This window comes from Lutra lutra, chromosome 12 (assembly GCF_902655055.1).
Source record: "Lutra lutra chromosome 12, mLutLut1.2, whole genome shotgun sequence".
NCBI classification, from domain to species: Eukaryota; Metazoa; Chordata; class Mammalia; order Carnivora; family Mustelidae; genus Lutra; species Lutra lutra.
This window is the reverse complement of record NC_062289.1, coordinates 11,644,575-11,716,663: the sequence shown is the minus strand read 5'-3', so window position 1 is coordinate 11,716,663 and position 72,089 is coordinate 11,644,575.

Genomic DNA, 72,089 nt, shown 5'->3' with positions numbered 1-72,089 from the left:
ACTCAACTGGGATCGTTGGCTAGCTCCTCTCTGTGTGCTTCTTCACAACATTCCATGTGAGTAGTGCTGGCAGTTCCTCACAGCATGGGAACTGAGCTCCATGGTAAAGTGTTCCACAAGACGAGGAGTGAAAGTGTATTACCTGGGATTTTCCAGAGAAAAATAACTAATAGGATAGATATATATTAGAAGAGATTTATTATAAGGAATTGGCTCACACTCTTATGGAGGCTGAGAAACCCCAAGATTTGCCATTTGCAAGCTGGAACCTCAAGAGACCCTGTAGTGTAATTTGGTCCAAAGTCCAAGAACCTGTGAACCAGGGAACCAAGGGTAGGGGAAGATTGATTTCTCTGCTCAAGCTCCTTCTTCCTTCCTCAGTCATTTTTGTTCTATTTAGGCCCACAGCAGATTGGGTGATGTCCATCCACATTGGAGAAGGAAAACCACTTTACTGAGTGGTTTATCCTAATTTCATCCACAAACAGTCTCACAGATATACTGTTTAATAATGTTTAATAATGAATAATGTTTAACCAAATATCAGGACAAACTGTGATCCTGTCAAACTGGTACATATCATTAACCATCATAGGAAGTCACCTGTTTCTTAAGGCCTGGACCAGAAAATGGCAAAATGGGACTTCCACCATATTCTGTTGATCACATAGTTCCAGAAGTCAACCCAGAGACTTCAGGAGGGGGCACAGACCCCATGAGTCATTAAAAGTCACCACATCTGTAGCCTTCTTTCATCTACCACAGTTCTCAGTTTAAGGGGGAGAGAAGAAGTGTTCTTTATCAGCTACCCGACAATATCATCCTCTATTATTATTTGTGTAATATAAATCGGTCAATAATATATTTAGTATTTTGTTTACGCTTTTCTTATTAAATGGTGAAACTGGGATATAACGATTCATTGACTTTATCTGGCTCTCCCGGTGAATCTATGGGTCAAAAACAATGATCAGATTATGATCCAGAATATTTCAGAACTAACTTAAAAGTACATGTTTGCTTCATTCGATTAAAGATTTATCGAAACACCCTCACAGAATTTTATGACACATGCAGCCAAAAAAGACATCTGATCTCAAGAAAGGGACAATACAGGGTAACGACTCATGAAAATAGCCATAGTACAAGCCTGAAAGAAATAAGCCCTCAGTTCAGTTCCTTTATATACTTGAGGATGTTATACATTTGTGTTTTCAAATGGAACACATGCTCAAATCTCTTTTTACACTTTTCACAAGCATGTTGGAGTTCCTCAAAACACACACTGGGAAATTTTCCCTTCTCATTTTCTTTTTATTTGAAAATCTCACTCATGATTCTGTTTCATTCAGCAAACCAATGACTTTTAAGTTTTTGTTTCCTGTCCTGATTCCCCATCTTCACTCCAGACCATCCATCCAACTGCCTGCTTAACATTGCCACATAGAAGCTTTAAACACACTCTAATTGCTCCCAAACTAATTCCTGTTGTTTCCCTCAAACCTGGTCTTTCTCCATCATTCCTTGTCGTAGTAGTCAAAGACCTGCTCAAGTGCAAATCAGGATTTATTGTTGACAATCCTCTCTCCCTTAGTCTCCATACTATATTTGTCTCTATCACTGCAAATCCCACAAAGACGAAAATGTTGCCACTACTTGGTTATCACTGCATCCCCAGTGCCTGGCAGAGTGTTACATTTTTGATAAATTTATAAAGGCAAATGGAGTTCTGGAGTACATATGGTAAGAAACACGTAAGAATCTATTTTCTTAAGTTTGAACATTTATGGAAAAGGACCAGAGTACAGTAGGAATTGTTAAGGACAATATATATATATATATACACATAAATATATATGTGTATACACACACACACACACACACATATATATTTGTGGAAAGAATTACATCTTCTAGATACTGGGGTAGTTTCAGGATTCTTTAGGGACTGTACAGGCTTTTTTCCCAAAGGAAGCACTAAATTTAGAACACTGAATTCACATCACAAAATAGTCAGGAGATTTTATAGTTCAGTCACCAACAGAGAGAAATGGCAAAATAGCACAAAAGACTGTTTCTCACACAGCGTAAATCATGTAGCAAGAATAAGATTTTCTGTTTTCTATATTATCAATATAGCTAAAAGAATTTCCTCTGAGACAGGTAACACAGAAGTAGACAGGTCATTCAGATGTCATTTAAACCTTAAATACTGATGGGCCAGGTACTATTATTTCTTCTTTTCCTATTTATCAAGTTTCAAGTAACCTCATAATGTTTTTATCCCTTTCTGTCAGGGAATCATTTCCCTAGTCTCTAGATAAAATTTCATTATTCCTAAATTCCTTTATAAAGGGGGCTCTGACAATCCTTTTTCACTTGTCATCAGCTCAAATAAGTTCTAATGATACTTTTAGTAGAACAATAATTTATTTACTTTATTGTTGTCTCCATTAGTCAGGTTCATAAGAGCGAATATAAAGGCATATATATATATATATATATATGTATATATATATATATATGCATTTTCTTTGCTTAACACCGTTCCTGACACATCATAGAAGACTGATATATGCCTACTTCAAATGAATAAGAAGAAGAAAAGAAAAGAGAAAAAGGAACCTGCTTTTCAGATACAATTTAAGAAACAAAAGCAGAATGCTACTCTGATGGACAAAACATGGGAAGTAATAGAGCGTGCCACTATAAAAGAAAAGCAATAGGCAGAATATGGAGTCACATTAATAGTTTGCAAACTTCCATTTAATTTTCATTCTAGATTTAATAAGTTCATCAGATATATATCAAATTCATTTAGAGTAATGCTTTTTTGAGCATATTTTCCACAACTTATATTAAGAAATATGTCAGGCACCTGGCTGGCTCAGTTGGTTAAGCCTCTGCCTTCAGGTCATGATCTCAAGGTCCTAGTATGGAGCCCCGTATCAGGCTCCCTGCTCAGGGAGGAGCCTACTTCTCCCTCTCCTACTGTCCCTCCCCCAGCTTGTGCACATTCTCTCAAATAAATAAATGAATAAAATATTTTAAAAAAGAAATATATGCATAAAGCCTCTATTCAAATACACACACAAAACTGAAAAAGAAAAAAAAAACATTCACTGATGATACATGTTCTTACTTTACATGATGAATTCCAAGTTTTCACCTTATATTCCATCCTGTGTTGGTTTTATAAATTGATTTCAAAGTCATCAGCAGGTTATGACTTGTAGTTTGAAAATACTATAGACGAAAAGTATTCTGGATGCATATATTCAAGGCTGCACGGTGCTGGGCGTTGTCCCTACGATCAGCTTGCAGCAGCAGGTGACTCTGCAGTGTGGGTCTTTAGTAGCTGTCAGTGGTGAAGCAGTAGTGACAAAGGTGAAACAATGAGCCCAAGGTCTTTTTTTTTTTTTAAGATTTATTTTTTTATTTTTTTATTTTGGAGAAAGAGGGAGAGAGTGTGCAAGTGGGGGGAGGGGCAGAGGGAAAGGGAAAGAGAATCCCAAGCAGACTTCCCGCTGAGCGCAGAGCCCCATGTGATCCAGGGCTCCACCTCTTGACCTGGAGATCAGGACCTGAGCTGAAACCTAGTCCCACGACTGAGCCACCCAGGCACCACCACAATCACCCCCCACCGCTTCCTGTTTTTGTTTTGAGTCCAGACTCTTTAAATGTATGGGGCCTAGACTTTTGTGGAACCTCTGCCTACAGCAAAACCACAAAACTCCTATAAAGAGATTTCCAGACTCATTTAATTATTTGTTTCAGGTAAATAATTTAGGTACGTGACTTCAAGTCATTATGTCTTAAATGAGCCCAGACTATTTTAGATGGGAAAAAGGACATATTTGATTTATGAGTATTAAACAAATATATTTTTTTCCCATCCAAAGGATTCTTTTTAATCTATCTGTTGTGATTAAATTCTTCCTGAGTTTCACAAGCTGATTTTATGTCACAAAGATTGAGTGTATTGATAATATAACAATTTTGAACTAAACACACTGACATGGGTAGACATCTTATCTTTCTGGTAACAATTATTGACATAAGAAAAAATAAAAATTCTTTTTGGGCACCTGGGTAGCTCAGTCAGTTAAGCAGTTGCTTTTGGCTCAGGCATGATCCCAGGGTCCTGGGATGGAGCCATGGGTTGTCTCCCTGTTCAGAAGGGAGTCTGCTTCTCCCTCTGCCCCTCCCCCATCTCATCCTCTCTCTCTCTCAAATAAATGAATAAAATCTAAAAAAAAAAAAAAAGGCAATTTTTTAATTTAAACTGAAACAATTTTAAAGAGGCCAGGAGACTTAAAAATTTATGAATTTCTCTTTTAAAGATTTACATAAATGTTGGGGAGCTACCAGAAATATATATAAGGTGGCAGGTAAAATAATAAAGTGTAAATAATAATTACTCAAACTGCAACATGTAAAGTTTGGGACAGTAAGTTCAGACACATGCCTCACAGCAGTCTAATTTAAAATACACAATTCTGGAGATGCTACTTACGTTTTCAGTTCGGATCTGGAATGCAAGAGCATATCCAAAAATCAGAACTGGAAATGTTGTCTTGATATACTTCATTATGGCACATATATTTCCAAAGATATATTCACTTTAGTTTTTTTTTTTTTTTGTGAAAGAGTAAAACAATATTTTATAATACCATGGAACTATTACTATAAAAAGGAATTGATGAAAATATAAACTGCTCAAAGAGCTGTGTAATTTATTGCAAATCACAGACAGAAATATAATGATCTTGAAATAGAGGTGACAGTTTTATTTAGACCCAAATTATCCACTAATATTTAGAAAAAGTAAAGGCTTTTCTTTACCCAAGTTCTCATCAGATTTCCACTTTGCCCTTGATTTATTGCATATTGAATATTGATGACACCAGTTAAAAATAGATGGTATTTTTGAGGCAGAAATTAAACAGAAATATGTGTGAAAAAGAAATTAAGTCTACAAACACATTTTCACCATATTGTTAAAGAAGATTAACATAGATAGGAAAGCTTTTTAAATGGCAAAATATATAAATTTATGAAGATTGTATATTTCAGAGGTTTTATGATGTTATATCTGTACCTATTAGAAACATTTGATCAATTCAAAATGCAAACAAAATGTAAAAATGATGAAATTGACCAAAAAAAAACTATGATCAACTTTTATTTCACTTTTTTACCTATGAGTTTGATATTGTAACCAAATAAATATTTAGCATATGCTTAGTTAAATTTCTATTTGGATAGTTAAAATTACTGGAAGCTAGTACTTAAGGGCATGAACCCTGTTCTATAATATTACAAGGAGGAAAGAACATTTAGGTCTCAGCCTACTTCATTTCTTGGAACAAAAAATAAGATCATCATTGGTTCGGAATATCTTGATAATGTGAATACTTTTAGCAGTTTTCAGGAATAACCCTAGAAGTACGAAAAAAGCCAGGATTATCAATAGCCAAATTAAAAAGAAATCAAAATCAAAATAATTATAGTGAAGAGAAACATTGCAATATTGAAATTACAATTTCATAATGACAAAAAACAGTTGAAGTGGAAAAAAAAAAAAAAAAAAAACGTTTTCCTGTAAGCAAATGTGATTGTATTCTCTGTCTCAGGAAATGGAAAAGAGGGAATGACAAAAACAACTAATTAACCACATTGTCCTGAAACAGAAAACAGAAGAGGATAGAATGGGACCAATAGTCCCAAATAATAACAATGTAGAAAGGTTGTCAATAACTGATCAGCTCATGTGAATATTCACAAATGTAACTACATAAATCTTAGTCCTCATGTCTCAGGAGATATGCACAGATGATAGTAAAAATCCATAGGCACAGTCCAACAGATCATATTAACTAACTGAGGCTAAGACGGTATCTTTGTCTTACATTTGGTTCTGCAAGAAGATTGAAACTCTGTAAAGGTACTTGAATAAATATGTCCCCAGACACAGGGAAGTATTGAAAATAACTAAGTTAAATCGAGGAAGCTTTAAAGTAATAAATAGTGATATATAGCTTTAAAATAATAATAATGATAATAATAACAATAATAATGGAAGTAGTAATGGTAGTGATTTGAAAGAATGCAGGTGTAGAAAAGAAAATATTAAATTTATTATACTTTTGTAATCTGTTTGTTTTTGCTTTGTAATCATTGAAACATTTTATAAGTTTAGACTATTTTAAAATACATCTAAAGTAAATTAATACTTACAGTAAAATTAAAAGTTTAAAAATTAAATTGTTCAAAATAATATTAAGAAAAATCTTTCTAAATAAGTTTTAATAATGTTTACACATCTGGGAATTTAAATGTTAACTGTTCTTTTTTTTCTTTATTATTTATGTTACTTGCATTTAAATTTTTAAAGGAATATTGGTTAAACAATTTGTAAAATGAAGTAATTGTACAAAAAAATCTTGGATTAAAGAATTTAATAATGTACGAGTTCTCTATAACTTAAAGACCCAAGGGAAAAGTTTATAATATTAGTATATGAGTAGCTCAGTGTCCTGGTTTTTTGTTTTGCTTTGTTTTTTTAATCTTATAAAACACTGTATCATATAAATAGTTAGAGATGGGGAGAAGTAATCAATCTTTTAATATTGTGATGATATCTAATAAATTTACATCGGAGATGGTAGTTATGGTACAAAGAGAATAATCTTCCTTGTCAAATTATAGTTGTTCTGAAAAAGATAGCATTTTTTATTTTTGAGATTTAAATTGTTAACAAATGTTTTCTTTTTTTGATTATTTATTTATTTATTTGACATACAGAGATCACAAGTAGGCAGAGAGGCAGGCAGAGAGAGAGAGGGGGAAGCAGGCTCCCCACCAAGCAAAGAGCCCAATGTGGGGGTCAATTCCAGGACCCTGGGATCATGACCTGAGTTGAAGGCAGAGGCTTTAGCCCACTGAGCCACCCAGGCGCCCCTAACTTTTCCATAAAGGTCTCCTGCAAACTTTATTTTTTTTTTTAAGAATTAAGAGCAAACTTGAGTGAGTAACCTTGAAATGATTACATTGTATAGCACTGAAAATTCAAAGTCTGTTAGATTTAGTCAGTTTTTGATTTCACAGTAATGTTGTACATTTGGGACTGTTTTCCAAGAGAAATAATTGATATGGCCCTTCATGATTTATAGCACGTAAGAGTTAACACTTACGAGTGACAAAATAATAGTGATAAAAGTATTAATATACTCTTCTCTTGAAAGGTGCCACACAATTTTAAAAGCATTGAAAGGAAATCGTTTGCTCTCAGTATGACCTTTCCTTGTCATCTAATTGTAATATTTAAGAATAATCCACCAAATGATGGTTATGTTATCATAGGTCAATCATGCTATTTTATATTTAGAATATGTAAGGAAAACCCAAAATAAAAGACTAAGTTTTGTGGAAAGTAATTCTAAGCTTTCCAGAAAGTTTTTACAGAAGGTGAACACTATTTGAAAGGATTTGGGGGGCGCCTGGGTGGCTCAGTGGGTTAAGCCGCTGCCTTTGGCTCAGGTCATGATCTCAGGGTCCTGGGATCGAGTCCCGCATCGGGCTCTCTGCTCAGCAGGGAGCCTGCTTCCCTTCCCCTCTCTCTGCCTGCCTCTCTGTCTACTTGTGATCTGTCTCTCTGTCAAATAAATAAATAAAAATCTTTAAAAAAAAAAAAAAGAAAGAAAGGATTTGGGAAGCCATTTACCTTCTTAAAATAGCATGGTCTCTTCACTGGCTGACATGTAGACATATCACCCTGAGATATCTAAACCATGCAGACAGCATTACTTCCATTCTGCAAGAGGACCCCATTTTAATAAAGGAGGGAAGAATAAAGGAAAAATTATTAGCATGATATCATTACATCTACATGATGTGGGTTGTATTTAGCTACAACCTGAAGCAGGTCCTCTTTTGGAACGAAGCAAGTGGTATTCCATGCAGACAGGAGCTAGAGTGGAGAGACTCAGCTTCTAGACCCATAACACCACACATCAAGCCACCAGCTTTGGTAAATATGTTAATCCTCACAACACTCAGCTTTGCCATCTGGAAGACGGTAGCAAGACTGCATCAGTGGGTTTCAATCTGTGCTCTGCAGAGTTTTAAAGGATTGGGAGTCACAATCTGGGAGCCCCCATGTGGGGAGAAGAAACTGAGCTTTTATATGATTTTTATATTGGAGTTTGCCCAAAGATTTTTGAAGTTTGAGAAGAGTACAAGCTGGTGAAAATAAATGGATTAAAGGGTATCTATGAAATGTATTTTCATCCTCACTAGAGTTGTTTCGTTATATTAAAAAGCTTCAACTGGAATTTGATCTACTGTATCTGCTTAGGGGCATGATGGTCTATTTTTTGACTGAAAGCTCCCTAGGAAGGTCTTCCAAAGCAGATCTCCTGTGACTTATTAAAGAATGGATATTCACCTGAGAGCTGAATAGATCTGACCATGTCCATTTTTAAAAATTAAACATTAAATAAAAGAAGTTTTTCTCCATAAGTCCTATAATTATCCTCAAAGAAAACATGTTATAACATATGCCACTTCAATTCACCACTTTCTGTTAGTCTTCAAAATTCCTCCAGATTAGCTTTGTTTTAGAGTGATGAATTTTTGTACTTAAAATATCCTGTTGGGAAAGCAATCTACAGCATGAGGACAATTTAAGCTCTTTTTACAACTGACTAAATATAAAATTACAAATCTGAAAGCATTTATGTCTCTAAAGGAGAATATCAGAGTTACTAGAATAAATAAGTTATATAATAATCATATTTCTTACTTGGTGAGACTACTGAAATGTTTTTCTATAGTGTTTATATATAATATTTATCATTTTTAGAGTATGGCCTATTTGCACAAAGAGGTATATATTTTGAATAGTTTAGCATGTGTTCAAATATAGAAACTTACTGAGATATTCTTTCCAAAATTATAAAGTAAAAAAAAAAAAAAAGAAAGAAACCAAACTATAGGGGCAAGTCAATGTTCATTAAAATTAATGTAAATAGCTTAATGTTTTAGAAATAAAAAGTAAAATTTAGAATCTGAAAAACTGAGTAAATTAATGAGAATTCCTGGAAACTCTAAAAATTCCTTTTTCAGTTTTTGTTCAAATAACTAGTGATTTCTACCTTTGGCTAATTAGAAGAAGGACTAAAGAACATTTGGGGAGATAAACCACATTGTATAAATCTTTATATTCATATAAATATTTTACAAATTCATAACATTGTATAATGTATAAACAATATGTATACTCACACACACATACACACACACTTTGTACATTTAAATCCCAACAACCTACCACAGGCTGAGGTAACATCCACTCTCATTGACCAACTCTTGCACACGCCACCTCAAAGGTCATTTCTCTCTGTGTCTTTGCTTGAGGGTTGTTTCCAGTCTTCTGAGAGTTTTCTCAATCTTCCCTTAGGTCAGACAAGAAGCACCTTGGATTTAATATTGCCTAGGAGCAGGCTTGGACCAATTAAGGACAGGATTTTCTGGGACAGGATTAAGGTATTGTTGTAGCTGGTGTCTCATAATGTCCCTGTGAGACTGAGCCCCAGTCGCTCACAATGGCAACCTCTTCGTTAACATCCTCTTCTTGACTTTTCTCTTTCCCCTACTTACTTTCTTATGCTTCCTGAAGTCAGATCCCAAAGAAACCACCCGCATTCAGATCCTGTCTCATCTGTTTTACAGGAACCTAAGGTAAAAAATCAGTTTTACTAAATTACAACATATTTCCAAATAATACCTTACATTTGTATAATGGACCATTGTTTTATGGAAATATTACTTTAAACAGAATCTAGAGATATTCCTTTGTCTTGTTTTTATAGAAATGCCAGAGGAATCCATAGCTAGAAACACATTAACAACTATTACATCCAATTTCTAATCTATGTGGAAAACTGAGAACCAGAAAATTGAAATTTACATGGTACTCAAGGGCAAATACTAATTAGTAGTTGAACAAGAACCTACAATTTCCTTTTCCAGAAGAGATTTGTCCATTTTATTTAATCTGTTTTAACTGTAGTTGTTCTGCTTTTATAGATAGACATATCAATATAAAGTATAGAAATACTGTTCAGTTTCCAAAAGAAAAATCATTTATTATCTTAATTTTCTTTATCCCATAGTTCACAGTACTATCTGTAATGTATCTGTGTGTATCTTTTAAGTGGCCTTTTTCAAAAGGTATTTAATTTTTTTTATCGTATTTTTTTAATTGCGATAAAAAGACTTACATGTATTTAATATATATACTTTGACAAGTTTGGTCATATTCGTCTGCCCACAAGAATCATATGCTTCTGAAGAATGTACTTGGGCAAACAGGGAGAAGCCGAGAAGTCACATAGGTAATTTTGAAAACGCAGATGAGAAGAATCTATGTTAAGTATGCATCACTACAAACCAAAGCTAAAGCAGTGAACTACTTACGGAAGTCGATTTGAGAAATAACATTTATTTTTTATTCATTGACTACCTTTTTAGCTGATTTCACCCTCCTATTATTTCTCAGTGTCCCGAATGACTGTCTTTCTCACATTTGAAATCTATCTCTGATAAAGCCAACTTCTCTAAGATATGCATAAATATAAACATACTTCAGGGTGTTTTTCCAGTCACCTCTGAGTGAAAATAAATAAAGAACTCCAGAGGCCTATTTACTTGGCTGAAACCAGGCTCTACCTCTTCTGTGGTGAAGCAGCTAACACAGCTGTTTACTTCTCTCAGGCTTAGTCAGGTACTTGAACTCTGCTCCGTGTGTGTGCTCTTTTGGGATCATCCCAAGATGTGAATAGAGTTTACTTTCAGAATCTGAAGATATACCTCTCTAACTTTCTCCTTTTTCAGATTTTTATTGTCACATTCGAGCAACTGAGTTCACCCTAAGATGTCCGTTATGATTTCTCAAGAGATTGTTAAGTTCTACCCTATTTGGGTCTGCCTTCAGACAGGAAGCCATGAAAATGGGAGAGTGACCTCCTGTTCCTGTTTAACATCAAGTCTCCTCAGGCTTCTGCTTGTTTTGTTTTGTTTTGTTTCCACTGTCTATGCCTTTAGTAGTTGATTTTTTTTAACATTTTTCCAGAGTTTATACTTGATATCTCTGGGAGGATTAGTTTGGCAAGACAACTCCGTCATTATTAGAAGTATAATACTAATTCTGCTTTGATTGTTATTTTTAGCCCATAATAAAATATTTTTCTACCAGCAGACTTGGATTTGATACCACTAAAGCTTTCTTAGCTCCATAGGGCAGATATTAATAAAACCTTCTGAAAGTTCTGACTGTCCCCTGCTTTCCTCCTGTCCAGTTCACTTAACTCATAATAACTGAGCTTGTTCCTCGTCAGTTGCTTGTTTGCTCATTCAGGAGATCTGGCTCTTTCCAGAAGCCCTCTACTGTCAAATGTTTACAACTATATACATTTTCTTCTGGCTCTACCGACTCTCACAAGGAGTTATAGTTGTAATAAATCTCTTTTCCAACAGCTTTCCTTGTACTTACATGTCCTGTGCTTTGCCATTTATCTAGTTACTTGTTAAATTGGAATGTCCTTTCCATTAATGCTTTAATTAACTAAAATTTTGTCCAATATCTCTTCAATCCTCTACCTCCACACATACCTACTTCATTGCACAAAAGAATTTAAGTGAAACTTCTATTCAATATTCTTCTAAACTTTCAAAGCTAATTAAAAACCCAAACTATCCAAGTATCTAAAATGATTTCTTAGCCAAAAAAATACCCCTCTTTTATATCCTATGATTCTAACCTTTGGCCTAAAAAGTCTACCACTATGTTAAAGTTGATAATTCACTTTCATCAAAGTTTTTGGTTTTTTTAATGTAAGAATGTTTTATGTGAGTTATGAAATGTCAACTCAGTAGCTTGTATCCTGTAGAATGTTCAACAAATGATAGTAAAATTCATAAAGTAAATTAATAACTTTGTAGTTTATGAAAACAAAAGTAATGACCTTTGTACAAGTTGGAAAACTAACTTTTATTGAAGTTCTTATGCTTTCTAAAACATTTCCTTGCAGTTGTCAGATACCAGGATGAAAACTGATCACAAAAACAAGAATGAAATAACTACAAATTTTGATAACTTCCACAAAAGACCAAAAAGGCAGAACAAAAGAAGGGGTACTTTAGGCAGGAGGGACAGAGAAGGCTCATTGAGCTGTCATTTAACAAGAGGCCATTTTGTGATAAAAATTCAACCATGCAGAGAATGATCAGTGAATAAAAACTGTAGAAAAAGTTAATGGAGCCAAACAAAGTATTGAAAACCACAGTGGTTCAGCATTTTATAGAGATGTGTGGGGTTTTTTTGTTTGTTTGTTTGTTTCATTTTTTTATGTGAGTAGGAGCTAGATCATAGCATGACTTGTATACTAATGCAAGGAATTTAGACTTTATTCTAACTACAATCACAAGCCTTTGAATGATTTTAAATTGGGAAATTATATGATGTGATTTCTGTTTATACAGAAACATTCTGGCTTCTGAATGCAAATGGACAAGAGAAGGATTCCAAGTCAAGTCGGATAGAACAAGTTATTTCTCACAATTTCAGTTACGTTACTTCTCTCAGTTGAGATCATACATGTCCATCCCTGTAGCCTGTCCCTCAGAAAGTCATGCTTATTCCCCCAAATCCTTAACCACTGGGTCTGAATTTGTTAAATTAAGCTTTTATCTCAGAGAATTTGGTAACCACAGTAACACAACATACAAAGTGTCAGTTATCTGAGCTTCTTTCTAAACGCCCTACTTTGTAAGAATTAAGCATGGATAAAACTTTTGGTTGAGAATCAAACGGCATGCTTTCTAATAGATTCTTCTGGAAAAATATGCTATTTTCTACAGAATGAATGTCAAATAGGACTGGAGAATTGCATTTAGTTTTAAATATATGTAATAGTTACCAATGCTTTACAAGTATAATGTATTACATAAATAATGTAACCCTGGTTCGGGATTGACTTATCTTCCCCACACAGCCATGATAAACAGTTTAGGGCTTTCTCTCTCAGCCTCCCAAGTTCCTTTTACGGCCCTAAAGTCTACTCCTGACTGCTGTTGCTAAGGAAAAAGAATTTTTTATTCTGACAACTCTGATATCCCTTGCATTTTCTACAAATGAGTGAAAGGAAGATATTGTGCAGAGGGATTTGATTTGTGGGACAATAGCTGCGTTTCCTTAGCTAAAGTAGAGAGCATGGAACAAATTTACATTAAGTGTGTGCTCTTATGAAGGAAGAAATAAGCATTTGGATTTGAAATATGTTGAACACTATTTTTATGAAGGGAAAGTCATTTCATTCAGCAGTGATTTTAGTTCTAACTAACAAAGGCTCACTCCAAGCATTCATTTCTACTTCTGGATGTTTTGTTGGTTAAGCTTTAAATCTTCCACATTGTCCCTTTCTTCCCTAAGAGGTAGATTTCAGACTATGTTGGCTCTGCTGTTAAGTTTTACAGCTCGGTGGCAATAAAATATCAAGGAAGCTATTTCATGGCCTTTTAGCAATGTAGATGGATGGATTCAGAACAGAGAAATGTATCTGGTCATGTAACTCTTCTAACATATGCCCTCATTTAATTGATGACAGATCTATTACCTGTACAGTACAGGCCTCAAAATGGATTTTGTGCATCCATCCTAGTTGCTTTTTTTTTCCTGTCAATGAAACATTTGAAAAATACCAAAAGGTTAAACCGCTGGTGGTCATGGTTAATAGGAAACATTTGAGTAGCAGATGGTGGGATAAACCACAAATGCACAGCTTGAGTAACTTCTTGGGCCCCAGGAGACAGAATAATGGACTCAAGCATAGCTGTGTCTCATTTACTAAAACACATGTTACTTTTCTTGCTTTCAAATAAAAGGAATTCTGGTAGCATGACTATCTCAACAGCAATAAAAGAACACTATAAATACAAAGATGGTACTGTGGTCTTATTCTCACTGTCTTTCTGCTTGTTTTGATGATTTTCAGTGACCCTGAACCCCTTATATTGTATTTGTGTTAGACCAGGTAATATGGCTTCCAATGTAGCTTTTGGCAACGAAAGAAATTACTTGATATTTAAGGTCAGCCACATAGGTTGGTCTGTGTGGCAGCAAACTCTGATAGTTTCTTCACACCATGGAGAAATTAGGTTGCTTTTGGCTATAATAACATGAGAAGTCCAACTCAAATTGCTTTTAAAAAGAAGAAAATGTAATAGTGATTCCTATAAGTGGAAGTCCAGAGATAGTTATCTTTCCAGTTGACTAAATTATTGAAGGTTTCAAGCTCCATTTAATCGCATTTCTCTCATCTCAGCCTTCAGTATTCCTGGTCTTAACCTTAGTGTGCCTGGCCTTAATCACAGACCATCAAAAATGGCTGGAGAAATTCCAGGTGGCACATCTGAATGACAGAGACTGTCTCCTTCTGTTAATCTCAATTCTGAGTGAAGACAATACTGCAGACACCCAGCAGAAAACTTCTCACACCTCATAACCCCAGATTAAATCAAATGCTAATCCCAAATTGTGCTTTTAATGTGGGGAACACCACACATCTATTAGCTTAAGCCTGATTTCTGAAAACCAATGGTAAGATCATGACATTTCCGTAACTGACTTTGAATAATTAAAGCTCACCCTGAATGGATATGGAAACTTCAAATACACTATGTCCTCATCCCTGCCTTAAAAAAATGGGGATTTCTGATGTGAGTAAACAATAAACAGTCATTAGGATATAGAGTTTTCACTGGGAGCAGAGAAAAATAAAGCTCCCTCCACTGTTATGCTCTATTTGGTTTTGTCTATCTTTTACTCCATCTGGTAGTGTAATAAACTCAGTTTCTCTATTTGGAAAAGTTTCTTGGCACTGAAAGGTCTAGAAAAGGCTGGATGATCTAACAGCAGACACATAAATTTGACATCTTTAGTTAGACCCAGGAAATAAAAGCCTCTTTTTCCTTGTTTTATCTAACAGACATGGTAGTAAGAGCTACAGGAAGAGAAACAGACTATACCTTAAATTACAGCTGGAAAGAAAGAAAGAAAGAAAGAAAGAAAGAAAGAAAAGAAAAGAAAGAGAGAAAGAAAGAATGGAAGGAAGAGAGAAAGGAAGGAAGAAAGAAAGAAAGAAAGAAATCTTAAGAATTTGGTAAAGTGGAAGGTGGGGAATGTAGGATCATAGCCTCATTGTTTTGTTTCCTAAAGCTTTTAACCTATCTGGGTTAATATATATAATCTAGGTTTCAAATCCTACCTGTGTATACAAAATTTGAAATCTCATTTATATACATCTACCTTAAATTATAAAATACCATTTTAGGTTATAAAATGATATATTATTTTGATAATAATGATATGTATTATTTACCCTCATATGTAGCAGCCTTTATTTATTTTTTGTTTGTTCGTTTTTAATGTTAAGATGTAATCTACTCAATTATTATATAATTCTGAGCATAGTCACGGATGACACAATTTTGCTAGCTTTTCTAAAACAGAAGAGATGAGTAGCAAAATCTAGTCATTCTTTCACTAGGAATTGATGAGTTTAACTATTTTGAACATTCTCAGTATCAAGGATAAATGAGTCAGAACAGAGTGTAGTATTGCATCTTTCACTTAAATGGAAGTTAAGTACCAATGTCTGAAAACAAAGTTCAGTAAACATTGGAGAAATTGACAAAAAATAAAGAAAGATAAATAGAATAGGAACAAAATAGATTATATCCTTATTTCCTTATTTGAAAATAGTCTATATAGTCATTTCCAGCTTTAACATGCTATGAACCAATGATTGCAATAAATAAACTACTACTAAATAACATGTGATCTACTATGAACTGAAACAAAGTGGGTCTACCAAGTTTCCTTGAACCCTTTTGTGTGTAAATTTCTTTTCTTGCTCTTGATATTGTTCTAGATCTTTTCCAACATTATGACTCTTTTTAAAGCTTTCTTTAGAAAGAATCTCTTAAGTTGTGACAATTAATGAGTGCCAAGATATAACTGATTTTACTAACATTACTTCCTTAATCAGGGCTTATCTTTTATTAGGAACAAGAAGAGATTCTTTTTTTTTTTTAAAGATTTTATTTATTTATTTGACAAAGATCACAAGTAGGCAGAGAGGCAGGCAGAGAGAGAGAGGACAGAAAGCAGGCTTTCTGCTGAGCAGAGAGCCCAATGTGGGGCTCAATCCCAGGACCCTGGGATCATGACCTGAGCCGAAGGCAGAGGCTTTAACCCACTGAGCCACCCAGGCGCCCACAAGAAGAGATTCTAAATGTTGTCTAAGTGTTGTCTAAAGAAATATGACATAACCCATAAATGAAAGCCATAGACATAATTTTAAATTTTCTGGTAGACACATTGAAAAAAAGGGGGAAATAAAAAAAAAGAAAGAAAAGTGAGATTAGCATTAATAATATTTTATTTAAAACAATATACCTCTAAAATTATAATTAAAATAGAAAAAATTACTAATAGGATATTTAACATTCATTTTTTTGTTCAATGTCTTCAAAATCCAATATGTATTTACACTTAGAGCAAATCGGAGTTCAGCTGCATGTCAAGTACTGATTTCAAGTGCTACATGTATTTGGTGGCTACATAATTAAATAATGCTACTCTAATGAATGAAATCTATACGAACTTACAGCATCATTGAAAAATACAGAATACATTAGGATGAAGATAGCACAGGGAAGAAAGGCAACTATCTCAGGTTGGGCAGCCATAACAAAGCACCCTAATAGATAGGAAAGCTTAAAAAACAGATACTTGTTTCTCACAGTTCTAGAGGCTGGGAATTCAAGATCAAAGTGTCATAGTAATCAGTTTTTGATGAGATTCCCTTCCTGGCTTGTAGATGGTCATCTTTTAGTTATGTCCCCACATAGGAGACAGATAAGGGAAAAGAGAGACTGAGAAACAGAGAAATAGAGAACAGGCTATTTGTATGTTTTAGGGACAAACGTCTCATCCTACAGACCCCACACTTAATGACCTCATCTAACCCTAATCACACCCCAAAGACCTCATCTCCAAAAACCATCATGTTGGGGGCTAATTCTTTAACATATGAATCTGGAGGTGGAGGGGTCACACCCGCATTCCATAAAACTGTTACTATGGTTCTAGACTGTTATAATTATTACCCTGACATATTATTTTAGGGTGATTATGACTCTATGTATGGTTTTCTCTTGGATTTTAGAAAACATTTCTCTTTGAGTTATTGTAGATTTTTTATAAGTCTTTTTATACATATCTGCAACTGCAGACTCTAAAAGAAAAGAAGTAGAAACATATGCTGTCTTAAAAAAGTGTTAATGAGGAATTAAATGGAAATTGTTTTACCTGGGAAATGACATTATCCTCATTAGTCCACTTATCTTCTTTAACATTTTTAGAGTAGGAACAGAGAAATTATCTTAATGAGGAAATATTTTAATTAAGGAGAAATAGATCATTTGGGGGAAATTAGCTGACTTGTTTTTGATTTAACTTTTCAAGCACAGGTTTTTTCATTGTTGTTGTTTTGTTTTGTTTTGTTTTTGTTTTTTAGCTCCTGAGCTCCCATATCTACTAGCAATTTGCTTTCTGTGATTCACAAAAGAGATTGAGATAAAACTGGTCAACAATTGAATTTTGTTTCATGTTATGTTCCCCACTTATTGATCTAGAACTCTAAACTCATTCACAAGTATTTAGAATGCTTGATTCAGAGCTGAATTTGTTCTACTTTACAGGTAATGAAGAATATATAATCTGATAGCATGAGTTGTAAAACAATTATAAATGATTGAAAAAAATAACTTAATATATACTCCTATTACTCTGTAAATAGCTATGCAGTTTTTATTGTTATATTTTAATTGGAGAAACCAAGGAAAGAGTGTTTGTTTAAAGTCATACAAATCATTTGTAGTGTATCCGGGCTTAGGTTTCCTGGTTTCCACTGCAACTCTTGTTCACTGGGTATTACCAAATATCCAGATCATTGAAATCTAATTATTTGCCAGTGCTGGCATTTTGCTGTTAAATCACATCTTCAGGCTTGGTGACAGGGGTAGGGGAATGAGCTCTAATAGAGGACCCTCAGATTTTCTACCACTCCATCAGCAATCAGCACCCACTGAGACCCCACCATGTAACAAGTGAAAGGGCTTCTACCTTTGCCTCATAAAATCTGAAGAGACTTCAGTGCCATTGAATGAGAGCAATTTTCCTTTTAATAAATGGTTAATATGCAGCTGAGTTACTAAATGGCCATTTTTCTTAGCATGCATATTTTGAAGAGGAAAAAAAATGTGAAAAGAAGGAGGAAAAGGTGGAAGGAAGAGGGTAGGGAAAGGGATCAGGATAATTTGAGATCTCATGATCTACAGAAAATTGTAGGAAAATCTCCCAGTCGCCACAGTTTCAAAAGTCTGATAATTTAGGGGCATTCAGGAAATGCTATGTGTTACATCAAAGAGAATGTTGATTGGTGAACCAATGTAGCAGATTATTGCTCTCTAGTCTTCTTTATTGAAAGTTAAAATGTTCAAAAACAGTCGAAATGATAATGTTCCTGATCTGACATTATCAAGTTACCAAGTTATCCATCTCCAGAAGGCATAGTAATTTTCCAAATTACTAAATTAAATCCTTTAAATGCTTTAATAAAACAAACAAATCCAAAATGTAACAATTTTAATTCTCAAGTAGCTTTACTGTGTATTAATCATTTTCACGTTTATCATTTAAGAAGTGAAAAAAGTAAGAATCAAAACTTGTTGCTTGGTGGTGTTAATACATTTATCTTTAAAATAATTTTCAATCATTTTGTTAATTCAAAAAGAATAAGTTTTTTTAAAAAAAGATGGATGATACATTAAGTTGAGGATTCCATTTAATCCAATGCCAGGGGAAATATTTTGAATGTTTCATCCTCTTAAAAAGCACTGGGATATGTGATTTGAATTGAGTGTCTACAAAAATATGCATTTTTCTACATTTCATTTCTATTTTAACAAGTCAGTAGAAATTGTGGAGGTGGTATAGATTTTTTTGGAACTTCCTTGGTCTCTGGTGTAGCAGATCAAAGGCAACTAAATAAAGTCAGGTTGTAAAAATGAAATTAAAAACTGCATTAATAGTTTTAGTTATTAAAGTAAGTCCAGAGAATAAAGTTCTCTACTTGTTAAAATTAGTGTAGGCCTAGGAATGCTAGAGGCCTAATTAATACATTTTTCCCTGTATACTTATATCGAATGTATGAGTTCACATTATTGAGTACTTGCTATATATACTAGATACTTTCCTTGTATTTTCTCATTTAATCTCTTCAAATAATTTAGCGCTGATTAATTAATTAATTTAGTTCTGATATTACACAAGTTTTATGGATAGGAAACTGAAACTAAAAAAGAAAAAGTAAATATCTCAAGGCCACAGAGTTAGTATCTGTTAATCTGACTCAAATGGGTATAATTCCAGAGTTTAAACTCTTAAAAATCTTGCAAAATTTTCTCTTTACTTCTTCTAAATCTTAATCATGATTCCCTGAAAAAAACTATGCTGCTTATAACCAGACAAATGCACATTAGGATAAAGGTGAATTTAACCCATCCAGCACAAGTGAGAAAGCAACTTATTTTGAAATTTTGAAATGAATTACGAATGTGCCATACCCTATGATATATTAGGGGTACATTTTTTTTTCTCTCATTCAAATAACAAACACTAAAATAATGGTAAAATGAGTTCTAATCAGTCTTATCTAGATAAACTATACCTTGGCCTTTCCGAAGGTCAAGATATAATTCATATTAGAATCCCAGTCATTATTATGAGTAATATGACATATTCAAAATATTAAACTGATTTGGGATCAGCAGCATTACAGATACAAATCTGATGCCTTTCCATAGGATGTCTTGGCTACCTTTGACTACATGACTAGATCTTTCCAAGTCTTTCTGTCCTGTCTCTATTACTTCTCTGGTAGCAATAACAACAAATATACTTCTTTGGAATGACACCTTGTAATTTTGCTTTTGAAGAACTGACAACTGCCAAATGAAGACATATTTTAGTGAAAAAGTATCCAGGTTTTCAAAGCAAGTAAAATAGAATTTAAAGTGTCTTATTTGTAAGGTTCTAACATTCTTGTGAGTGAAATAAAATACCAAGGGGGTGCTACCCTTTTTTCTCTAAACCAGCTTATTTGTTGAACTAATCTCTTCATGTACATGAAGAATGAGTCATTGTGTGCAAGCTGAATGAGGCAGTAACACAGAAAGATAAAACCAAAGTCTTTTATTTTTCAAGAAGATGATGGACCTACCATTTCTGAAAATTTTCTCTCAATTAAGTAGAAAAATACAACAACAGATATTTTTTCAGTGTATCTTTAAGCAGAAAAAATGATCCAGTTTCTGTGTCAGTGCTGAGATTATAAAAATGAATGTGGCATAGTCTAAATATTGGTATAGCTTCATCTTTGAACAAAACAACTGCTTGCCAAACCATATCTCATGGGTTGCACATCTGTATGTGCACTGAGTCAAGGGCTTGCAAAGTCCAAATTATGCCCAAATAACTTCTCTAAGGTCATTTTTACCACTGAAAATTTCACCCCTGACACCTTTTGAATATGGTCACCATTTCTAAGATGCTACCTTTTCTAGCAAGGATTTAAGCAGCATATCTATGGTTCACCTCCAGGAAAGAAAGAAGACAAGAGAACTCGTCTAATTCTATGAGGAAAATAAGAATGATAGGATTCCTGGAAGAAAAATGCAATGTATTTTGCTCATAAGAAGGTCATGATCTAAGCAATGTTTTTAGCAGAATATACTTCATTCTTTAATTTTTGTTTCAGCTTTATTGAGGTATAATTATCATATAAAATTATAAGATCTTTAAAGTGTGCATCATGGTGATCTGATATTCACATTGTGAAAGGGTTCTCTCCTTTCTAGTTAACACATTCATCTCCGCAGGGATTCCCCCCACCCTTGGTGAGAACATCTATTATACTCCTAGTAATATTCAATTATATAATACAGCACTATCATGCTTTACCTTAGATTGTTAGACCCTATTCATCTTATAGCTGAAAATTTGTACTCTTTTTATTAACCTTCCCTAATTCTCCCATCTCCCAGCCACCAGAAACCACCTTTTTCATTTTTTCTGAGTTTAAACATTTTTTTTAACATTTAAGTGTTACTATCTGAAAGAGTCATTTAACTTAACATAATGTCCTCAAAGTCTATCCATTTTGTTGAAAATGGCAGAATTTCCTTTTCTCATGGCTGAAAACTACCTCATTGTCTATGTACCACATCATCTTTATCCATTCATTCCTTAAGTAGTTTCCATATCTTGACTATTGTAAATAATATTGAAGTGAACATGACAATGCAGATATCTCTTTGATATCCTGTTTTAATTTACTTTGGATATACCTGTTTCTTTAGAATACTTATGGTAAGCAAGTTATTAATCCATGGTTTCTAGGGCCTGACTCCCAGGAAAATATCCTATCAGCCATATAATTATATGAATACAAAATGAAGATGCTAAATGAACTAGATGACACTTTTTTGTGTGTAAGTGAGGTGATCACACTACCAACTGGAAACTGCGTTTGTTATCTTGGGCCAAGACACATCAAATATGCAAAAAAAAGGACCTGGGGACTTCCACTAGCAATGCCTGGGTCTGGAAAAGATCTTCGATCATGGTCAAAACTGGGTTGACAATTTGACCCTCCCATTCTTGAGAGTATGAGATATAGATCATTCAGCAGAATAATGTACTGAAACATGTATATGTGATATTTTTCTCCATATAGTTTTATGTTTTCTCCCCACCCTCAAACCATCTCACATATCAGTTGCTGTCCAGATATTTTATGAAATTCCTTCACTTACACATTTTGATGAGACATAAAGCAGAAGCATACTAAATAAACATTTATTTCTCAAGAAATTATTTTACTTATCCTAAAGAAAAATTAACTGTCTTTAGGAAGCAAAAAGTTGGGGCAACTGGGTGGCTTGCTCAGTTAAGCGTCTGCCTTCAGCTCAGGTTGTGATCGCTGGGTCTTGGGATCTAGTTCTACTCAGCAAGGAGTCTGCTTCTCCCTCTTCTTCTGCCCCTCCCCCCAGCTCATACTGTCTCCCTCTTTCTCTCTCTCTCAAATAAATAAATAAAAATCTTTTAAAAAAAGAACCCAAAAGTTTACCATATGCTGTAGAATGAGGGGAAATTGTGGCTTTCAAGAAGGATGGAAACTGTTGTATGGAACAGTGTTTGGTGAGGGGGCTATGATTACAGGTAAGCTGGCCTTTAGGCATAACATTCCTAGCTTTAGCAAAAAGCACAACAAAAACAAAAGCCTCTAGTATCTGACTGGTAAGCCAGGAAAAAGACTGCTGGTAGATTTAAAGGGATTGTTGCAAGTTTGTTTGTTTTTTTAATTTAATTTAATTTTTTTCAGTGTTCCAAGATTCATTGTTTATGCACCACACCCAGTGCTCCATGCAATACGTGTCCTCCTTAATATCTACCACCAGGCTCACCTAACCCCCACCTCCATCCCCTCCAAAACCCTCAGTTTGTTTCTCAGAGTCCATAGTGTCTCATGGTTTGTCTCTCCTTCCAATTTCCCCCAATTCACTTTTCCTTTCCTTCTCCTAATGTCCTCCATGTTATCCCTTATGCTCCACAAGTAAGTGAAACTATATGATAATTGACTTTCTCTGCTTGACTTATTTCGCTCAGCATAATCTCCTCCAGTCCTGTCCATGTTTGTACAAAAGTTGGGTACCCATCCCTTCTGACAGAAGCATAATATTCCACTGCATATATGGACCATATCTTCTTCATCTATTCATCTCTTGAAGGGCATGTTGGCTCTTTCCACAGTTTGGTGATTGAGGCCATTGCTGCTATGAACATTGGGGTACATAAGGCCCTTCTTTTCACTACATCAGTATCTTTGGGGTAAATACCCAGTAGTGCAATTGTAGGGTCATTGGATAGCTTTATTTTTATTTCTTTAGGAATCTTCACAGTTTTCCAAAATGGCTGCACCAGCTTGCATTCCCACCAAAAGTGTAAGAAGGTTCCTCTTTCTTCACATCCTCTCCAACACATGTTGTTTACTGTCTTGTTAATTTTGGCTACTCAAACTGGTGTAAGGTGGTATCTCAATGAGGTTTTGATTTGAATCTCCCTGGTGGCTAACGATGATGAACATTTTTTCACATGTCTGTTAACCATTTGTATATCTTCTTTGGAGAAGTGTCTGTTCATGTCTTCTGCCCATTTTTTGGCAAGTTTTAAAATAAAGCTATTAAACACTAGTGATCAGAAGTTCTTCCCAAGTTCTCTTTGTGTTACCTAATTATCCCAGATAATGTTGAAACTCTGATTGTGGATGAGAGTCCCAGTCATGACTGGGATGGAATTTCTCATCAACCTGGAAAAAAGTGGCTTCAATACACCTATAAATGACAATAAAGAAAATGTGTTTTTTTACCTGAATTCTTTCATTTTCTAAAGATTTTTTTTTTTACTTCTTTTAGAGAAAGCATGAACATGTTGGTAAGGAGGCACAGAGAAAGAGGGAGAGAAGAGACTCTCAAGTAGACTCCCCACTGACCATGGAGACCTATGTGGGGCTTGGTCCCAGGACCCTGAGATCATGACCCTGATATTGTGACCCCAAGAGCATGACCTGAGAGAAATCAAGAGTCCAACACTTAATTGACTGAGCCACCCAGGTGCCCTCTACCCAGATTCTTAAACTGGGACATACCTGAACCCACAAGCTATTTACTACTGAGTAAGAAATAATTAAAAAGAAGATATAGAGGTAATAAGCAAGAGGGTAGATATATATTACTTTTTTAAAACATCAAAAAGAATAAGAGAGATGGAAAGATATCAACATATACCATATACCATATATCAGCAATACAATGATTTTTAATATTTGTTCTATGGCATCCTATGATTCTATGGAGGCTTCGAGGTGTTGTGGGTATTGAGGTATAAGTAGAAAAGGCACTGAATTTTCTGTCCTGACTTTAATCTGAATATATTAAATTTCCTTCAAAGGCAGCAAAGGCATGCCAAGTCCTTCTCATATTTAGTCCCTCACACTTCTTTTTCTGTCATCAGTCAAAGAAAGCTCTCTGCTTTTAAGAATTCAGGGGATTAGGTCAGACCAACCCTGAAAATTTCCCTCACTGGAAGTCAGCTATACTGTATGTTACAACTGAATCACCAGAGTGATAGCTCATAATAGTTACAGTATTGAGGATTAAGTTGGAATTTTCAGATGGGGCATGCTTTTCAGAATCCTGCCTTCCACAGATGACATGGTTGGTTAAAATGGCCCCATTTTTTGAATCCTTACCTGCTCAAAGTTGTGACCATGGACAAAATTCCACAGTTCTAGGGGTACATTTTTCGAGTTCTCTAGGCATTTTTAACTAAGAATGGGAAGAAGATAAAAATGCAAATATACTATCTAAGAATGTCCTGATAAGTTATCTTGTCCAATAATGGAACAGATTAAATTTCAATATAATAAACTTGTTATTGAAAAACATATTTGACTATAAAAAATCATCGCTTAATTGATGTTAAGTCTTTGCTGTGAGCAGAAAGACTACTGAGTGGTCTTTAAGTTTCCTTCTGATTCTGATATTCTGATAAGTCAGTGACTTTGAGAATTATTCACTGCATAGCATCCTAAATGTGAATTTTCATAGTTTTAGTATTAACCTTGAATCGGTTAAAACTGAATTTAAAAAATAGGAATTTTAAGAGGAAAAGCACATAGACACTATCTAAATTTATCACATTTTACATATATGAAGATTAAAACTCAAAGGAAGCAAATAACTTCACCAGTTTCCTCAATAATGAATTCTGAACTCTAATCTAGATATTATGCTTCTATTCATATAAGATTTTAAATATATTTGGCTTTTTCTTGGCCACATTAGAACCATAGTGAAAAATGTCAAGATGAATAAATGCCTAATTTTGACAGTGGACTTTTTCATTCTCCTTGCATTTTTTACAACTGAAAACTTACCGGAAAAAAAAAAAAATAAAATAAAATAAAACAAACCTTGATGAGGTTAGCAGATTCACCTCTATTCTGAGTGTACAGAGATTCAACAAGGACAAGATGGACTTGAATTGAGAGGTTAATAAGAGAATTCGTCACTAAATGTATATAAAAATAATTAAGAGAAGACATATTGGCTTTTACTAAGATATTTCTGGAAGGAAGCTGAAATTCTATGCAATGACCTACGATTTTGTAATTGAAAATGATGGAACTGTTTAAGAAAAGAGATGATGCAAGCAGAAGGCATGGAGTAGTAGTAGTTAGAATGTTCAGCAAGGTGAACTTGGGGGGAAATGTTTCATCGATATTCTTTCCAATATGTCACAAAGGCAAATGGGCAGCGATCCCAGGATAGTAGATATTAAAAGAAAACAAACCTTATGGCATAAAACATTAACTGTCTGGCACATATTGATGGATATTAACTTAGTTAAACAAGCATTTATGAGAGGGTACTATGTATACATCCTCAAATTCGGTACTGGTTAATTAAATAAAAAACAGCACCACTAAAAAACAAAGAACTTTTGATTACTAAAAAGTGGGGTAAGTTCACAGGTAACTAAAAAACATAATAGTCATAATAAATTATGTAATGTAATTATAAATAAAGTATTATGGAATCACAAATGAAAGAGTTAAAAAACCAGCCCAGTAAAGCCATAAAAGGACTCCCAAATACAGGAAATTTGAGCTGTTTTTTTTAAAAATTTTTTAAAGATTTATTTATTTATTTCAGAGAGAGAGAGAGAAAGCCCAAGCAGGAGGGGCAGAGAGAGGGAGAGAGAGAGAATCTCAAGCAGATTCCATACTGAGATCATGACCTTAGCTGAATCCAAGAGTTGGGTCACTCAACCAGCTGTGCCACCCAGGTGCCCCTGATCTTTTAACAAGATTTCAATAGACTGAAATGAGTGGAATGAAATACTAGTTAGCTGGAATAAAATGGAATACCATGAGGAAAACCATGGAGCTATTCCCAGTGCATGCTCAGGTCAGAGGAAGAAATGCTAAGAGGAAATAAACAGTAAAGTATTTTAAATTTGGAGTAGAAAGGGTCTAGATCATTAAATAGATTGAATCTTCTTCATTACTCAAGGGGAAATCTGACTTTTTGACATAAGAGATACAGAATATATTATTTCTTAAAATAATTTTAGTGGAATTTTGAAGGACAGGAATATGAAGGACATTGATGAATTAGAGACCTGTTGCGGCCCTACTCTACAAGTTCAGACAATGTATAATAAGGAATTCACAACAAATGATACTTGACAGTGTGAAAAGAGGCCAAAAGATTGAAACTATCTCACTTCTTTTTTTTCTGATTCTATATTACGTTTTTACTTTCTTGTGTTCATTTTTTATTTTGAATTAACCTGATTAGAAAAAAAGGTATAACCAACACAAATAAATAGCTCTACACTTTAGAATGGTGGTATCACCTTTGATATTTTCTGTCTTTTCTCACTGGATTGTGTTTTAGCTGCAATTATAGGAGACCATTTTCTAAAGATTTAAAAACTTGTAGTAAAAGACAGCCAAGGTTCTGTCAACAGGTAGTTAAGAAAACATATTCCTTTCTTTATTTGGAATTCAAATTATAACATAACCTTTAACTAAGCAACTGATATGCTCTGTGGATTTTACCTATAATGATTCATATGCACATACTACGTATAGGCCTTCAAATAATAATTCTTCCTCAAAATACAATAATGCTGTAGATTAATATAATGAAGTTTTTAATCTTTCATCTTTGTTGACAGGTTTCCAAAAAATGCTCTTTTTAATTAAGGCTCAGACATGATGTCTGAGTAATATTCTATTGTATATATATATACCACATCTTCTTTATCTATTCATCTGTCTATGGATATCCTGGCCCTTTCCATATTTTAGCTCTTGAAGACATTGCCTAGAGGAGAACGCAGGCAGCAACCTCTGTGACCTCAGTCACAGCAACTTCTTGCTGGATATGTCTTCAAATGCAAGGGAAACAAGTGCAAAAATAAACTACTGGGACTTCCATTAGGATAAAAAGCTTTTGCACAGCAAAAGAAACAGTTAATAAAACTAAAAAGTGACCTATGGAATGGGAGGAGATATTTGCAAATAACTTATCAGATAAAGGGTTAGTATCCAAAGTCTATAAAGAACTTCTCAAACTCAACACCCAAAACCCAAAAAATCCAGTCAAGAAATGGGCAGAAGTCATTATTTTATATTCTTGTGCTTTTACTGAACATAATAAGGATACAATATATTTAGCATGGGTTCTCAATTGTGTTTTTTGGAAAAGTAATGAGAAATATTTTTTTACATCAGTCATATGCCTTTAACAACATTCATTTGTTTTAGAATATTTTTTCATTTTTATTAATTTTAACTTCATCTACTGCTACCTCCGGACATAAGTGCTTTTATCTTCACAAGCCTAACTCTTCATGTAAATTGGCACAATAATGACAACACAATAGGATTCAGGTATTTCACTAAATGATTGATACGGTCTTATTAACTTGTCATAAGTATGCAGATAAATAGGTACTATTTCATCATTTAGTAGATGAGAAAATTGGTTCAAAGTGACTAGAAAATCTATTAAAAGTCTCTGGTAAGGGTGCCTGGATGGCTCAGTTGGTTAAGCAGCCGCCTTCAGCTCAGGTCATGATCCCAGGGTCCTGGAATTGAGACCCGCATTGGGCACCCTGCTCAGTGGACAGCCTGCTTCTCCCTCTCCCTCTGCCTGAAGTTCTGCCTGCTTGTGCTCTCTCTATCTCTCTGTCAAATAAATAAATAAATCTTTAAAAAAAAGTCTTTGTTAATAAGCTGAAGTATCATGATTCAAATCCAAATCTACCTTCTTATTATGTCCTTAGTATTCAGATTATCATCTTCTTTTCCAATAGACCCCATTTTGTTTGGGGTTATAAAAGTGTACATTTACAAATATTTTCCAAGTACTCACTTGTAGCAGTCAATTGCCCTTGACCAAGTGACAGATAATTAAATATAATGAAAGTCTACTCTTTAAATCAAATCTGTATGATTTCTGGAAAAGCTATCCTTTTCTTGTTTAAAAAGTAAAAACAGACAGTTCAGACATCTTCCCACTTCTGAATTGTGATTGCCTGACACAGCAACTGTATGGAATGAAGACACAGCCCCAAGCTAAAGATGGCAGAAAGAAAAGAAGACAGAATCCCTTGTGACATAGTGGAATGAGTCCATGCACTTCCTGCCTCTGAATTTCTTCCTATGTGAGAAATATATTATCTCTGTTCCAATGAGCATTGTATTCAGGTTCACATTAAATGCAGCCAAAAGTCATAGAGATGGTTGGACATAACATTAAATAGGAAGACAGACATTATGAACAGCAGACTTAAAATGAGTTAGTTAACTTTAATTGAATAATTCTTAGTTTTGAGTGTTTGAGCAAACAAAGTTATCAAGGAAACACATTTGGTTATGTAAAAATAAGAAAATACAGAACATTGTAAACAATAATAGGAATAGCTTAACATTCAGAGAATGTATTCTCTGGGAAAAATGACACTAAGTACTTCATTTGCATCACCTTTAATCCTCAGCACAATAAAGACTTCACATTAATTAAATAGTAAAGAAAGTACAAATGATACACACACATACACACACACACACACACACACACACACACACACACATAGGCTCAGTGCCTATGGAAATATAAACACACATATATGGAGATCTACATAATGAAAATGCTCTCTGTGGTCACTTTTTATAATGGGATAATGACTAATTTTTTAAGTTTAATGAATAACTTTAGTCACTAGCTATTCCTGAAGTTAAAATTATAATATTTGCACAATTATTTTCTGGTTTTGCTCAATTCATAATAAGATAATAAAAATAAGAGCAACAACACCAAGAATGACAGTGCTCTCTTGCACAGTTTTGTCTCTGAGTTCTCTTCATAATGTCACAGAAATTCATAGATGCAATCATTTAATCAAAGTGAATTAAGTGGTCATTATCTGTTCATTATTTATTCTACCATCTCTGAAATGTTATCAGTACTGGAATGTCCTATTAGTCACTGAGGCTACTTTGGGATGAGTAAGACAATATATGGGAGTAGGAGGGACATAAATTTTCAAAATCTAGGGATATACATTGGCCCAAACCACAGGCATATCAAGTCAACTTAACTTTATGGAAGTTTATATTATCTAGACCTGTCCCCATCAGTTGAAAATCTCAGAAATGACTCTATAAACTCTTTCCCAATGGAACCAAAATAGATAAGGGGAATTTATTCATTAAAATGTTGTTAGAACTTAGATTTTTCCCTCTTTACCCTGCCCAGTTTTATAACTAGTTTGGTGATGGTTTTATTTGGTTAATTTTTCAATTTCTTTTTCTTTTGAGTGATATAGAACTCAGCATTCTTGAGTGATTTGGCCTTGGCCAATTAACATTTCATAACCTTTATATAACCCAGGAAACTGCAGTGCTCTGGGACCAGAGATATTTGACTTCCCAAATTTCAGCAGCAGTCTATAAAATAAACAACAAGAATACAAAGTGTGAAGATAGAAGAATATGCCAAGATGATATATAGCAACAATAATCCTCCTCATCATCACCACCACAATTATCATCACAACTAAGGCTCTTAACTTACTGTCTATGAAAGATGAAGGTAAGGCAAACTGGTCAAATGATCCAGCCCCATTTCAAGTGCTTGATCCTTATGTCCCTAGTGGCTACCTATGGTACTGGCACGGTTCTAAATAACCTAGATAGTTTGTCGGGTTTATCTCAGTAAAATTAGGAATTTATCTTTTAAAATCCTTTAATTCATATTTTAAGCCATACTTTATTATCTTTTAATGACTTTATATGTTCAGAAGTCTTAAATTTTATGTAATTTACTCTTATGTTTTTATTTATTCCTTTGCTTTTACACTTAAAATGTTCTTTCTAGCTGAGTATTTTTTAAATATAGTTTTTCATTTACATTTTTTTAAAGATTTTTATTTATTTGTTTGAGACAGAGAGATACAGAAAGAGAGCAGGAGCATGGAAAGAGGCAGAGAGAGAGGGAGAAACAGACTCTCCACTGAGCAGGGAGCCAGATGTGGGGTTACATTGGGACCCAGAAATCATGACCTGAGCTGAAGGCAGATGCTTAACCATCTGAACCACCCAGTAGCCCTATAATTTTTACTTATAGTTTTTATAGCTTATTTATAGTTTACTTTTTGTAGTTTATTCATAGTTTATTTTTGCCCAAATTTATTTACTTATATTTATTTTAGTTTTTTTATTTATCTTTTCTAATTTTTTTTAGTTTACTTTTATCTAAACCTCTTGAATTTACATTGGCTGTATATATTTATTTTTATTTATAGTTTTTTATTTATAGTTTACCCTTATTATTTTTTTATTTATAGTTTTTTTGAGTATTTCACTATATAATTGATATTGTCTTATTTTTTTTTTATTTACTCCCTCAGCTTCTCCCTCCTTCTCATACTCTCTCTCTCTCTCTCACACTCTCTTTCAAATAAGTAAATATTTAAAAAATTTATTTTGGCTGTATTATGCTATATGGTATAACATAAAGATCAGCAATTTTCTAAAATTTAGGTAATTTTCTCAGGAACATTTTTAAAAAGATTTTATTTCTTTATTTGAGAGAGTGCACACAAACAGGGGGAGGGGCAGAGGGAGAGGGACAAACAGACTTCCACTCAGCCAGGAGCCCAACTTGGGGATCAATCCCAGGGCCCTGAGATCATGACCTGACCTGAAGTTAGAGGCTTAATTGACTTAATTGACTGAGCCACCCAGGCACCTGCAATATATTTTTTATTAATCTTTTATTTCTCCATTGATTTGTAACATCACCCAATACACAAATTCTAGAGAGCTATCTTCTTTTTTTATCTTTATGATTACTTTTGGAATCAATCACTTTTTGTAGGTAAAAATCACGTTGGAATTTTTATTGGAATTACCTGAAATTCGTAATTTACATGGAAAGAATTCTTATCATTTCTTGATTAATCTATGTTTCACTGGCACCCACAACCATTATACTTCAGTATGCCATTTATTAACCCATGTCCTATTTAACTTTCTTCTTGGAACTCTTTCTCACCTAACATTGTGCTGGTTATTGTTCATGATTGGTATGACCAAGTAAGTTTCATTGAGGAAGTCCTATAAAGTACTTTATAGGCTCTAGGCTCTAAAGCCTAGAGAAATGTAAGTATATAGTAGATTCTCAATAGCTTTATGATGAACTAGGAAAGAATTGTGAATTAACAATGTTCTGTTTCTCCAAGAATCTGAAATTAGAATACTATAGACTATTGAGCAAGTATTTAATAAGAATAGATATATGAATTATAATTTAAAAATTTTAAGGGAAATAGCAATTATTGAGTGAAAACAAAATGCCAAGAATATTACTGGAAGCTGTATATACATTTTCTTTTTGCTTTCTTGGTTACCTAAAGACTTTTTTTTTTTTTTTAAGGTGAACAATCTGAATCAAGGTCAAAGTCAGTATGTAATGTATTCCAATTTAATGTAGCATATGGGAGAGTTCAAGTCCAAAGGGTTTTTTTTGTTTTGTTTTGTTTTGAAGTTTTTTGGCTGTTCCATATGCAAATGCATGAAAGAAAAAACCACGCAAGAATTTGTTTATGGAAACGTGCTAGAGAATTTCATATACATCATCTCATTTAGCTTTTGTAACAATGCTTAAAGTATTATCTCCATTTAAAAAAAATTAAAAAATGAAGATAGTTTGAAAAACAGTTAGTCCTATAAATAAGATTCACAGTAGAGACTTGACCACACATCTAATTTGCATGGTGACAATTTATCATGAATGGCCATTTTAACGTTTTCAGGAAAATAGTTATGACCTCAATTTTCATTTGTCACAAAGGGATTTTAATGCCAATAAAATTTCCTTAATGATCAATTTCATTCTGAAATGGTGCAATGAACAATAGTACAAGCTGAAGGAAGTTGAAGCCAAAAAATTCTATATCACATAAATTTCAAAATTGTTCCAAGTTTCCCCCTCTTTTCAAATCAACTATTCTTAGAAAAATAGGTTGAAGTCAGAAAACACTGAATCTTGGTATGTCTTCCTTACAGTGACTGCTTCATTTTATGCCAGCGTGTGTACAACTAATAACCTACTCCACAAATTCATTCAAGCTACAGTAATTTAACAGGGATCTGCATCTGTAAGTTTTAATTATCTGTTTAATCAGGCTGTGAATAAACTAAAGTAGGTTAATTTTTAAAATCCTACTTGGAGCAAATGTTTTGACTAAATTTGAAACTTAGCCAACACCTGGTGAGATTATAGGAAAGAAGTAAAGCAGACAAACTGACTGAAATTATGTTTGCCATTATCCATCACTTGGCTTTGTTTTAATAAATCAACAGTTTTCTAAACACAACACTTGCAATTAATTAAAGGGGTCATTAAACCAAATGTGTATTTTTATATGTGATTACTTGATAACAATGTGTTGCTAATATTATGCCAGTTTCAAGAACAAACACTCTGAAATGTTAGTTGAGACAATATTGAGATGAACCAGCATAATTCGGTACACTCTGGATCATTACAGGACCATGTCCTCTATGATAGGTCCTCCTAGGTGTGTTGGTATAACTTGTTCTGTAGAATATTTAGACTGTTCAAGGACTATGTATATTTTTATGATGTTAAGGCATAATAGTACAAGGTGTCCTATTGTGTGTAGTTAATCTCAATGCTCATTACTGTAATTCTTTAGGGACAGCAGTGCACAGTGAAATGTGAATGCTAATTAATTTCAATATTCAATACTTAGAAACTGGCCTCTTTTCAAAATTATTTTGCCACAACTATTGTATGGAAAAAGTAAAGGAATTATTTTCAACTACAGAATTGGCAAAGGAAGTTCATGTTCACTCAACATTTCACTCAACAGTAGGGAAAATATTGAGCATTTATTACAGCAACAGATGACACTGAAATTCTGTCTTTGAAGGTTGTATATTGATTCCCCAGGGAAGCAGTAACCAGCTATTTTAGTATGATAAAGGAATGAGTTGTCTTGTTTTAGTACTTGATCGAGGTACCCACATTTGGAAATTTTATGATCAAAACTCAAGATACAGTGTTTTATAGCAACTGTTTCACTTAAAAGCTAGAGACCAGAGTTTCCAGGCACATTATTATCCTTGTTGTGGAGAACATCTGTTGACTGCAAAGAGAAATGGCATAAAAAGAGGATTAAAATCCTAACTCAGGTTGAAGGGAATTATACAAATGTTATTATCAGGAATAAACAAAATAGCCTTGTAAGTGGTATTGGGACAGGTTTATTATCTTTGGGTAGTTGATATTCATTGTAGCTGCCTAAAATACAATCTTGTGTGTACTAAAGTGTGTACTAAATAAAGATCAATTGTATGTTTACTTGAGATATTTTTCCAGACTTTATACATAATTAGCATGGATTTAGCCAAACAAACTGTGATTTTGATAGATTTTTAAATATTTTTAGTGTCAGTTATAAATTATTTTGATTTACTGTATGCACAATATGGTCAAAATGCATAATTCTGCTTGTTTCAATATCTGTAGTTGACTTCAAAATACCTTAATTTAGACAGCATGACATTATGTGTTTGTTTTGTTTTGTGCTTACCCAAGGGATATCCACTCTCCAAATCGGAAATACACAGTACAGGAATGACTAGCTAGTGTTCAATAAGGAGACCCCACTCAAGTGGTAGCTGTCAGATGTCATCATTCCCCTTTTTCTGTAATCAACAAGGTTAGAAAGGCCTTTCTAATTAGTAGCTTAAATATTAAACATGAATTTTGGATGGTGTAATCAATGTCTTGTTAATCATGACCCAATGGGCATTACAAATGGTTTTCACCGGTGAAATTAGTATCATGAATTGGATATAAGAATCTAGCTTCTCACCTTCACCCTTAAGGAAAGCAGCCCAGCTTTGATCCCTAAATAGTCCTTTGATTCTTGATCACCTGAGCCTAATTAGAAGACTGGTTGAATATTGACCATTTTGCCTCGAGGGGACTCTTCATTCTAGGTGCTCCCAGAGTAACAAAATAGGCAGAGCACTGAGACTTTAGGGAGCTTATAGACTTTTTTTGTGTCCACTGAAGACTTCCAGCTAAAATGTCTTATGTGGGCATAATTTGGTTTGAGATTTTTTCCCATTACAACGTTGAAGTGAGGTTGTAGAAGAGTAACTTATTTACATTGACCTGCAACTGTATCCACACACTGATACCTACCAAGAAATACTTAATATTTTTTGTGTTCTAAAATTGGATTGAGTTGGTTCTCAAACCTAGTGAAAGAGTCTTGGGTCTGGTTTCAGTGCACAGAGCCCAGGTTGAGAGAGGTTAACTTGGAGGTCAATTTCAGTCCTCTTCTCTCTCAGTAGATTTTATTCTTTCAGGGTTACATCATCCCAAAGGGACGAGCTTTATCAGTTCAGATAAAGGCCACTGAATTTCCATTTTGGTTCATCATTCTCCTCAACCCTGGCTCTAAGGCTTCTCAAAGAACAGTCACCAGAGGATCTACCTATATACCTCGTACCCTCCAAACTAGACAAATATCCACCTTCTGTTCTGAGGTAAAGCAGTTAAATTAAAGTAGAGAAGAGCCCAAAATGGGGTTGATATTATAAAGCTATAAGAGAAGAATAATGGATAGCAATGAAGAATATAACTAAAAAGTATACAAAAAAGGAAATGAGAAAAGAATCAGAATGGTGCACTACAAATATATATGTATGTGAAGGCAGTAATGGAGGGATTGAGGAACAACAAATACCTGACATGCAGAACAAATAAGAAAGTGGCAGAAGTAACCTCTTATCTGTAATTACTTTAAATGTAAATAGATTAAATGCTCCATTAAAAGGAATGGCCAAATGGATAAAAAACAAAATTCAATGACATGCCATCTATATAAGACTCAATATATATCCCAAAACACAAATGAAAGTTAATGTATCGAAAAAGATATTCTACACAAATAGTAACCCAGACAGAATCAGAGTGGCTCTACCAAAATCATTCCAAATAAACTAGAAGTCAAAAATGGTTACAAGAGATCAAAAAAAAAAAACAAAAGATATGACATTATATATTGATAATAGAGTCAGTCTGTCAAGAAGATAAGAATTATAAATATACAAACAACAATACTGCACTGAAAGATATGAAGCAAAAAATCACAGTATTGAAGGGAGAAGTGTATGATAATATTTATGGTAATAGCTGGAAACCTCAATATCCCATTTTCAATAACGAAGATAAAAACTAAGAAAAAATCAACAAGTAAGTTGAAAACTTGTTCAACACTATAAACCAACTAGCCCTAACAGAAAAATACAGAACACTGTCTTCCAAAACATAAGAATATAGATTTTTCCCAAATGTACATAAACATTCTCAATGATTAACCATATGTTAAATCACAAAGCAAGCCTCAATAAAAATAAAAAGGTTAAAATCATTAAAAAAAACTATTGTTACAACCACAAGGAATGAAATTAGAGACAAAAATAAATATGTAGAAACAAATGTCATTTCACATCCACTAGATGGTGATAATATTTAAAAACAAAAACAACAAACAGAAAATAGTAAGTGTTAGCAGGAGTGTGGAGAAATTAGAACCTTCATGGAATAATGGTGGAAATGTAAAATGGTGCAGTTTAGCGGTATCTCAAAAAGTAGATGTAGAATTACCATATGAGTCAACACTCCCTCTCCTAGGTATATGCTCCAAAGAATTGAACTCAGGGGTTTCTAGCAGACACTTGAAGCTCAGTGTTCATTGTAGCACTGTTCACAATAGCCAAGGGTATCAGCAACCTATGTACATGTCCATCAACAGATGAGTGACAAAACAAGATGTGGTATGTATATGCAACGAAATATTCTCAGCCTTAAAAAGAAATTAAGTTTCGGGGCATCTGAGTGGCTCAGTCAGTTAAGCATCCAACTCTTGATTTCGGTTCAGGTCATGATCTCAGGGTCCTGAGATTGAGTGTGGGGCTTTGTGCTGGGTGTGTAGCTTGCTTGAGATTCTTTCTCCCCCTCTCCCTCCACCTGCTCCACTTCCATGCCCCGCACTCTCTCTGAAAAGAAAAAAAGAATGAAGTTCTGCTTCATGCTAACTACATGTGGATGAACAGTGTGGACCAACGTAAAGAATCCAGACTCAAAATATCACCTATTTATGATTCTATTTATATGAGATATCCATAGTAGGTACATCCAGAAACAAAAAGAAAGATTGGCGATTGCCAGTGACTGGGAGAAAATGTTGACAAGGAGTGACTTGATGGTATGAGGTATTCTTTCAGAATGATGAAAATGTTTGGAAAGTTGATAGAAGTGTTGGTTACACAACTCTGTGATGTACCGAATGCAACTGAATTGTATGCCTTAAAGGATTAATTTTATGTTATGCGGATTTCATCTCAATTAAAAAAAAAGCAATTGTTCATTTTCTGCAGTGTCGTGGTATGAAGAGTAGTCATGGCAAAGCTTTTGGCTCACATGACTCATATCCTCTCAACCTTTAGAAAAATATTTGAGTCTGTCCTCATATCATTGTAGATGCCAACACCAAACAAATAAAGTATACAAACTATAAAATGAAAAGAAATAGCATCTCATTTGCTCTTTTACTGTAATTAAGCAAAACCACCAAATGTAGAAACCTTTCCCTGAATAATGACTTCTCTTGCTATCAGTTTCATGAACACTTAGTTGCATTTAGTATTACACCGTAATGAATTTACTTTTCAACCATTTTGTCAATACATAGTTAGTAAGTACTTGTTCTCTGTACTTCGAGTACCTCAGTGAATTAAACATAGATTCCCAATTATACAGAGTTTACATTCCAGCAAACAAAGATAGATAGTAAAGAATTAATATAATAAATAAATCATGAAATACATTCACAGAGGCTACAGAAAAAGAAGTTTAGATTACAGCAAGGAGACTGAGAATGTGCAGTGTATAACTTTTAATAGAGTATAAGATTCAATTGGGCAACACCAGTTCTGCCTTCTAGAATATTATAAAAGTTCACAAATTACTTAAAAAATAAACTGTGTTGTCCTCAATCTTTTAATTTTTTTACTTACATTATTGCTCTTTTTGCATTTTGGAAAATTAGGACCAATTTTTATATATTTGTTTCTTTTCATGGTAGTTTTCCTCCTTAAATAGTGCCACAGATCATATAAAAAATTTATAATTTAAAACCCACCAAAACAGCAAAAAAGTAAAGAATATACTGGCGTGACATTAAAATCTGTATAGTAACTAATAGTAAGGTTGAGCCAATCTTCTTGTATGCTTATTTGTCACTTGGATTTCCACTTTGTGTAGTACCTGTTTATTATTCATCATCAATTAAGAGGTAGATTGCCTTTGAAAATGTGAATATTTAAATTAACCTTTGCTTGGGATACTTATTAAAATAAATATTTATAAGTAGTTATAGACATGTTTTGCACTTGAAAATCCAAATTTCTTATTAACATACCATTTTACATTATTCGACCCTTCCTGAAAGCAAGCCACTTCAAACAGAGTTTACCCACATCTTTGAATCCATATTTCACTTACGCATGCAGCACCTGCATTGGAACATATCTAAGGTCTTCACATCTGTTGACACAAGTGAGGTTACGTTAGATTCAGTATCCCATGTTTTCGGTTTCTATTCCTACCAGTAAAGAGAGGACCTTCAGGACTCTGGAAAATTGTCACTAATAATCTGAGGAGGTTATGGAAGGCTCATAGATGGGTGTACCCATGAGAGTCCCCACTTTGTTTCCCTGTTCTTTGCTCTATCCTAATTCACTATGGGAGCTGCCCGGGGCTGCTTCTCTGCTCTGGTTGCTTTCGTAACTCACAAGAAGACAGTATCCACACCAGGTGGGAGACCACAAAGGATTTCAAAATCTTCTATCTTCCTCCTGCCAGCTGTTGTTGTGTTCCTTACAGAAGAGCAAAGGATCCATTCCCACCAAATTTTTCAAGATCGTCAGGAACCTGAAGCAAGTACCCTGGTCACGCATTCTACAAATGGCCTTCAAGAAGACAACGTCTTCAGCACCTTGCCTTTATTTCATCCTTTCACTGGGAATGGGATTCTTTTCAAAGAGGCCAAGCAGAACACAGATTCCATACTTCCCTACTTTGTCTCTGTCTCCTAGCTGGGGCATCTCCTTCTCCAGCATACCACAAGCCGTCAAACAAATACTTCTCCCATTTGCCTACTCTTCCTAATAGATTTTGAGGCAGTTATCCACTAGCTTTTAGCAGGCAGTCAATCTTTAAATCGCCACTTTACAGCAGGTGCATCCTAGTTAATTTGGACAGGTTGCCTTTGAGGCTGCCACTGACGGCCTGTGACAGTTGATAAATTTCCTGATCTTGTTACTCAGTTCTCTTGAGCAAGCACGTATATCAATGGGATTAAGTAAGATAACTCATACAATGTCTTCAGCATCAGCAGGTGTATATTGTTCATATTGAGGACATTTAGCTCCAGCAAAAAAATGACATGGATTTAGATTCTATTAATTTTGAACTTTAGAAAATTCAGAAATGTTTTGATATTTTTTGTATTATAGCTTCCTCCTTAAATGTGAAATATATAACAAACATAACATTTAAAACCCACTAATTCATCAGAAATAATTAATGAGGGACGCCTGGGTGGCTCAGTTGGTTAACCGGCTGCCTTCAGCTCAGGTCATGATCCCAGAGTCCTGGGATCGAGTCCCACATCGGGCTCCTTGCTCAGCAGGGAGCCTGCTTCTCCCTCTGCCTCTGACTGCCACTCTATCTGCCTGTGCTCACTCTTGCTCTCTCTCTCTCTCTCTCTCTGACAAATAAATAAATAAAATCTTAAAAAAAAAAGAAATAATTAATGATACATTAGACTATTTTATATAATGAATAATGATGTCGAATATATATGCTTATTTTTTCCTTGGATTTCCATTTCCATAAAGAGCCTATTCAAGCATATTGTCCAATTTTCATAACTATTTTTTCTCTACTGGCTTAGAGGACTTTTTTATGTATTTTATATATGAATTTTTTGTCAGTTATGTTTACTACAAATACCTACTTCCATTCTACAAAAAACTATTCCCTATATTCATCATGTCTTTGAGTTAATGTGGTTAAATTCATTCACACTTTTCTTTGATAAATATTTACTTTCTGGGTCATTTAAATAAATATTTCACATATATGTATGTACATATATGTATGAAAAGTATCCAATTGTTTTGACTGAAAGGGCTTTTATTTTTATTTATTTTTGTTTTTTTAAAGATTTTATTTATTTGACAGACAGAGATGACAAGTAGGCAGAGAGGCAGGCAGAGAGAGAGAGAGAGAGAGAGGGATGGGGAGAAGCAGGCTCCCGGTTGAGCAGAGAGACCAATGTGGGGGCTCGATCCCAGGATCCTGGGATCGTGACCCAAGCTGCAGGCAGAGGTTTTAACCCACTGAGCCACCCAGGCGCCCCTGGTAAGGGTTTTAAATACACATTATTTTTAGTACTGCTTTATAATGTCACTTCTGTCATAGAATGAAGGGCCCATGTGTGGATATATCTCTAGGCTTCTCTTTTTTGTACAATCGGTACATTTGCTTCTACTTGTCCATGGCTATGTTTATCAGAATGTATTTAAAAATAATTACATTGTTGTAGAGAAAAATTCTTCCTCTTCCTCCTTCTCCTTTTTTTTTTTTTAAAGATTTTATTTATTTATTTGACAGAGAGAGATCACAAGTAGACGGAGAGGCAGGCAGAGAGAGAGAGAGGGAAGCAGGCTTCCTGCTGAGCAGAGAGCCCGATGTGGGACTCGATCCCAGGACCCTGAGATCATGACCTGAGCCGAAGGCAGCGGCTTAACCCACTGAGCCACCCAGGCGCCCCCCTCCTTCTCCTTTAATAAAAGACTTATTTATCCTTAACATCTGATATCACATATAAATTTCAGAATTAACTTGTCAAGTTCAACAAAGTCCATTAAGCAAATCTAAAACCTGAATACTTTGTATCAAACTTATAAATAATTTTGAGTTGAATGTACATTATCTTATATTTTTGCTCAGCATCATGTTATGTTCCTCCATTTACTTATCTTCTTTACTATATTTCCAATAGAATTTTATATTTTCTCCTTAGAATTCTTTGTATCATTAAGAAATATTTCTATTTAGTAACACTTCTATTTATTTCATCTGGCATCTTACTGTGAATTTTATCTGTTTGTTGTGAGTATGTATGTACCAGAGTTGGAAGACTACAGCCCAAGGCCAACTCTGGTCCTTCGCCTAGTTTTATAAATAAAGTCTTATTAGAACCCAGCCACATGCTTTTGTTAATATCCTGTCCATACTACTCCTGTGCTACAACGACTGAGTTGAGTAGTTTTGAGAAAGGTTTTATGGATTGTAAAACCTAAAATATTTATTATCTGGTCAATAACAAAATATTTGTTAAACTTTGTCATATAGGGTGTACTGATAATGTGAGGTTTTTGTTTTGTTTTGTTTCATTTTGCATGCAACTCTTCCAATCCCATTAATCAATTGTACACAATTATCTCATCTGCAAGAAATAACAGTTATGTTTCCTTTTTCCAATTCTCTCTCTCTCACTTTACTAAGAGGCTAGAACTTCAAGTGCAATGTAGAGAAAAAAATATTTGAAGTCTATCACATGGATAAGCCTTGTTTATTTGTTATATGCTTTGAGTATTTATTTAATTATGAACATCTGTTTATATTCCCAGTTGGATAAAATATTTTCTTTTAAATCTGGCTTTTTTTCAATCTGCCTTTTTTTTTTTCATCAGTTAAGAGAATTACTGGACATTTTTTGTTTTATCTACTAATATGTTAGAATATATCAATTGATCATTTGCATTCTGGCATAAATCTAACTCCATCAATATATAATTTTTTATCCTTTTTTAATTTGGCCTAGTTCATTATAATTTTTTCAGATTTTTGATGTTCTCAAAAATTCTGAGTTATTTTTAGAAGGATGATTAGTCTGAATAACCTAGTCTGTATTATCAGAAATGAGATCTTATTTATGATTTTGAGTATATTAAAATGTTCAAAGAAATATCATCTTCTGTACAATTTATCTTTAGACACTTCCAAGAGAAAGTTGACTTAAAACCAGTAACTTTTTCAAATTAAGTGCTAAATTTTATGAACCAAATTTTATTTAAGAACAATGAAATCATTTTCTCTTTATATTAATGTTAGGTTAATTAAGTTAACTTGAATGTTAAGTTAAACTTAACTTTTATATTAACTTAAATTTATAACTTCAATGTTAAGTGTTAATTTAAATATTAACTTATACTACTTTCCATGAATTTATTTCAACATAAACATAAAGCAAATGTCACTTATAAAATATCAAATGTTTGGACATGATAATTTTCTCTCTAAAATAAAAATCTGTGACTTGCATTTTGCTAAATTATCTTGATCTGACCATGATTTTGAATGAAATTGTCTACTCTACTGACCTTGCAGTCCTGTAAAAGACAATTTTACTTTTACTTTTATTCTTTTACTGGTAAGAATATGAAAATTGACTATGTTTCCTATTCTACATTGGGTGCTTCTCATTTTGCCTCCACATTGTATTCTTCTGAAGCTTGCATTTGTGAACAGCTTACTGTGATTTAGCTGCTTAATTTGTTGGTTTAATTTTAGGATTCCAAACCTCCTGGATTATCTGATCTTCTACATCTCCCACAATGATGATTTGAAATTTGACCCTTCCTACCATTTCTTGAATAGAGACCTTAATGATGGTAGACCATTGTCCTTTCTTAGAACTTCTTGCCTTTCCAGCACTAACCTACCACCCAAATACCATGACCACCTGAACAAGGAACCACCTGTTCATTTTGTTTCATTTCCAATATGCAGTCAGGAAATATTATGCAATACCAAGTATTGTACCAAGTGGAATTAAATGAGATGATTTAGATATTACCGTAGTATGACGGTTTTGTTTATGTTCATATAAATTGTATTTGAAATAAATAAACTTCAACCTCTTAAAATATTTTGTTTTGCTTATTCACCTACAGCCCCACTGTGAGAAAGTGAAGCCACTTATTATTCAGTTCATTTAATTGCTTTTAAATTGTAGACTTTTCTAGACCGCAGAGGTAACATACTTTTATTTAAGGATTCTCGGAGACTAACACAGAATCTGATTTGATAAGATTAGTGCCTTTACTCTTGATTCGATAAGATCATGTGCTTTACTCAACACTTTAATTAACCAAGTAGGTGCTGCCCGATTAATGAACAAGGTATTTTCTTATTTAATCGTGTGTATCATAGTATAACATTTCCCGACTTTAATTAGTTTATAACAAAATTCTTGTTGGTATTACCCTGCAATTTGCTAGGACAAAACATTATACCATATTAACATGTGCTTGCCATTAGTATAATGTGTGTGTGTGTGTGTGTGTGTGTGTGTGCATAAATAGTGTCAGTCATTTTTAGAGACTGAGCGGGTTGTGTGGAAGCAGTCAAGATCACAAGGGTTTAAATTTGTCAGCACCATCTACGGACTTTGTTGTTCTAAACACTTGCCTGTATTTCAGATACCTTCTGTTTAAATTCTATTTGGCTTGTCGTGTAGCCAAGGTTTGAGCTGATGTCTTTGTGAAAATAACCTCTGTAGATCAGCATAGGCAAAGACATGAGTTGCAATGACTCAACGTTTTATTACTATAGTATTTGTATAAAGATTTGTCTCAAACACTCATAAGCAGAACTATATTGACATTTTAATATCATTGCTAACATCTTTTGTATTTCTATGTTCAAGGAAAAGTGAAACTATGAGTAAATTCTCAGGGCCTTTTTTTTTTCTTCTGTGTTTATATCTGAAGGAGAAAATAAATATTCAAAATTTATATTTTCTTACTCAAGATGAATCTTTGAGAAAAAATATCAGTTAATGTCTCCTTTGGTTACAGCAGAGCTCACTAGAATTTTGAAGAGTACTTAAGATTATTTTCTGTAGCAGGTACTTATTTATAGATGATCTTTTCTATTATTACACCAAACTTTATAGTAAATCAGCCATACTCATTAGAAAAAAAGTCTTTGAAAGTAGAATAGTTTTATATAATTCAGGGTTAAATATCAATTAAAAACCACAGTCTAAAAATGCTCATTGGAAAATGTGATCTGGCTACCAATATGTAAAGAATTTGGATTCTAAAATTCTAAAACTTGAGCACAGAAATTCAAATGTGCATTTTGAAAGGCATAAAGAATAGAGAAAAAATAAAGATTATGTATCTCAGAACATCACCATTTATAGTGAATTTATCTTTTTGTACAATCTAAAAGTATCATTAAAAATATAATAAAAAAAATTAAAATATCCTTTGACTCTTGAGAATCCTTAAACACAACAGACAGCTAATGAATTAGCTATACCAGAGAACAGACTCATAAAGTATACCCCAGGCTAAAATGACCAAATAAAAAATACTGTCTTTGTGCATTAAAGAAAGGTGTTTTTCCCCCCATTTTGTAAAGCCCAAATTTTATTTAGGCCTTAGATAGAGATTATGGATGTTAAGTTCAGAGACACTACTGTTGGGTCTACCTTCAAGAAGGCCTGTTTATAAGGCTTGAGTTTGTCCTTTAATTTTTATGGTGATGTCTGTGTTGCTAGAAGAATTATAATATCAAACTAGGGGAATTAAAGATTACCGACACATACATACAGGGACAAAATCAATAGATCTGGATCTAGAATAACCAGACTTTGAGACCATATTTTCACAATAAAATTTAGGAAAAAAATTAAAGGACACTAACCTTCATTTTAACTATGATTACTACATTAAACTGACAGCAAAAGAAATGAAATTAAGAAACATGACATAGTATTTGGATAAGATAGAAAAAGAAGTGCAAAGGATGCGACAAGGACCAATAATGCGAAACTCGACTGTGAAAATCATTATGCTCTAGAGGTGCTTTCAAATATATTTTACTGTAACACCTTATTTTTCCACCTTTACCAATAAGAAATTAAATGAATTAACAAAGTCCTATCACTCGAAAGGGCAAGCCCGGGGCTTTATCTTGACTCCAAAAGCTTTGCTCTTTGCTGTGTACTGCATCCTTGAAGAAAGCAGTTTTCGAGATGAAATTTCAGGGCAATCTTTACTTTGCAGATGAAAATGAATCACTATGAAGAATACAAAGGCAATCCAGGACATGTAATGCATGTCACAGAGCACACTTAGCACATTTTTTGGCTTTCAAAGTGATTCACTAATATGGCACCCTAGCTATAGAGTGGAATTATGGTTCTTGGATCAATGGGAAAAACTCATTCAATCATGCCAAGTTTAAACTCAGAAAACCATAAAATTACTCACTTGGTATCTTTCTTAAAATGGAAAATAATTTATCATGAATAGTTGTGCCTAGAGGCTTTAAGCCGGACATTTTATGGTCTTTGGCAAAAAGCCAGTCACGTGGCTTCTTCCAAGGCTGCCTCTGGTCACCTGTGCAGAAATACAAAATTAAACATGTTTCTCAAATGTCCCTTCTGTCATTACAGAGCATAGTTTTTTAAAGTACCCCGCCACCCCAGAGTTATATCATGCCTTATTTTCAAAAAGATACATACTGAATACCACCTTTTAATATTTAATGACTGGATCATGTTAGAGCCAGGAGCTGTGAGATGTGGTACAAATACTCCTGGAGCCGGGTTATCTCTTAGGAACACACCATAGGACATACAAGATTTATTTCTCCTAAACGCCTTGTAATTTTCAAAAACAGTTTAATATCTGTGGTGTCAGAAGATAAAAATAAAACTTATTTTAACTCAATGATACAGTACTGTAAGTTTATATTCATGGAGTGGAGAGGGGCCTTCCTGGACTAAAAAGTTATAAAAGCAAAATACATTTAAAATGGCTTCTTAAATTATGGTTTATGATTCAACAAGTATTTTTTTTCCTAAAACCCTAAATAAATATTTGTTGATTCATGCTCTTCATTAATATATACAGTTGAGGGGCACCTGGGTGGCTCAGTGGGTTAAAGCCTCTGCCTTCGGCTCAGGTCATGGTCCCAGGGTCCTGGCATCCAGCCCCGTGTCGGTCTCCCTGCTCAGCAGGGAGCCTGCTTCCCCCTCTCTCTCTGCCTGCCTCTCTGCCTACTTGTGATCTCTGTCTGTCAAATAAATAAATAACTAAAATCTTAAAAAAAAAATACCGGTTAATATATACAATTGATTTCCAATATTGAAAAGTCAATACTTACTAATAATAATTATATAAAGATACATTGTGTAGTATAATTACTAAAATCCATTATTAGAGAATACTTTTCAACCTAAAAGCCGATCTTCAAACAAAAATAACAATTCGAGATGCTTTGTATTATTTACTACTTACTTTGCAAGTGGAAAGACAAAGGCAGAGGATACATTTTGTACCAGGTAAGTGACCCTGTTTGTCCTCAGGGATCAGCTTAGTCCGAGAATATGATTGAATATAAATCTTACTATTTGAAGTACTAGAAAAAGCAAAGAAATGGAAAGAGATATAATCCTTGAACTCTAAATTCTGCTTGTAGTCTAAAGTAATATTAATTTCAGCAACAGGAAAGAAAACTCAAAAAGCAAACCCCCATGGCTGGAGGAAGTCAAAGCTCAAGCCCGGGGGAGACCTACCTGGTCTAGACTCACAGGGCATTTCCAGCAGACAACCCTGGGGGCAAAATCTGGCCCCTGTCAGACTGATCCTCACCCTTTACCCCTTTTTTCAAATCCTGGAGTCAGAATCTCAGAATCGCCCATCCTCATCGATGTGGAAGTTATTGTTCCTTAATGTTTACATTTTAAAAATCCAAATAGTAATGCTGCTAAGTAAATGAGAATCGTACCTATTATCTACCTGGCAAAATACAGATATGTAAAAGAGGCCGGCTTTCTCTCTTCACCTGCATGTCTGAGTCTGTATGCATTTAAGCAGATATTTACACACACATATACCACAATTGTAAAAACACTTTATAATTTTGGGAGCTTTCTTAGTTATGAAATATGTAGATTTTTCTTGGTCAATTTTTATTAATGCAAGTAGATGGACTAAAGGGGACAGAAAACAAGTGTAAGCTTAAATGAGTGAAAGTCTCATATAAAAATGGACACTTGGCCAAATACTTGCACAAGCATTAACTCCTTTAATTCAAACATGTTATGGGCTTTAGGTGTACTAGAATTCTAATTTATGAGGTTATGAAATTACGGGAGTTCAGCTGGATGGGTGAACAGAGCAGGATCATAGAGCTCGAATTAAATGGAACAGCCTCTTCAGACGGTGAATTCTCGCTGATCGTCATGCTCCCCCTAACCAGACACACTTGTGTGAGACGTTGCTGATATGCACGGTGACAAGTTCCCATCGACCACTTACCTTGTTGCCTGCTTGGATCAGGAGTCACAGGTGGGCATACTTAGAGGCTAGAAGAGAAGGCTAGTTACTTTAAAAGGGAAAACATTAAAATGTCCATATTCAGAAAACTTGGTAGAGAGCTTTAAACATTTTACTGAAGATAAGCAGGCACAATAAATAAAGGGAAGAAGACATACCTAAATAATCACAATGATAATTTCCAAATAAGGCCTCAATATTAGAGAAGGAGCAGAAACCAAGTCAAAAATGCTTTCTGGAAACAGAAAGTTATAGTGATCTGGTAGAAAAATGATGCATCTCTGACTTGAGGATCTGAATAAAGGGAAAAAGAGAGGATTCATGGCAGGGATTTTTACATGAGAATGACTTTGCTTTATTTCCTCAAATATTTATTGACTTATTATTTTTCATGGTATTTGGATATTTCCTGTTCTTTCAAAACCATTTTATTGAGGCATAATTGACATGTAAGATGATGTACTTATTTATTTTATATAAATCAGTGGGTTTGGGGATCAGAATATATCCATGAAACCATCACTGGTTTTTCATTCATTCGTTCATTCATTCATCCATTCATCCATTCATCCATTCATTCTACCTGCCACTTCCTAGGCTTCAACTTGGAAGTCTGGTGAAGCTTTTGAGTGAGAGCCCAAGAACCCGCAGTTTAACAAGGGCACCTGATGAGCCTGAAGCTGGTGAGAACACTTTCAGACATTCTGCTTTCAGTGATAATAAACTGCTGAAAAGGTAAAGTTGAATGTTTGGGTAATTTCAGTAAGCAAAATTGAAATAGGCAAAATCTTGGGTATTATAAAAGTTGTTATACATATACACATGTGTATGTATTTTTTAATTTTTTAAATTAATTAATATTTATTTTTTAGTCGAAGACAGAGGTTAACGTTTGACATTGTGTTTTGCATCATATTGAGTAAGAGGTCACCTGTACTCAGAAAATCACTGAACTTGGGTGGAGAAGTGACTTTTTTTTAGCGTCTCATCCAAAGACAAGGATTAGGGCCGTTTGTTTAGCAAGGGAAGAATACAAGACAGTGCCAAGGGGCCAAATCATGTGACATGACTGTCAGGCCTATGCTTTCAATCATGTTCACGTGAGGGGCTTCTTGAACACTCTGTGTTTTGAAACTGGGTTTCTCCAGGCCTGCGTCTTCAGAAGATTTTACCCAGTTACCTATGCATTCATTTTCCGCCATTAAGACCATAATCTTCCGGCTGCTTACAATCTAACAATCTCAATACACAATTTTTTTAGAAGAAATGTTATTAAAATACATAAGAAAACATAGTTCATACATTTTCAAATTATTAAAATCTGCAGTTTGAAACTTGTGCAATTAGAAGTTCAGTCTATCTGGATCTCATTTCCCTGAAAGCCAGGACAGAGTGGAAGGAAAAGGGAAGACCATGAGTGTCATGGTCAGAGTGCCCGGTTTTACATGCCGGTTGGATGGCTGGGAAATGCTGGAGTGGGATAAATTACTTAGCTCAGCTCTCCCATCTATAAAATGAAGGTAATAATATCATCCCTTCGTAGGTTTGCTTTTAAGTGAGCTCACAAATGACAAGGGTTTTGATCAGTGCCTGGTGCAAAGGGCTCAATATATCTTAGCTGCTCTTAAAAATAATTGTTATTATTAATGCCCTCCGAATTCACTTTCAACTCTTATTTCCTATGATTCTTAGACTCCTTTAACTGAGATTTATAGATTTGGAGATTCAAAACAGTAAAATCACCTGTTAGCCCTGCTCCATCTTTCTGAACCCCCAGAGCTTCTGGTGCTCAGAAGCCACTTGGAGTCATGAGATTTGAGAACAAAGATTCAACTCAATTCTACGATATTTAACGAGAGCTAATTATTGACAAGACTGACCCTGTAGGCAAAGTAAAGACAAATAAATTGCAGTTTCCAATCTTGAGTTTATAGACTGTTGAAAATGTCTGTAGCTCATGAAATATCTCTAACAGCATGTGGAAATATAACTGGGGAGCATTGATGAGGGAAAGTGAGTTGTGCTCACTCTGATACAACACCCTTCAGAAAGTTAGAGAAGAGGAAAAAATGCAAATCCTTATCAGTTCTAGTGAACTGGGAGGAAAGATGACAGATTAAACATTGGATAAAATATCCCAAGAAATCCCTACAACAAACCAATTTTTCAAATAGACAATTTTCAAAAAATTTCCCCCAATTTATCCTACTAAACAGAGCAGGGAGATAAGGGAGGTCTGTGTCCCATGCAGATCTCCTTACTAGTGTGTCCATATGACATTTAAAGAAATAAATCGGTTTCTGGAAAGATGACACGCAGAGCACAGCATTCTAGAGGAATAAGAAGTTGTAAAACACATTCCTACATTTGTGTATGAATGCTATATTTTAATGACAAATTATCATATTTTAAATGTAACACTTAAAAAAACAAACGCAAATACACTATTGCAAAACAAACTTTTCTTTTACAGTTTGTTTAAGGGTGACTAGGAACTGAATGTTGATTTTGATAGTTTTGGACATTTGAACTAAAACAAATATTATTCCATATCTGAAATGGATACAGCTGAGAAGAGCCAGGATGCTTGAAACAAAACATTACACCTGATCCCATCAACTAAACAGGGGAGGGATAGTAGAAAGTGTTTTGGGTATGTGGGGAAGATTAATGAAGAAATCCTTGAGATTTAAAAAGATCTTTTAAAGCTAACTGAGTTATTGTCAACAGGGCAATAAATGACAAAGGCTCTGGAAAGGGAGATTAAAAAAAAAAACACTCAAGCTTAGATCCTTGTAAAAAATCATTACAATTTGCTCACAGATTTTTCACATGGCACTTTTGCAATTGGAATGATTCCAAACCAAGGGACTTTAACCTGAAAGCTCATCTGTAGAAAAAAGCTGACACCCACCCTTCTTGAAATCACTCTGCAAATGTTGATAAATAACAAAACTCCATCAAAGCATCATTGTGAGATACAAAGTGAAAATCTTTAAAGAACTATCTGCAGATGTTAAACTAAGATGCTTCTCTGGTAATATCCAGAAGTTGGGTTTTACCTCCAAAATACAGTTTACACTAGGAGAGCAAATAAATTACAGTTAGTGTTTTTTGCTTCTTCCCATTTAAATAATTAATACACAATAGAGATCACCTGTACCATGCTAAGCACTGTGTTAACACACACACACACACACACACACACACACACACACACAAGAGGATCAGTTCATTGAAATTGTGTCTTGATTCAGTTTGGAACTAATTTATTTTTCTAATTTAATGCCTGAAATTATGAGCAATGGGAGCCAGGTTATCATCTGAATTTTGCTGCAGGAGCTCTTCTAGGACCAGTTGTGGACACTTCAATCCACCTTGGGGCAGACAACCATCAGCTTTTCTTTAAAGAAATCATAAGCTATCAGCCTTCTCTTAAAACTGAATTATGTATTTCCTAATTGGCTGTCTACATTGTTTTTATAAAATTGAGAAAGTCTGCTGTTGGGCTGATTTTCTGGGAGGTGGTTTATGGGGGGGTTGGTGGGTTTTTTTGTTTTTGTTTTTGTTTTTTTTTTTTTACTTTGTATGAATAAAGACCATAATCCATGGAAAAACAGTTATTTGCTTTGGAGGATGGGTGTGTGTGTGTGTGTGTGTGTGTGCACGCACGCATGTGTGTCGTGTATATTGCTGCTGTGGTCGCTGCAATGTTTGGAGTTACTGGTTGGAGGAGCGGTTGAGGAACACACAGTTTCCTGTTCAGCAGTTTGATTCTGAGCCCAACAAAGTACAGCTTAAATGTGGAGAAGAGAGGTGTGTCAGATTTCCTGCACCGTGTGATCGTGTCGAACAGCCTGAACCTTTTCACATTGACACAAAATATCATCTAGGGAAACTTCAACGGTGGCAGCAGAGCGGGTCCTCTGGGTCAGTTAAGGACAGTTGGAAGTGCAGGGCTGGCAGAATATCCCGGATGCATCCGGAGACTGAAAAGGAGGATGTGGTTCCTTTGCGAGCTAGGACACGTATGTCTGAGTCATCGGAGAGATGGTTTCAAAACATTTTTCATGGAAAAGGTTACAACCTGGTAATGTTTAAACATTTAACTTTTGGGGTTAGGAAGTGACATCATTCTCCAATTTTTCAATAAATTTTCTATTGCTCTTGCCTTTACTAACTCAGCCTGGCTTTCTTACTGTTCTTCCAACATGCCATATTTTTTGATGCTTTAGGACCTTTGCTTTTATTGCTTATTCCACCTGAAATATCCTTTTCTCAGACCTTTGCATTGCTTTACCCATTTCACTTATCTGTACTTCTAAGTTGTTTCTCAGAGGGTCCCAAGACCATCCTAACCTGCAGGTGTGTCTTTACCCATGTTATTCTCTTTCTTAGGACCTTATGTTTCTTCATATCACTGATCACTACATAACAGTATGTGTTATATAGTATATTTTTATTTGCTTACTTGTTTCCTGCTTTCTCCCACTGGTGTGTGATCATTACTCGGTCAGAGTACTTCTTGCCCTGACAAACAATGGGTGGTCAAAATATTTTTAAATAAAAATAGCAACTTGTGATTCACTAATTATCTTTTTTGTTTCTGTCTATTCTACTCCTCAACTTGTTCATGGAGTTGATGTTATTTATTTTTGTCTTTCATTAATAGAATTTATATTTGATTCTTTTTTGAAAAAAAGTCATTTTATCCTCTTTTGTTTTTATGCTTTGTTTGCATTTCTTTTTTAACTCTGAATATTTTTAAATACCTTATTTTATTCACTTTTTAAATTTCTTAAGATTTTATTTATTTATTTATTTTGCCAGAAAGAGAGAGCACAAGTAGGGGGAGCAGCAGCAGAGGGAGAAGCAGGCTCTCCCCTGAGCAAGGAACCTGATTTGGTACTTGATCCCAAAACCCTGGGATCATGACCTGAGCCTAAGGCAGATGCCCAACTGACTGAGCCACCCAGGCATCTCAAGATAGCTTATTTTAAACCCAATTTTAGTTTAATTTGTTAATCCTCTTGGTTTACAACTATCTTTATTTTTTAATTGAAGAGGAAAGTGTAATATTCCATCAAAATGAGGTAGACAGATAGTGGTGTTCTGTTATATTTAAGTAAGGTGGAGAAGTTAATCAATGACCACAGTAGGAAATAGGAAGCAGAGCTTACTAGGTTAATCTGAGTAAAACACATTTCTAGCAATGCTATTCACATACTCATCTGGATTTATTTCAGGGACAATGGTAATAATGAATTTGGTCTCTAAAGTATAAAGATGAAAAGATTGATTCATGTTGGGCATTTACTGTATATGAGTGTATGTGTGTGTGTGTGTGTGTGTGTGTGTGTGTGTGTGATTGTGTGTGTGTGTTCCTGTGTATTGCAGATGTATAGACAGGCTGATTAGGTGAGCATATAGAAGATATCAGCAATTAGTTGAAGATATTGACCATGGTATCTTAGCTGAACAGGTAATTAGATAAAAGGAGGAGGAACGTGTTAGTTGGAGGAAATGATGTAAGTCTAGATACAGAAGGTTTGGATATTTTTTAAAAGCTATTGTGGTAACAGTAAAGAGATAAGGAAAGTAGAAAATTTGGAGGCATAATACAGGAATGAACACAGTAATATTTTAGAAGTAGACCTATTTCAAGTGATATTAAATTTTAGTGTTCAAGACAGTGGGAGGCTGGAGTGGGAAGTAGAAGAACACCACTAGAAATGAGACTGTTAAGAAAATAAAAGATTCTAAAGAAGATGTTAATTATAGAATGAAAGACAGTGCTGTGAATGAGAAACAATGTCCTCAAAGAATAAAAAAATGTTTAGTAATTAGCCAGAAGGCCATAAGACAATACAAAATAGAAGATAGCATGGGGGGTAGCAGGAGCAAGATTTTTACATGAGGCTAAAATATCTTTCAAATGAAGTAATTTCTTAGGCAGAAGGGAACATGGGGATGGGGCTTGGGTTAAAGTATAGTTTTTGACATAAATAGCCATAATTTATTAGATTTAAGAGGCATATCCATCAGAATAGGTAAAAATGTGGGTGGTAAAAATAAATCCCCAAAAAGGTTTTTATTTTGTATTCATGTTAAATATAACACAGAGGACAGTACTCTGATCCATAGTTTAGATCCATAGCAGACTGACAGACGTGTTACTCTCTAGTGGCTGGATGAACTGAAGAGAGCTCTTCCGCTTCCACATAAGCAGAATGAGAGAGAAAGGCAAAAGTTCTCAAAAATATAAATGCAAAGAACCAAAAGTGACACATGTCACTTATTGACCAAACCCACTGGCCAGAACAAGTCATGCACCTAAGTAAAAGGATTCTGGGAAATATGGGGAAGCAGCAAGTATCTTCCAATAAAGGATAGTTGAAATTAACTAAAGGTGAGACCTGAGAATACAGTGAAATAAGTTTGTTTATCTACAGAAATGTTTTCAATAACCAAAATATTCAAATTGTATTTAGCTACTATTATCTGGAAAAACAACCACATGCATAAACTTCTCAATATACACACACGATAAAAATGTAGATTAATCTTACTATTTCTCATTTGTTTTTTTTTTTCCTTCTTTAACTGTATTGGTTACTGGTTTGTTTCTGAAATCATGTGTTTTAGTTTGTTCTGCTAACCAAGAACAGATGCTAATGAAAGAAAATACTAGGTTACAGCTTTAGCTGTAATATTGAAGGATGTATGGACAGCCATACCTATCCCTTTGTTTTACTTCCTGAATAAGTAATGTTGTATTAATTTATTTGGATTGACCCTTGAAAACCAATTTCATTCAGGCATGATCCACCAGACAGCTGTCCACTTCAGAACAGCAGTTATGAGACACATATTTTTATATTGGATAAGAAAAAAATATAATAAAATTGTCAAAGTATATTGGGAAAAAAAAGATTTGTTCAAGATATTGACCTTTTGATTTCTGAATCAGACTTGGTTACTGAAAGAACAAAAATAAGATTTTAGGACACACAAGTATAATACCCAAGATGAGTAAAGCAAATTGATTCCAAACTGAGTAAAAGCAAGAAAGGGAGCAAGCCAGTGAGGGAAAATGTTAGCAACTTCAGTTGGAGAAGTTATTTTATTTTATGTTATTTTATTTTGTTTTGTTTTGTTCTGTTTTATTTTATTTACCTTATTACCTGGGTTATAGAATTGCTTAATACTCAAAACCTTGCATTTTAAATTTTGTTTTTGGTTTGTATAAATGAAAGTTTCTCATGTACGAGGAGTTGAGTTTTCGTAGTGGTTGGGAGATATTAAATTAAGCTGATTTGTCTTCTTAGAAAATGCCTCCTTTTGAAAGGTAGGAATTGCTTGCAGTGAATGACTTTCAAATATCATCCTTAGTTATCCCCCAAGAAAATACTTTCTTTTCACCTACCAAATGTTCTGCCCTATTTTTCTCATTTTCTTTCAAAGTTAATCATTGTTTTTTCAAATGGGAACTGTCACTATTTCCCAGAATTGCTTGAACAGCTGACCTGGACTTTTATTTTATATCTCCATATAATTAAATATTTAAATTGTAATATCACTGTTTGAAGATTACTGATAATCTTGCTGAAAATGTATCTATGTTAAACCTAAACATAGTCTGTTTTCCTGAATTATTCTTTGGATGCCATTTTAAATCACTTCAGGTGCTGTCAATGGTTCATTGCAAAAAGGATGACATTTCAATAGTAGGCTTCTTTTGAAAATGAAGAGTTTTCCTTAGGGATGACTTCCCTTATGTTGTGGTTGGAAGTCTCAATAAAGGTGACTTTATTTCACATCTTCAAAAAAAAAAATAAGAAAAGAACCTTTTTTTTCTAGAAGTAAGAAATAAATGAATTTTATCTAGTAATACCTGAACACAAAGACCCTTCAACAAACAGGGCATGAATTTTTAATTCCTCCATTGATATGCAAGCAGCACATAGTAGACAGAAACAGATGTACCCATATCTTCCTTATAACTTCCCTATACTTCTCTTTAAAGTTTGACTTATTCAGTTTTTTTTTTTTTTTTTTTTTTTACCCTTTATTCCTTGGACCCTGAGGTCTACATCAGATCTTTCACCAGATTTTTTTTTTAATTCAGTAACTATTAGAAAAAAACATAGTTGCCAAGTGAGTTTGACATCCTATACCTACTACTGTCCTTCACATTCCAGTTATCATGTGGTCCTCCCCTTCAAAGCTAGACTTCTGGAACCCCTTCTGCACAACATGGGAACAGTATGACGTTCTGGGTGCTTGCATCTGTTTTCTTTTGATAAGGAAATAAAGACCAAAAACAGATCATTGTGCTAAGAAAAGCAGAGCATTGTTTCTGGCATAGTTGAGGAGATTAATGTGTTGTCATGGATAGGAATTCTATCAGTTTTCTTCTTAAATTCTTAGAAAAGTGGATAGCTCAGGGTGGGTGTTTTGGAGAGCCACACATCTCAGCACTAGTACTTGCTGTCTGAAGACATGTTTCCGGGTTTTAATATGGTTCAGTTAACCCTTGAATAGCCCCTGAATAAAGGGGAAAGGATTATAGTCAGGTAAATTCCCATTACAAATAATTTTAAAATTTTAATTGAATTTTATTTTCTATAAACTGCAAAGATCTGTAATACAATATTAGATAGAATCTTCCTTTTCATAAATTCAGGTTAGGCAAGTAATTCTGTGTGATGCAAGTAATGATCTAAATAAGGACAGCTGAAAAGTGTATAAATAAGACTTGCACTTAGCTTCATACTTAGAGTTGACTGTACGCAATATTAGTAACTCACATGCTCTCATTCTGCTAGCATTTTATTAGTTAGTATTGGTATTTTTCATGTCAAAAAGAATATATGTATATATACTTGTTATTTTTTGAAAGCAAGATGACACAAAAATTTTAAGAGAATAAAAATGGAAAGTATTTATTCTCTATAAGCAAATTTGCTCTAGCAACTGGGTATGCACATTTAAAGTTTAATAGATGTGCTCAATTCTTCTCTATAAGTAGAAGAATCATTCTAATATTACATGTAGATATTAGAGAATTTAGTCATTATATTTAATTCTGAAAAGGAAAAAAGAAATTACCTTTTTTGTGCGCTTTAACTTTCCTTTTTTTTTTTTTAAGATTTTATTTGACAGAGAGAGAGATCACAAGCAGGCAGAGAGGCAGGCAGAGAGAGAGGAGGAAGCAGGCTCCCTGCTGAGCAGAGAGCCGGATGTGGGGCTCAATCCCAGGACTCTGGGATCATGACCTGAGTCGTAGGCAGATGCTTAACCCACTGAGCCACCCAGGTGCCCCTAACTTTCCTTTTAATGATGTTTAGTGAGATTAAACAGCTTTTCAAATTTGTATTTAATTTTCTATTAATTTCTTGTGTAGCTATTACTGATTTCTTTGGATTGATGTATTTAGTTATATGAGTTTTATAATATGAATTCTTTTTTCATAAAATAAGTGTTATGATTATGTGTGCCCTATATACATGCTTTATATATGATATTTTATACTTATATTTAAAATATGTAAATATCTATGCATCATATATATGTATGTGTATGTATGTATAATCTTTAATCATATACTAATCCTTCAAATTTAATTATGCTGTCTTTGGTTATTCTGACATATTTTGTTTTCATAGAAAAGATTTTCTGTCATTTTTTTTTATAGTTTTAGAATTATATGACACAGAAAAAGCCTTGCCCATATGAAGAAAATAGAGATAAATTTCCTTGTAATAGAAACCAATGCATTATAACTACCCTTCAGGCCATCTGACTCAAGCCTTTCTTTGCCTTTAAACTAATTTCCAAAAATTCATTGCCTACATAGAACACTCCTTTTTGGGTTATCCCATTCTAGCACTGTTTCCTTGTTTTTGAGCTATGTTCCAACTCTGCATAAATATGCCTGCTCTTTGATGGGAAGTTTGGTTTTGTGGTTTGACTCTTTGGTCTTCTCTGGAAATGGATTAAAGAAATATAAAGAGGTCTGTTTGGTGACAAGTGACAGTGGATCTGGTTTGTTAGCATATTTTTCTATTTGTTTGTTTATTGTTTTTGATTTTGATTTTAAAACAATTAAGAATTTGTGCCCACCAAGAAGGAAAACACCATATTCATAGCTAAACTAGTGAATTTTTGTGTTTCTTCATTTATCTTTATTTATTTCTCTATTTAATCTTTACCCTTGGCTGAAAGTTTAGAATTGATACCAGAAACTCTTTCTGGTCTAGGTTTGTAGTCTAAATGTTTCATAAAGACCTTTAACGTTCATTGTATGACCATTTAATATTTTCTTATCTCCAAATGGTGTTTATAAATTAGATTGTATATTCTCTAAAATTAAAGGAGATCTGTCTGATCAGCATATAGAGATAAATGTTATTATAAATTATAATTTCCTAAGAGTACCACAAAATAAGGAAATTTTACTTCTAATGTGTTTAGAAATAAATGTATGTTTACAGAAACTAAGTGAAATTATTTTGGAATTGAAGTTCACAAAACATAGGTAAATATTTGACAAGTAACACTAATATTTTCAGTTTAAGAAAAACGTCAGTGTCTTCTCTGATTTGTCAATATTAAAGGATAATAAAATCCTATGTTTATATTCTACTTGGATATTTTATTCCTAACCTTATACAGGTTTGCTGATTAAATGAACCAGTACTGCTTTTAGTTAATATTTAAGGTTGTAAAGAATGTAAATTTGTGTTTAACCAAATTGAGTTATTATTCTGACAAGCGATTTCAATATTAATTATGTTTGTAGAGTGTCAGCTTAGATATCCTTTCCAAGATTTTAGCCAAGCATACTTTGGACTGATACTAAATTGTGTTAACTAATTGATATTTATTGGATACCTAGTCATTTATATGCATGATAAAATACTGAAATATTGATTACTAAGCCATGTTTTAAGTTTCTATCCATTTAGTTTTTATTTTTCTGTATTACAAAGAATTTCTATCTTTAGAACTTATTTTTTGCACTACAGAGAATGTCGGCTAACACGTTCATTTTTGCTTCTTTTAGAAGTTGTGTAAAGGATAGTGGTAGCTATAGAAACTTGCGTTTTGTGTGTTCATGAGCTCTGTTAGCCTGATAAGGTGCTGGTGTGTGTCAGCGAGTTCACAGTGCTTCACTCTACAGTTTTCTTTGTGAAATAGAGGTTACTTTGAGTGAAAGTTATAATTAGTGTACAGAAACGACACTCCTAAGAGCAATAATAGCAGAAGGGTCCAGGTTTGTAGAGAAGATAAGGAAATGGGTTTTGTTATTAAGGGAAAATCATGCAGTTTTGTCCTAAAACAAAATGTTCGGCCATTCCAGAATGAGAAAGACGAGCGTGAAGGACAAAACCTGAATGGTTACAGAAAGTTGTAGATTTGTGCAAAGGAATTTTATTCGTCTTAAGCTATTGTATGTTTGAAGGAATATGAAAGGAAGCAAGGAGATGTGTTAAAATTGCGCCATAATCAGGGCACCTGCGTGGCTGGATCCATTAAGCATCCAGCTCTTGGTTTCGGCTCAGGTCATGATCTCAGGGTCCTGGGATCAAGTCCTATATTGGGCTCCATGCTGAGTTCAGAATCTGCTGGAGTTTCTCTCTCCCTCTCCCTCTCCATCTGCCCCTCCCCTCCATTTGCTCAGTGATCTCTCTCTTCCTTGTTCTAAAATAAATAAATCTTTAAAAAAAAAAAAATGTAGGGGCACCAGGGTGGCTCTGTTGGTTAAGCATCTGCTTTTGTCTCAGGTCATGATCCAGGGTCTTGGTACTGAGCCCCATGCTAGGCTCCCGGCTCAGCGAGGAGCCTGCTTCTCCCTCTGTCTCTGCCTGCAGTTCCCCCTGCTTATGCTCACTCTCTCTGTTATGTCAAATAAATAAATAAAATCTTTAAAAAACAATTGCCAAAACTTCTAACCCATGATTCAATGAAATAAGGATGAATTACAAAGGAATGAGTGAACTGATGAGGGATAAGTGTAGTTCTTGTTTTATTTTGAGAATTGTCAATGTTGCCTTAATGTTCTGTTTTCTGGATTTATTAGGGAGCCCTCTTTCTTTCTTCTTAAGCTACCTATAACCTAAAATAATGTAATAATTTCTGACTTTATGAGCCAAAATAAATCATTTTAAAATAATAACTTAAGTTCTCCTGCCTGACCCTCTCCCTCAGTATTCAGAAACTCTTATTAAGTCTTAATTCTCACAGAAATTCAGTTATTTCTGTAGGTGCGGTGAGAAACCGTACCCTTTTTTACTAGGACGTAATTAGAAAAATTGGTTTAAACAACCAAGGATTTTCCTGGAATATCATATTTGAGAGTGATGCTCATTTGGTTAAACATGGCCATGTTAGGTCCATAATCAAAGGAGCAAGACTGATACAAAGCGAAGGTCAAGTAAAGCTTTATTTCACGCCAAGCATCGAGAAACAAACTGACCGGTCGGAGCCGCCTCTTACAGAGAGGGTGACCCCTCCCTGCCTTACAGACTAACTTTTATAGAGCAAAGGCCATGTGGTTGAGCCTGGCCACACACAGGCGGCCAATGAGATTGCAACACACAGAGAAAGCTGCACAGTCATGCTAGGTCACACATGGGTGGCCAATTGAATTGTAGTTCACCCCATAGTAGCTACTTGAACTAGCCTATCACCTTGGTCAGAATTGGAGCCCAAAAGGCGGGGCCCACACTCCTTGGTAGCTAGGGAGACAATGTGTGTGCCCCACCGATTGGTTGTCTCCACCTGGCCTGACCTGCCCTTGTATTTGGGCTTTGTTACCTGGGACTGGTTTCCTGGACTTGCTTTTAAGTAAGTTCCTCGGGTTGGCGGGGGCAGGGTCAGTTTAAGTTTTGCTGCATCAACAACAAAATCCCTGTTGAACCGGATGGCATCACTCTGGCTAAATAGGCCCTCACAGCCAGAGATTTTCCAGAAACCAAGGCTAACTTTACAGAGCAAAGCTCACACAAGACATCTTGGAAAAGGGGACTGGTACCTGGCTTACAGGGTTCCCAACCTTCTTCTGATCACAGCAAGATCACTTCTTGACAGGCTCAGGAACCTTAGGATATTTGGGGACTTTGAGAATTCACCTAACTGTATGGGCACAGCAAGTAAAACCTGGTCAAGAGAGTGTCTTGGCTTGGATTCTTAGCTGCACTATAACTTATAAGACAATTTTAAATCTTTATCTGTGATTCCTCATAAAACTTCCAGCAAAACAAACTTGCAAAGGGCTCTGTGGCAGATTTACATTCTCGCTACAGCTATGTAAATACTCTGTGCAGATCTAATGAGAAAAGCCTTTTGTAATTAAGAGTAATCTTTCTTTGAGACAGTTTATCATTGAATGAGGGAAAACCTTAGGGAACACATGTGTTTCAGCAAAACACTGCCCTGTCCAGACCATACAAGGTCAGCCATGTTTGAGCTGTTTTATACCTGTTGTCTGCATACGGCACACTTTGGGATCATCTAGTTCTCAAACTCTTCAGTGGTTTTGAGCTATTTTACAACTCTGCATAAAGATATCTTTTTTTTTTAAAGATTTTATTTATTTATTTGACAGAGATCACAAGTAGACAGAGAGGCAGGCAGAGAGAGAGGAGGAAGCAGGGTCCCCGCCGAGCAGAGAGCCTGATGCGGGGCTCGATCCCAGAACCCTGGGACCATGACCTGAGCCGAAGGCAGAGGCTTTAAACCACTGAGCCACCCAGGCGTCCCTCTTTTTTTTTTTTTAATTCTCTTGAATCATTTATGTCTGCCTCGTCCATTCAGTGAATGACTTAACAATCTTTCAACACATGTTCATTTTTGCATCTTTATGACAATCATGATTTCACCTTTTCATGGAAGATGACTTTAAACATAAATATTTTTCTAGTAGTGTTTCAGGATGTCTATTTCTTCCCAGAATTAATGTGCATGCATATTACCAGATAGATATGCTTTTTTGTTTTGTTGTTGCTTATTTATATTCTTGTGGATTTTGTTTTTAAATATATGTAAGCCATTTATTGAATAGTCTATGATGTTCCACACTTTATCATTTTCCAAATACCTTAAGTACATTAATCTGTTTCTGGACCCTTTCTTCTATAGCATTCTGTTTCTATAATTATGCCCACCACCAGACTATTGGTGTGTGTGTGTGTGTGTGTGTGTGTATTAATTTGTTCTACCCTTTTTTTTTTAAATTCCTACAAGTGTAGAGTAGTGTTTAATATGCAGTATCTTTAGTAATCTATTACTTAAAATTTATCCTTCTTTTTCAGAATTTCTTATCTCTCCTCATGCACTTATTTAGAATCCACCAGGAAGATGTATTTTTAAAAATACCATCAAATTTTTACAATGACTGACAAGAAAAAAGAAATTCAAGCTTTTTTGTTGCAATCTTCAGTGAAAGTCTCTAAATAGACAAACTGTATCAAGAAAATGGTAAGTTAGTTATTAGGTAAACCAAAACATATTTTTGAAATTTTAATCAGAATTTATTTGTATGGCATTGAAATACTTACGATATTGACTATCACTATGTCAGGGTCTAATGCTATTTTTTTGTGTCCTCAAATGCACTTAGTATAATACAAGGAAAAACAGATTTTTTTATTTTTTTAACATAAATATAATTAACATACAGTGTTATATTAGTTTCAGGTATACATTATAATGATTCAACAATTCTATACTTTCTCAGTGTTCACCAAGGTAAGTGTACATACAGATCAGCAAGGAAGAAGTAAAACTTGCACTATTTTTAGATGCTATGGTACTACCTACAGAAAACCCTAAAGTCTCCACCAAGAAACTACTGTAACTGGTAAGTGAATTCAATAAAATTATAGGTTATAACATTAATGTAGACAACTCTCTTGAATTTTATACACTAATGATGAGGTAGCTGAAAGAGAAATTTTAAATTACACCAAGAAAAGGGAAATACCTAGGAATAAACTTAACCAAGGAGGTTAAAGAGCTGTACTCTGAAAACTATAAAATGTTGATCAAAGAAAGTGAAGATGACACAAACACGTGAAAATATACTGCATGCTCATGGATTGGAAGGCCCAATATAGTTTTTTTTTTTAAATTTTATTTTATATAAACATATATTTTTATCCCCAGGGGTACAGGTCTGTGAATCGCCAGGTTTACACACTTCACAGCACTCACCATAGCACATACCCTCCCCAATATCCATAACCCCACCCCCCTCTCCCAACCCCCCTCCCCCCATCAACCCTCAGTTTGTTTTGTGAGATTAAGAGTCACTTATGGTTTGTCTCCCTCCCAATCCCATCGTGTTTCATTTACTCTTCTCCTGCCCCCTTAACCCCCCATGTGGCATCTCCTCTCCCTCATATCAGGGAGATCATATGATAGTTGTCTTTCTCTGATTGACGTATTTCGCTAAGCATGATACCCTCTAGTTCCATCCACGTCGTCGCAAATGGCAAGATTTCATTTCTTTTGATGGCTGCATAGTATTCCATTGTGTATATATACCACATCTTCTTTATCCGTTCGTCTGTTGATGGACATCTAGGTTCTTTCCATAGTTTGGCTATTGTAGACATTGCTGCTATAAACATTCGGGTGCACGTGCCCCTTCGGATCACTAAGTTTGTATCTTTAGGGTAAATACCCAGCAGTGCAATTGCTAGGTCATAGGGTAGTTCTATTTTCAACATTTTGAGGAACCTCCATGCTGTTTTCCAGAGTGGTTGCACCAGCTTGCACTCCCACCAACAGTGTAGGAGGGTTCCCCTTTCTCCGCATCCTCGCCAGCATCTGTCATTTCCTGACTTGTTAATTTTAGCCATTCTGACTGGTGTGAGGTGATATCTCATTGTGGTTTTGATTTGTATTTCCCTGATGCTGAGTGATGTGGAGCACTTTTTCATGTGTCTGTTGGCCATCTGGATGTCTTCTTTGCAGAAATGTCTGTTCATGTCCTCTGCCCATTTCTTGATTGGATTATTTGTTCTTTGGGTGTTGAGTTTGCTAAGTTCTTTATAGATTTTGGACACTAGCCCTTCATCTGCTATGTCATTTGCAAATATCTTCTCCCATTCTGTCAGTTGTCTTTTGGTTTTGTTAACTGTTTCCTTTGCTGTGCAAAAGCTTTTGGTCTTGATAAAATCCCAATAGTTCATTTTTGCCCTTGCTTCCCTTGCTTTTGGCGATGTTCCTAGGAAGATGTTGCTGCGGCTGAGGTCGAAGATGTTGTTGCCTGTGTTCTCCTCAAGGATTTTGATGGATTCCTTTCTCACATTGAGATCCTTCATCCATTTTGAGTCTATTTTCGTGTGTGGTGTAAGGAAATGATCCAATTTCATTTTTCTGCATGTGGCTGTCCAATTTCCCAACACCATTTATTGAAGAGGCTGTCTTTTTTCCATTGGACATTCTTTCCTGCTTTGTCGAAGATGAGTTGACCATAGAGTTGAGGGTCCATTTCTGGGCTCTCTATTCTGTTCCATTGATCTATGTGTCTGTTTTGGTGCCAGTACCATGCGTCTTGATAATGACAGCTGTGTAATAGAGCTTGAAGTCCGGAATTGTGATGCCACCAACTTTGGCTTTCTTTTTCAATATTCCTTTGGCTATTCGAGGTCTTTTCTGGTTCCATATAAATTTTAGGATTATTTGCTCCATTTCTTTGAAAAAAATGGATGGTACTTTGATAGGAATTGCATTAAATGTGTAGATTGCTTTAGGTAGCATAGACATTTTCACAATATTTATTCTTCCAATCCAGGAGCATGGAATATTTTTCCATTTCTTTGTGTCTTCCTCAATTTCTTTCATGAGTACTTTACAGTTTTCTGTGTATAGATTCTTAGTCTCTTTGGTTAGGTTTATTCCTAGGTATCTTATAGTTTTGGGTGCAATTGTAAATGGGATGGACTCCTTAATTTCTCTTTCTTCTGTCTTGTTGTTGGTGTAGAGAAATGCAACTGACTTCTGTGCATTGATTTTATATCCTGACACTTGACTGAATTCCTGTACAAGTTCTAGCAGTTTTGGAGTGGAGTCTTTTGGGTTTTCCACATAGAGTATCATATCATCTGCGAAGAGTGATAGTTTGACTTCTTCTTTGCCGATTTGGATGCCTTTAATTTCCTTTTGTTGTCTGATTGCTGAGGCTAGGACTTCTAGTACTATGTTGAATAGCAGTGGTGATAACGGACATCCCTGCCGTGTTCCTGACCTTAGCGGAAAAGCTTTCAGTTTTTCTCCATTGAGAATGATATTTGCGGTGGGTTTTTCATAGATGGCTTTGATAATATTGAGGTATGTGCCGTCTATCCCTACACTTTGAAGAGTTTTGATCAGGAAGGGATGCTGTACTTTGTCAAATGCTTTTTCAGCATCTATGGAGAGTATCATATGGTTCTTGTTCTTTCTTTTATTAATGTGTTGTATCACATTGATTGATTTGCGGATGTTGAACCAACCTTGCAGCCCTGGAATAAATCCCACTTAGTCGTAGTGAATAATCCTTTTAATGTACTGTTGGATCCTATTGGCTAGTATTTTGGTGAGAATTTTTGCATCTGTGCTCATCAAGGATATTGGTCTGTAGTTCTCTTTTTTGATGGGATCCTTATCTGGTTTTGGGATCAAGGTGATGCTGGCCTCATAAAATGAGTTTGGAAGTTTTCCTTCCATTTCTATTTTTGGAACAGTTTCAGGAGAATAGGAATTAGTTCTTCTTTAAATGTTTGGTAGAATTCCCCCAGGAAGCCATCTGGCCCTGGGCTTTTGTTTGTTTGGAGATTTTTGGATGACTCTTTCAATCTCCTTACTGGTTATGGGTCTGTTCAGGCTTTCTATTTCTTCCTGGTTCAGTTGTGGTAGTTTATATGTCTCTAGGAATGCATCCATTTCTTCCAGATTGTCAAATTTGTTGGCGTAGAGTTGCTCATACTATGTTCTTATAATTGTCTGTATTTCTTTGGTGTTCGTTGTGATCTCTCCTCTTTCATTCATGATTTTATTTATTTGGGTCCTTTCTCTTTTCTTTTTGATAAGTCTGGCCAGGGGTTTATCAATCTTATTAATTCTTTCAACGAACCAGCTCCTAGTTTCGTTGATTTGTTCTATTGTTTTTTTGGTTTCTATTTCATTGATTTCTGCTCTAATCTTTATGATTTCTCTTCTCCTGCTGGGTTTAGGGTTTCTTTCTTGTTCTTTCTCCAGCTCCTTTAGGTGTAGGGTTAGGTTGTGTACCTGAGACCTTTCTTGTTTCTTGAGAAAGGCTTGTACTGCTATATATTTTCCTCTCAGGACTGCCTTTGTTGTGTCCCACAGATTTTTGAACCATTGTGTTTTCGTTATCATTTGTTTCCATGAATTTTTTCAATTCTTCTTTAATTTCCTGGTTGACCCATTCATTCTTTAGAAGGATGCTGTTTAGTCTCCATGTATTTGGGTTCTTTCCAAATTTCCTCTTGTTATTGAGTTCTAGCTTTAGAGCATTGTGGTCTGAACATATGCAGGGAATGATCCCAATCTTTTGATACCAGTTGAGACCTAATTTAGGACCAAGAATGTGATCTATTCTGGAGAATGTTCCATGTGCACTAGAGAAGAATGTGTATTCTGTTGCTTTGGGATGAAATGTTCTGAATATATCTGTGATGCCCATCTGGTCCAGTGTGTCATTTAAGGCCTTGATTTCCTTGTTGATCTTTTGCTTGTATGATCTGTCCATTTCAGTGAGGGGAGTGTTAAAGTCCCCTACTATTATTGTATTATTGTCGATATGTGTCTTTGATTTTATTATTAATTGGTTTATATAGTTGGCTGTTCCCACGTTAGGGGCATGGATATTTAAAATTGTTAGATCTTCTTGTTGGACAGTTCCTTTGAGTATGATATAGTGTCCTTCCTCATCTCTTATTATAGTCTTGGCTTAAAATCTAATTGATCTGATATAAGGATTGCCACTCCTGCTTTCTTCTGATGTCCATTAGCATGGTAAATTCTTTTCCACCCCCTCACTTTAAACCTGGAGGTGTCTTCGGTTTAAGATGAGTTTCTTGTAGGCAACATATAGATGGGTTTTGTTTTTTTATCCATTCTGATACCCTGTGTCTTTTGATTGGGGCATCTAGCCCATTAACATTCAGGGTAAGTATTGAGAGATATGAATTTAGTGCCATTGTATTGTCTGTAAGGTGACTGTTATTGTATATTGTCTCTGTTTCTTTCTGATCTACTTCTTTTAGGGTCTCTCTTTGCTTAGAAGACCCCTTTCAATATTTCCTGTAGAGCTGGTTTGGTATTTGCAAATTCTTTCAGTTTTTGTTTGTCCTGGAAACTTTTAATCTCTCCTTCGATTTTCAATGATAGCCTAGCTGGATATAGTATTCTTGGCTGCATGTTTTTTTTCGTTTAGTACTCTGGATATATCATGCCAGCTCTTTCTGGCCTGCCAGGTCTCTGTGGATAAGTCTGCTGCCAATCTAATATTTTTACCATTGTACGTTACAGACTTCTTTTCCCGGGCTGCTTTCAGGATCTTTTCTTTGTCACTAAGACTTGTCAATTTTACTATTAGGTGACGGGGTGTGGACCTATTCTTATTGATCTTGAGGGGGGTTCTCTGAACCTCCTGGATTTTGATGCTTGTTCCCTTTGCCATATTGGGGAAGTTCTCTCCAATAATTCTCTCCAATATACCTTCTGCTCCCCTCTCTGTTTCCTCTTCTTCTGGAATCCCAATTATTCTAATGTTGTTTCATCTTATGGTGTCACTTATCTCTCGAATTCTCCCCTCGTGGTCCAGTAGCTGTTTGTCCCTCTTTTGCTCAGCTTCTTTATTCTCTGTCATTTGGTCTTCTATATCACTAATTCTTTCTTCTGCCTCATTTATCCTAGCAGTGAGAGCCTCCATTTTTCTTTGCACCTCATTAATAGCTTTTTTGATTTCAACTTGGTTAGATTTTAGTTCTTTTATTTCTCCAGAAAGGGCTTTTATATCTCCCGAGATGGTTTCTCTAATATCTTCCATGCCTTTTTCGAGCCCGGCTAGAACCTTGAGAATCGTCATTCTGAACTCTGGATCTGACATATTACCAATGTCTGTATTGATTAGGTCCCTAGCCTTTGGTACTGCCTCTTGTTCTTTTTTTTGTGGTGAATTTTTCTGCCTTGTCATTTTGTCCCGATAAGAGTATATGAAGGAGCAAGTAAAATACTAAAAGGGTGGCAACAACCCCAGGAAAATATGCTTTAGCCAAATCAGAAGAGATCCCAAATCGGGGGGGGGGGGGAGAAAGGGGATAAAAAGAGGTTCAGGAAGAAAAAAAAAAAGAAACAATTAAAAAAAGAAAACCAATAAAGAAAAAATATAAAAAGGAAAAATATATATATATATATTAGATAAACTAGTTAAAAAACGTTAAAAAAGAAAAGGGTAAAAGTTAAAAAAATTTAGCAGAAGAAGAAAAAAAAATTGAAAAAGAAAAAAAATTAAATTAACTGCAAGGCTAAAGAATCATGGGGAGAAAGCCATGAGTTCGTGCTTTGCTTTCTCCTCCTCTGGAATTCCACTGCTCTCCTCGGTATTGAAACTACACCCCTTGGTAGGTGAACTTGGTCCTGGCTGGGTTTCTCGTTGATCTTCTGGGGGGGCCTGTTGTAGTGATTCTCAAGCGTCTTTGCCCCAGGTGGAGTTGCACCGCCCTTACCCGGGGCCGGGCTGAGTAACCCGCTCGGGTTCGCTTTCGGGAGCTTTTGTTCCCTGAGCGCTTTCCGTAGAGTCCGGAGGGCGGGAATGAAGATGGCGGCCTCCCGGTGTCCAGCCCGGAGGAGTCGAGAGCCCGGGGCCCCACTCCTCAGTGCGCCCTCAGAGAACAGCGCCCAATGACTCCCGTCACCCTGGCCTCCGGCCGCGCTCCGAGCTGACCGCGCCTGCGACCGGTTCAAGGTAACCCCGAGCTGAGAGCTCACTCCTCGGCTCTGTCTCTGTAGCCGGCTTCCCCGTTCTAATACCTGCGAGCTCTGTGACATTCAGACACCCCTGATCCTTCTGTGACCCTGCGGGACCTGAGGCCATGCTGACCCCGCGTGGGCTTCACCCCGGTTAAGCCTCTGGAGCAATGTCTCTCAGCGGAACAGACTTTTAAAAGTCCTGATTTTGTGCTCCGTTGCTCCGTCGCTCACCGGGAGCCGGCCCCTCCCCCCGCGGTCTATCTTCCGGTCGCTTTGGATTCACTTCTCCGCCAGTCCTACCTTTCAGAAAGTGGTTGATTTTCTGTTTCTAGAGTTGCTGTTCTTCTTCTCTTCGATCTCCCATTGGATTTGTAGGTGTTTGCAATCTTTTGATAAGCTATCTAGCTGATCTCTGCTACCTGAAGTAGTCTCAGCCTGCTACTTCTCCGCCATCTTGACTCCTTCCCCAATATTGTTAAAATGTCCATACTTCCCGAAACAACCCATAGATTTAGTGCCAACATTATCAAAATACCAAGAACGTTTTTCACAGAACAAGGACAAATAAAACTAAAATTTGTATGGAACCACAAAAGACCCCAAAGAGCCAAAGCAATCTTGAGAATAAAGAACAAAGCTGGATCTATCACAATTCCAGGTTTCAAGATATGCTACAGAGCTGTGGCTAGGAGTTCTAGCACTTTCTCATAACCAGCGTCTCTAAGAACTGCCTGCCCCACTTTCTTCTTTGATATGAGTAGGGAATGCATTCATGTGGCATTGATATACTAATGGAATATTGAAGAGTTAATGTTTTATATTGCGAGATATTTCACCTTTATGTAGTCTAATTAATGATGATGTGATTATTACTTTTTTGTTTGAACATTTATGTTTTTATGGCTGGCCCTGTGTGGCCAGAGAGTTGTAAATTCCTTCTTGAAGTAAAAGGAACTCTCTGCACACAAGGGTTTGTTTAGTCTTCAGCTGTGTGGTGTGTTAAGAAAAGAATTTGTCAGATCTCTTCACTTCGCCCCATGCCTGCTCTTGATCTTTAGAAATACATGTATTGCAAAAATAATGGATGGACCTCTTGTTCACTGTGCAGATTGTCATCCACATATGTTAAAATTTTAACCCAGATCTCTTCTATATGGTTTTAATAGAAGCTATAATGTGTGTGGATTCTTGTCACTCAATCTGTTATGTTGGAACTGTCAAATTTTGATATCCTGTAGCCTATTACTCATTTGAGCATATATACACAATTTTGTCTCACACAATGTGTGTGGGAAGATAGCTAGATATTCAAAACTATGACTCAGATGTGCAAAAAGAGCTGGACTGCTTCCACTTTCCCCATGGCAACAACATCCTAGCAGAGTGTACCTGGAGCCTTCCTTCTCATCACTATAAACCCCTCACACTTCCCTGCCTGCCTTTGAGTCCGCCAAAGGCAAGTGATGGTGGCTAACTTCCTTGCCAGGGTAAGGGAATATCCTCTTGTCTTGTCTTTGGGGTCATGTTTGCAGATGTCCACAATAGCTTGATGACTGTATTGCTGCTCTCATGTTGGCATAGAACACCCCCAATGGGATTCTCCTCAGTGTTCCAAATTGGACACAAAGATCCAGTTCCTCCTGCTTTCTGCTTCCTCCTCAACTTGTCTGAAATTTCTAGATCTCACTCTTCCTTGGCCTTGAGTTCCACATTAAGAACCAATCAGTACCTTAACCTGTATCTTACCTGTTCAGGATCTCTCCACCTCCTGCTTGAATGTTATATGAAAATGTTTCTCATAGAATTTAAGGAAGACTGCTTTGATTCATCCTGCTTCCTCCTACCCGCCCCTCCCCATTTGATTGTGTGTGTTTGCCAACTGCTTTATTTTGAGCTTTCTGCAAGAGACAAGACTTCTAATAAATTTAGTTCAAATAACAAAATGATGGTTTCCAGAGGGAAGGAGGTAGAAGGATGGGCAAAATGAGTGAAGGGGAGTGGGAGGTATAGGCTTCTAGTTGTGGAATGAATAAGTCTCTGGAATAAAAGGTACAACATAAGGAATGTAGTCAATAATATTATAATAGTGTTGTATGGTGACAAATGGTAGGTACACTTGTGATAAACATAGCATAATGTATAGAGATGTTGAATCACTATGTTACACACCTGAAACTAATGTAACATTGTGTGTCAACTCTCACAAATAAAAAAAGTTAAAAAAATCATTTCTAACATTTCCTTCAGTTGGGGATGTTTTATAGGAAAAATAATGTGACTAGATAACATTCTTTGATGAGGTATTATTTTAAAAAGTCAATGTCTAGCTAAAGGTTATTAAGCTCCTCATAAGACTAAAATTTAGCTTTCTGGGCAAATCCAGCTCAGCAGAGGGTCACTTAATCTCATTGAGCCTTTCAGAAATTGGTCAAACTTTTTTCTAAAAAGGGTTGTTAATTCCATCAAATAACTAAGTTCTGCTCTAGCTGTCTCATCATGAGTTTAGACTTTTGTTTGTTTCTTTTTGAAATAAAATTTTTAAGCTCTGGCATGCTAGAGTGCATAACTGGACTTTTCCCCTAACCAATAAAAAACACACATTTTTTACTATGGGTTTAAAAGTTATCTCTAATTTGATAACCGATGTTAGGTAATGATTTGTTTTAGGTGGCATTCACCCTCCCTTTCATTTAAGCAATAAATTTAAGTCTGTTGCCCTACACCTAATGGCAAAAAGGTTTAATTTAGAAATTGTGTGTAGGGATGGAGGAGGTATTCATTGAACAAGTATGAAAACAAAATATTTCAGATGATTTTTTCCAGCTTTTTAAGATATAATTGACATATAATACTGTATAAGTGAAGATGTATGATAGTTTGCTATAAATATAATTGCAAAACAATAACTATAAGGCTACTTTTTTGTTGTTTTTTGATGTGGTAGAGAAATTAAGATCCAATCTCTTAGCAACTTTCAAGTACACAGTTTAATAATGCTAACTATTATCACTATGCTGCATATTAGATGCCCAGAAAGTATTATTCTTATAACTGAAAGTCCGTACACTTTAACCAAAAACTTCCTGTTCCTTCCACCGCACACAAGGAGCTCCTGGCAACCACCAATCTGTTTTTTGTTTCTATGGCTTCAACGTTATTAGAGTCTACATGTAAGTGAGATCATTAAGATTTTGTCTTTCTCTGTCTGACTTACTTCACTCAGAATAATGTCCTTCAGTTTCATCCTTGTTGTCATAAATAGCAGGATTTCTTTTCTAGGACTGATTAATTTTCCATTATATATTATTTTCTGTAATAGTTGAACCAGTTTTCATTCCCACAAACATTTTATAAGGATTCTCTTTTCTCCACATCTTAGCACTCATCCCTTGTCTCTTTAATAATAACCATTCTAATACATATGAAGAGATAATCTAACTATGGTTCTGATCTACATTTTCCTAACGGGTAGTGATGCTGAGTACCTTTTCATATACCTACTGGCCATTTGCATGTCCTCTTTGGAAAAATGTCTGTCTAGGTCCTTTGGACTGGATTGTTGTTTTATACTATTGAGTAGTATGAGTTCCTTGTATATTTTGAATATTCCTCCTCATCAGAAACATAGTTTACAAATACTTTCTCCCATTCTATAGGCTGCCTTTTCATTTTGTAGATTGTTCCTTTTCTGTGAAGAAGTTATTTAGTTTGATGTAATCCCACTTCTTGATTTTTGTTTTCCTTGCTTGTGCTTTTGGGATCATATCCAAAAAATTATTGCCAAGAAGAATACCAAAGAGCCTTTTTCCTACGTTTTCTTCTTGGAGGTTAGAGTTACAGTTTCTTTTTGTTTGTTTATTTGTTTTGTTTTAAGATTTATTTATTTATTTGACACAGAGAGAGAGAACAAGAGTGCACAAGCCAGGGGAGTGGCAGGCAGAGGGAGAAGCAGGCTCTCCACTGAGCATGATCAAGTTGCCCAATGCAGGACTCAATCCCAAGGACCCTGGGATCATGACCTAACTGACTGAGCCACCTTAACCTCAATTTAAGTTTTGTGAGTGGTATAAGATTCCAGTTTTATTCTTTTGCATGATAATAAAACTTCCAGCTTAGGAAAAATACTTAATTTGCTAAAGAAATTATATTTTCCCCACTGAGTATTCTTGGCTTCCTTGCCAAATATTAGTTGATTATATATGCCTGGGTTTATTTCTGGGCTCTTGATTCTGT